At 38.3% G+C, this 66,817-nt stretch overlaps 1 pseudogene; it reads right to left on the bottom strand.

The window, feature by feature from the left end:
- Positions 1 to 50,619: 50,619 nt before the first annotated feature.
- On the bottom strand, positions 50,620 to 66,004 carry LOC122112434 (annotated as a pseudogene).
- Positions 66,005 to 66,817: the final 813 nt, after the last annotated feature.

The raw sequence follows: 66,817 nt of genomic DNA, 5'->3' as shown, positions 1-66,817 counted from the left end.
AGGGCAACTAGGTTGGTTCCATATCTTAGCTATGGTAAATAATGCTGCAATAAACATAATTGTGCTGGTAGCTTTAGTGTGGTCTTGTCTGTGAACATTTGGGTAAATGCCCAAAAGTGGGATTGCTGGGTCATAGGGGAGATCTATGTGGAGTCTTTTTTTTTTTTTATTGTGAAAATACCATACAGAGGGGTTACAATTACATGGGCAAGATAATGAGTACATTTCTTATCAAGCATTGTTGCCTCCTTCTTTTTTTCCCTTTCCTATCCCTTCACATCTCCCCTCCTCCCCTCGGCCAAAGATGTAAAGTTCGTTTTTCGACATAACGACGAGTACATCTCATTGTTGTAATGGGTCCACCTGTATCCCTATTTAAACGATTTGTTTTTTCCCTTCCCCTCCACAAATATATCAACATCAAATACAGTGAAAGCAGGGTTTATACCGTGGGGGAGAGACATACAAAGCAACAAAGAAATTATCTTATAAATATGTTAGAAACAATCACATGAAAGAAAAAAACATTTGAGTACTTATTTTGGGTTCATTTCACCTAACATCAACTTATCTGATCTTTTCTGCTTGTCTCAGACATATACTAGTTATTACAAATAAGGGAAACTATGGGACTTATGTTTCTTTGGCCTGGCTTACTTCACTAAATATAATTTTCCAAGTCTTTCCATTTTCTAACAAATGGGGCAATGTCATTCTTTCTGATGGAGGCATAGAATTGCATTGTGTGTATATACCACATTTTCTTGATCCATTCATCTATTGAGGGGCATCTGGGTTGGTTCCATATCTTAGCTATGGTAAATAATGCTGCAATAAATATAGTTGTGTGGGTAGCTTTAGTATGGTCTTGTTTGTGATCATTTGGATAAATGCCCAACAGTGAGATTGCTGGGTCATAGGGAAGCGCTATGTGGAGTCTTTTGAGGAACTTTTTGCTTTCCAGAGTGGTTGAACAAGTTTACACTCCCACCAAAATTGCAGTAGGGTTCCCTTCTGTCCACATCTCCTCCAGCATCTGTTGTTATTAGAGTTCTTGATTATTGCCATTCTAACTGGGCTGAGGTGGTATTTCAATGTTGTTTTGATTTGCATTACTTTTATGGCTAGAGAGGTTGAGCATTTCTTCACGTGTCTATTGGCCATCCTTATTTCCTCTTCAGAGAAGTTTCTTTTTAAGTCTTTAGCCCACTTAGTAATTGGGCGGTTGTTTCTTTGAGGATTTGTTGTTGGGGGATTTAATTTTTTGAGTTCTAATATATTTTAGATATGAGGCCCTTGTCCATTGTATGGCTAGTGAAGATCTTCTCCCAATCATTGGGCTTTCTATTGATCTTGCTAGCTGTGTCCTTTGCCATGCAGAAGCTCTGCAATTTCAAGTACCATTTGTCTAACTTTTCTTTGATTTGTTGTGTTTCTGGGTCTTTATTAAGAAAATTTGAGTCTGTGCCAAGGAGCCCTAGAGTTTCTCCTATTCCTTCCTGTAATGTTTTCAGGGTGTCTGCTTTGACTTCAAGGTCTTTGATCCATTTGGGATTTTATTCTGCTACAGGGTGATATATAAGGATCTAACTTTAGTTTTCTACAGGTGATTAACTAATTTTGCCAGTACCGTTTACTGAAGAGGCTGTCTTTCTCCCATTCTTTTTTTTTAAGTTTCCTTATCAAAGATTAGATGGCTACAGGTGTGTGGGCTCATTTCTGGGTCTTCAGTTCTATTCCATTGGTCCTCAGGTCTGTTCTTGTGTCAGTACCAAGCTGTTTTGATTACTGTGGCTTTGTGGTAGAGTTTGAAATTTGGTATTGATATTCCTCCAGCACTGTTCTTTCTGTTAAGGATTGTTTTTGCTCTTTGGGATTTTTTATTGGTCCATATGAATTTTTGGGTTGCTTCTTCTATTCCATTGAAGAAGGAAGCTGTAATATTGATAGGTATTGCATTGAATTTGTAGATAGCCTTTGGAAGTATTTCCATTTTCATGATGCTAATCCTCCCAGTCCAGGAGGGAGGTTTTTCAACTTCCTATGTTCTGCTTTAATTTCCTTTTTTAGGTTTTTAAAGTTTCATTGTAGAGGTCATTTACTTCTTTAGTTAACTCCTAGGTATTTTATTTTTTTGTGGGGCTCTTACAAAAGGAGTTGCTTTCCTGATTTCAGCTGCACTCTTCTGGTTATTGGACACAGAAAAGTCACTGATTTTTTTTTTTTTTGATGGTTAATTTTATACCCTGCTACTTTGCCAAAGTTTCTAATCAGCTCAAGTAATTTGGGAGTGGAGTCCATGGGATTCTTTAAATACAAAATCATGTCATTTGCAAATAGGGAGAGTTTTACTCCATCTTCCCGTATTTGGATCCCCTTTATCTTTTCTTATTGCTGTAGCTAGGCATTCTAATACTAAATTGAAGAGAAGTGGAGAGAGTGTACATCCTTGATTGGGAGACATTTTTTCAATGATATAAGACAACCATAGACAAATAGCACATGATTCCACTTAAATGTAGCATCTAAAAACGTTTAATTCATAGACAGTGTATGGTAGTTACCTAGGGGTGGGTGGAGGCGGGGACTGATTATGGAGATGTTGGAGAAAGGTACAAAATTTCAGTTATGCAGGATGAATAAGTTAAACAATCTGTTGTACAAAGATTTCCAATGTATTTTTATTCTGAGTAGATTTGAAGTTTTTTATCACATACAATATATGTATGCAGCAATGTTATATGACATAGTTCAAGTGCCCTCCATAATATTTATATATTTTAAGATGATATGTACATGATAAATGCAGATATTTTGTCAAAATAAATTATTTTAAAGAATAGCACATAAATTGGGGGTGGGTGGGAAGGGATGGGAAGGGGAAACAAAGGAGGAGGCAACAATGATTGATAAGAAATGTACTCATTACCTTGCCCATGTAATTGTAACCCATCTGTAAAGTATTTTTACAATAAAAAAATAATTTAAAAAAAAGAAGCTCAGAGGCAGACCCTGAGTTCAAGTCCCAGCACTGGCAAAAAAAAAAAAAATATATATATATATATCACACAAAACAAAGGACATGGCAAAGGACATAGCTAGCAAGATCAATAGAAAGCCCACAGATTGGGAGAAGATCTTCACTAGCCATACAACGGACAAATCTAAAATATACCTGGAACTCAAAAAATTAAATCCCCCAACAACAAATCTTCAAAGAAACTGTCCAATAAATAAGTGGGCTAAAGATTTAAAGAGAAACATCTCTGAAGAGGAAAGAAGGATGGCCAATAGACACATGAAGAAATCCTCAACCTCTCTAGCCATAAAAGAAATGCAAATCAAAACAACATTGAGATACCACCTCACTCCAGTTAGAATGGCAATAATCAAGAACTCTAATAACAACAGATGCTGGAGGGGATGTGGCCAGAAGGGAACCCTATTACATTGTTGGTGCAAGTGTAAGCTTGTTCAACCACTTTGGAAAGCAGTATGGAGGTTCCTCAAAAGACTCCACATAGAGCTCCCCTATGACCCAGCAACCCCACTTTTGGACATTTATTGGAATGATCACAAGCAAGACCACACTAAAGCTACCAGCACAACTATGTTTATTGTAGCATTATTTACCATAGCTAAGATATGGAACCAACCTAGATGCCCCTCAGTAGATGAATGGATCAAGAAAATGTGGTATATATACACAATGGAATTCTATGCCTCCATCAGAAAGAATGGCATTGCCCCATTTGTTAGGAAATGGAAAGACTTGGAAAACAATTATATTAAGTGAAGCAAGCCAAGCCCCAAAAACAGTCCTATGATTTCCCTTATTTGTAATAACTCGTATATGTCTGAGACAAGCAGAAAAGATCAGATAAGTTGATGTTAGGGAAATGAACCCCAAGATAAGTATTCAATTTTTTTTCTTTCATGCGATTGTTTCTAACATATTTATAAGATAATTTCTTTGTTGCTTTGTGTGTCCCTCCCTCATGGTATAACCCCTGCTTTCACTGTATTTGATGTTGATATAATTTGTGGAGAGAAAGGGAAAAAACAAATCGTTTAAATAGGGATACAAGTGGACCCATTGTAACAATGAGATGTACTCGTCGTTATGTGGAAAAACGAACTTTACAACTTTGGGGGGGGGAGGATCGGTTGGGAGGTGGAGGAGGCATATAGGAAGGGATGGGAAGGGGAAACAAAGGAGGAGGCAACAATGCTTGATAAGAAATGTACTCGTTATCTTGTCCATATAATTGTAACTCCTCTGTACGGTATTTTCACACACACAAAAAAGAATATAACACAAACAATAGAATTTTATTAAGGCCTGTATATTGGATGTTGATATTATACCAAGTTCACTTTACTGAATTTGTTCATTTCTGGGATTCCATAAGAGAATATCCTTATTCATAGAGAGACATCGGGAAAGAGTGGATTCTTCCACCATAATTCAACAATACTAATACTAGAAATAATAAGATATAAGTATAATAACAGATATAAAGAGATGGTGATAAAGCAAATATGGAAGAATGCTAACAGTTAAATAATCTAGAGGAAAGGTAAATGAGTTTATTGTACTAGTCTTGCAAATAGTTCTGTCAGTTTAAATTTTATAATATAAAGATTACTTTTTGGTGGGTTGTAGGGCTTGAACTCTGGGCCTGGGCACTGTCCCTCAGCTCTTCAGCTCAAGGCTAGTGCCATACCACTTGAGCCACAGTACCACTTCCGGTTCTCAAGTGGTTTATTATAGATGAATTTCACAGATTTCCTTCCTTGGGCTGACTTTGAACCGTGATCCAAAGATCTCAGCCTCCTGAGTAACTAGGATTACAAGCATGAGCCACCAGCGCCCGGCTCAAGATAAAAAAATTTTAAACTACAAATGCACTCAAAATACTATGAGAAAAATTAACTTAGAGTTGGCAGTTGCTAGATTTCAACTTTTATAGCAAAGAGTAGAAGTTTCCTGGAATGCAAATTGCTACTTTGCCTCCTAGTATAAACATAATTTCCTTATATGGCTACAGCATGACTCATGGGTAAAATGGAATTAAGGCAATTAAAGAAAGCTGTGATTTTCTTATCAGACAACATATTTCAGAGTGGCATTCATTAGGATGACAGCAGTTCACTGGCCCAGCTGGAGGGATACTATCCAGTTGATAATTCCTAAACTGTCAATTCCCTTGAACTTCTAAAGTAGGTCAATGGAAGAATATGGTCTAGGCAATAGTCAGGTGTTTTGGAGAAAAAATTCCTAATTCCTTTTTCCTTCCCCTCTCTTTAAGTCTGGGGCTGAATACTAGTTTAATTTTCTTTTTTTCTGCTATAGCAGTCCTATAGACTATGTATTTTTCCAACCATTTCTATGTTCCCAACCTCAGGAACTCTAGCATGATTTTAAATGAGTTCAGACTTACACATGCCTTTGGGTCTCATAATAGTAAAGTAGCAAACCATCTATCAGCCCCATCATTTGATTTCTAATATTCTTATGTATTCGATTACTTCACTTAGTCAATAAATACTTAGTGAGCACTAAACTGCCCCCCCCTGCCAGCCTTATCTCAGTAAATGGGCCTGTGATTCACCCTGTGGTCACGGAGGGTCACTTTTCATTCACCTTTCTTCACACTCAACCACATCCACAAATTCTACCACTCCAACTTTAACATTCCTCCTTCGTTCAGCCAGCTACCTTTCACAATCTTCAGAGTTCAGCTTCCTTCACTACCTCTCCTCCCACACTCATCTCTCTCATCACCTCTCACTTGACTACCAAACTGCCTCCTGATTATTTTCTAAACTGCATCTAGAAAGATCTAAAACTAGGAGTCAGAGTGTGGCCATATTTTTCTAAGGCCCCACATTTGTTGGGCTGGAGCTTTCCTGTGTTCCAGCCATCCTTCCCAGCTTCTTCCTCATCTTGCCATTCCTTGTTCTTCCTGCCCGAGGGCCTTTGCAGTTGCCATTCTATTTTTCCTCCATGATTTCTGAAACACTTAAGTGTTGATTTCTTCAGAGATATCTTCTCAATCCAGATAATCTGAAATCACTGCCCCTTCTGCACACACCTATACTATTACTCTGCATTCTTCTACCTTGCTGTGTACCTTTTCCATAAAATTGGTCTTATACCGAAAACACAATGTGTCTGTTTTTCCACCAGAGGATCAGCTTCATGGGTACAGAAAGCTCTTCTCTCTGCCTTTTCAACATCTAAATCAGTGACCCCCAACACAGAAGGAACCTCAATACCACTTATTTGTGAGTTGAATAGGACCTAGCTCTCTAATAATTTTTCATAGAGAAAGTTCCTGTTCTGAAATAACTAAGCTGTTACTTTTCCCTTGTCCTCCTGGAAACTTTTAAAGGCCAGGAATGTGAGAGAAGCAAGGAGAGAGAGAGATTAGCAGTTTGGAGGAGATCCACTTACATTTCAGCTTTGGCATTAGCTTGGTAGCTAAGGTGTCTGAGACAGGGGAGATGGCTGAAAAGACAACTGTCACACAAACTACCTTCTGTCCTGGACTTTCCCTTCACCTGAAATTCTACTCTTAAGGATTAAATTATTAACCCATCTCCATCAATATAGATTCTTCTTCAATTATTCAAATTATTAACAGGCTCTTAGGAAATAGGGTTGGTTGTTCACTACCCCTAGTACCTGGTACCTGCTTTGAACAGAGTATCTAATAAATATTTGCTCACGAAATGAATAGATTCCCCTCCCTAAGTTTACTACTTCCTTTGCATTGCTGTTCATTGAAATTCCTGTTCTGCATGCTTTGCCTTTTGCACTCCTAACTCTGGATAGCTCTTTTCCAACACTAATCATACCTCTGGATTGTTTCCAGAAAGAAATACTCTAGCTACTAGTTAACAGCAAAGACCTTGGCAGCTGAGATGAAGGGCACAGGTGCTTTTCTGAAAACTAATCTCTCCAGCCTAACGTTTAAACTTGCCAAGAAAACTGATTCCAGCCCCTGTGTTCTCAGCCAGAACCATCCATTCCATCGTGGCTGCCCTCACTGCTGTCCTCATGCCATCCTTACCCATATCTTTTTAAGTTGGGTCATGTGTTCCTCATTCTGGAATTTATATTCTTTAGGAGTTGGAGGAAGGAAGAATTCCCCAATAAGTCAACATCTGTCTATGCTCAACTAATCTATTTCTCTTTCTCCTCTGAAAATCTTACACCAATAAGATATTAGTAACATTTGTTCAAATAAATAAATTGTCCTGTGTCCTTGTCTAATTGTTTCTGAATTTAACTTCTTCCCACAAGCAAGGAGTACATTTTATTTTTCTTATCTATTTCTTCTGTACTTCCTACATAGTTGATTGCTTTTACTCTGCGTCAGAGCTCATCTTGTTGAATTAAGTTGAATAATAAATTAATTGCATTTGACTACATGAAAGATGTTATTATTACAAAGTTTTGCTAAAGCCATGGTGAATTCTAGTCCTTGGTATTGACAACAGGATGTTACACTGATTGACATCAAGATTGAAGAGAAGCCAAGTGCTAGTGGCTCATGTCTGTAGTCCTAGCCAGTGGAGTGGCTAAGATAAGAAGATCACAATTTGAGGCCAGTCTGGGCACACATGGGAAGATAGTTTTTGAACCAATAGCTGGCTGTGGTGGTTCACATCATACTGAAGTTCCCAGGCTAGCCTGAGCAAAATCTTATCAAGCTCTATCTCAACTGATAAGCCAGGTATGGTGGTTTCATCTAGCTATACTACAGGTAATAGATAGAAGGATTTCAGTCCAGGCAAGTCCCTGGGGAAAGAAAAATCACTAGACTCTGCCTGAATGTGCCTAGGGTTGTGTCTCAACTGAGCCTGCCTGAGGTTAATCCCTATAATGGATGCCCCTACCCTGATGCAAAAACATATAACTGGGGTGATGTTAAAAAGTGACTCAAGAGCAACTTCATAAGCTTATATTGAAAAAGATGGCTTGGAAAAAATTATATTAAGTGAAGTAAGCCAGGCCCAAAGAAACATAGGTCCCATGGTTTCCCTTATTTGCAATATCTAGTATAGGTATGAGTCAAGCGGAAAAAGTCAGAGAATGTGATGTTAGGAAAACAAACCCTCAAAAATGTATTTTAATGTTTTTGTTTCTTTCATGCATGTGTTTCTAACGCATTTATAAGATTATTTCTTGGTTGCTTTGTATGTCCCTCCCCCACAGTGTAACCCCTGCTTTCACTATATTTGATGTCAGTATAACATGTGGAGGAGATGGGGACAAACAAGTCGTTTAAGGATTCAGGTGGACCTGTTGCAACAATGAGAAGTACAAAATGTCATGTCAAAACCAGCTTTACAATGTCGGAGGGGGGGGAGGGGGGGTATGATTGGGTGGGGGGGGGAGGGGGGAGGCTGGGAAGGGAGGTGAAGGGTAAACAAAGGAGGAGGCTGCAATGCTTGGTAAGAAATGTATGCATTATCCTGCCCATGTAATTGTAACCCCTCTGTACAGTATGTTCTCAAATAAAATAAAATAAAATTTTAAAAAAAGAAAAGAAAAAGGTGGGTTGGGACAGCTTAAGCAACAATCAACATAGAAATTAAAATAGATCCAAATATACTGAATCAATTTCAATTCCACAAATTAGGCTTTTAAAATCCTTTGAAACTCATTTGTCATCTTTCTATGATTGTAAATATCAGCTATTTAGAAAAACTAGTTATTTTCTTTCCATGGAAATAGTCCAGCTAATTAATGAAAGAAGAGGAATAACGGAATCTCTCTTTGGAAGACTGTGGTTTTGACTAACCTTTTTACCCCTTCTGGTATCCACTTCCTTTTCTAAGGCACTTCACTGCTGCATCCTGTCAGAGCCACTAGAAATTAAGAGGGTCAGTTACTACTCAAGCTAAACTGAAAGCATCGATTAAGCCTTATGCATGTACTGGGATGATGTCAAGGAGGAGCAAAAGATAAGGCACCAGCTCCCCATGTTCTAGTTCTACCAAGAAAAATCTCTAGGTGAGAGTCAGATGGAGGCACCTGGTGGGTGGACAAACATCTCACTGCTAGGGATCCTTGAATGAAAGGGCTCTTGCCTTTGTTACAGTCCCAGTTATGGAGGAAGCAAAGAGGGAAAGGCTTAGAATACAAACGTGTTGAACCCAAGTGCAGAAAAATGCCTAGCCTTAGACATAAGAACATGGTGGACTTGTATATTGTGAGTCGTGTAATACGTTTCCCTGCAGAGATTGCATGGTCTGGCAGCCTACCTCCATGAGAACTATCAGGTAAAGCTTTGCCATTGCCCGTGTCAGTTCTTTAAAATCTGAGGATTAGGCCTGAGGCTGACTGCTCATTTCTCATTGGTGTCAGGATTAATTTGTCACTTCTTGGTGTTGGATTTGGCCACTTGACTGTTGTTGGCTAATGAGATTAAGTGAAACTGACAATAAATGAAGTACGTGTTTACTACTGTCTGCTGGCTGAGATTCTTTGATCCTTTCTTCTCCGGCAACAGTTTAACTGATACAATCTTCATTTTGCAATTTTAAATTAATTGTGGGGCCTAGACAATAATTATTAATGGCTGACAAAATTACAGAAGAAGAGACAGCTTGACATGATGTGTCTACTGCTAGAATTATGCAACAGCACCTACAAAAGAGGCTTGCCAAAAGGAAATAAAATCAATTTGACATAGGTCAAGCATCTAGATCTAATTGATAATTTACAATAAACACAGATGATAGAAAAATATATGAAATAATTCTAGACTATAGATGATGGAAAACTCTGAGAGCAAATAATCCAATTTCTTCAATTGTTTGAAAGGTAGATGTGAGAAAAAAGGAACCCAGTAAAAATTACTTACCATGTACTGAGATATCAGAAGAAGATGTTTAGAATAAAACAAGACAGTGAAGATTGTGTGCTACTTGAATATTAGATATTTGATATTTTAGAGAATTATTGCCAACTGTTTTAGGAGTAATAGTAGTTTTGCAGTTGTTCAATGTTTCTATTGCAAAATAGCTGTTTTAAGCTCCTCATAACACAGGATCCATTCAGGTAAATCTCACAATTGAGGCCCAGGATTTGGAGCATAGCTCAGCTGGGAAATTCTTCAATATGCTGCACCAATGGAAGTCACTTAGTGGTATTCACTTGGCAGAGTGTTCCCTTTGAGAGGAAGACTAGAAGGCAGGCTTGATTGAAACTTTGGACCATGGCACTTACATGTGACCTGAATCTACACAGTACCTGTTTAAAGGCATCCAATGCAAACAAGCACTGCTTCATGGCAATGGCTGAAGATCCCACATAGTAGGTGGGGGATTTCAGCCCTGTTTGACAAACTTGAGGAAAAGGCACATGGTTTTGATGTCTCCTCCCCATCCCAGCCCTACCCAGGCCCTGCGTGGAATTTTGTCTTTCATATAGTGCTTCTACCTGGTCTTCAAGTAGGGAAATTAGACAATGGATTGGGACTCACAGTTATGTGACTTTGAAGAAGGTACTTATTTCTGTGTGATACATCCATCCTCAATATAACAAAGTTTATTTAACCCGCCTATTACACAGGATCTCTATAACCACTACCTTATATAATGTCCTCAGAAATAACTTTAAATACCTTGCAGCCCTCTATAAGGGTATGTTATTAGAAATATTATTATAAATATATATATTAAAAAAGTATAGGGCCAAGGGTGTACCTCAGTGGTAGAGGAGATATATCTAGTATGCTTGAAGCCCTAGGTTCCATCCCTAGCACCAAAACAAAAAAATCTTCTCAATTTCTAGTATTTTCCACCATTTTTCTTTAGATGAACAGATGCTCTCATTTTCTAAAGTAAGATTTTTTTTTTCCAATACCAGGATTGGACTCAGGGCCTTTTGCTCTTGCTCGTGGCTAGCACTCAACTTCTTGAGTCCCACTTGGCCATGCTTCCAACCATCTATTTATTTGTTTATTTGCTCATCTAATTTATTTTGCTAACTAATTGGAGATGGAGTCTTGTGGACTTTTTTGTTTTAGACTGACATCTAAACATGACCCTTTGGATCTCAGCCTCCTGAGAAGCTAAGATTACAGGCTTGAGCCACTCTTGCCCAGCTGAAAGTAGGAAAATCATATTTTGAATGATAAGGACATAGAGGTCAACCTCTCATTATGATGCATTTTCTCCTTGCAGTTCAAGCAACCAAAATTTTGTTCATGATGACAATGTTCTCATATTAAAACTATATTTCTTTTCCCCATTATTATTACAAGTATGGTCTTGTTTCTAAGTCTAAGATTATAACATATTATTCAGAGATTTTGAGCAAACACCAAAATAATAAATAAGAGTAGAAAAAGAAATCAACACAATTTCTCCTCACTCTTATACCAGGAGCTGTGTGTTTCTATGCTAGGTTGCATATGCTGATGCAGAACTTTTACCAAAGTGCTCATAACTGTTTGTCAAATGTGGAGAAACTGGGAGGGTTTATTCACATTAAAATATAAATGGCTACTAGTTTTTTAATGTTCAAAACTATTTAGAAGCCAGGAGCAAGTGGCTCATGCTTGCATTCCTATCCACTCTGGAGGCTGAGCTCTGAGGATCATAGTTTGCAGCCAGCCCAGGCAGGAAATTCCATGAAGCTTTTATCTCCAGTAAACTACCAAAAAAAAGCCAGCTCAAGTGCTAGAGAACTAGTCTTGAAGAAAAGAAGCTCAAGATTATTGCCAGCAACTCAAGCCCCAGGTCCAGCCCCCCCCACACACACACACACAAAAATCCAAAACCAAAAATATCTAACTAAAAGATCACCATGGTAAAAACATATGGGTGACAGCAAGAAGGAAAAACAATGCACCTGGCAAAAGTGACATTTTGGGTTGGCTTTAGGGCTGATTTGCTTGCAGACATCATGTTTCTGTTCTTACCCTCCACTTCAGTCTAAACTGGCCATAGTAGGGGGTACAAAAGAAATGAGTGAGTAAAGTTATTCAAAGGTTCACAAGTAACCAGTATAACCTAATATGAAGGTTAGAAAAAGGGAAAATTATCAAATATTCATATTACTGCATGCTTAATTTAAGGTGGCACGTGGAAATAGTTAAATAGGATGGTATCTTTGAATCTTGGAGTGATAGCCTATTTTAATTGGTGGTCTCTACTGTGAGTAGAGTGTCTTTTCTATCAAAGCAGTTTGCTTCTTTCCATTAATCTTGAGAGAATTTTGTTAAGGGTTCCTGCTTTGGCCATGCAGCTTGGCCCTTTTAAATTACATTTTAATAATTTTTTTTCCTGTAGCACTGTTAGAAGTTCCTTGGCTTTAAATCACATCCTGTTAATTAAGCCACATACTTTTGCAGATTGTGAACCTGAGCTCAGCCAATCTGAGCACAGGGGAAAGCCCTGCTGGGTTAGAGATAAAAAGGGAGCAGTCAGACAGCTCTTTGTGCTTGCTTGCCAGGTTTTTGTCCAATAGAGAACCATTCTATAGAAGTCAACTTTGCCTTGCTGAGCTAAAAAAAAAAACCAAACCAAACAACAATGACCAAAACCAACCTCACTACAAGCCAGCTACTCAGAAATCTTAGATTTGAGAATGGTGGTTCAAAGTCAGTCTGGGTATAAAGTCTGTGTGACTCTTATCTCCAATTAGCCACCAGAAAACCAGAAATGAAGCTGTGCCTCAGAGTGGTAGAATACTAGCTTTGAGCAAAAAGGAGCTCAGGGACAGTGCCTAGGCCTGAGTTCAAGCTCCAGAGCCAAACAAAACAAACCTGTCTGAATTTAATAGTTAAATATAATTTCCCACTCAAAACAAGGAAGAGATTAAAAGAATTTGGTCTTCATATCCCAGAATAGAAATTTGATAGTTTCTGAAAGTGATAAATGACTGAACAGCAATATAAACTAACAAATGAAAACAATATGTACAAGGACTCCATTGACCACTTGAGACCCTTCCAGCTGTCCTCAGTTGAAAGGGTAATGAGCTTTCGTTTCTGCATTCTCTCACCTCCCATATCCAGAAGAGGGCTGACTACGGGGCAGGAACCTTGAGGAAGGCAGCTCTCTAGCAATTTAGCTGGGAGATATCAACCTTTAATACTGATCTGTCCAAATCCTGACAGAACAGGGTCTATTATCTACAAAGAGGTATATAATGCTGTGAGCTCTGTGGAAATTTAACTGGAACTCAGAAAATCACATTTCTGGGATTATTTTGTGTCTTTTTTGGCAGGCTATTTAAACAACATGAGAGGAGAAAAAAATACCTCTAAAGTTGCCTTTAATTGTATGTTTTTCAAGCAAACGGTTATCTTTTAGAAGAGGATAAAAGTAATAACAGCTATAATATCTTAACCACAGCCTCCATGGTTGTTCAATGAACTGGAAGACTTATGTGTCTTATAGTATTCAAATATGACAAAGACAAATGTACACAGTACTGTCAAACAAAGTCAAGCTCTGCTACATTCAACTACCCATAAGCTGTATCCTTTCATGTTAAACACTGTAAAAATGACAGTGTCATCTGTCAATTAAAAAAATTATAACAATGCTGGGCACTGATAACTTACACTTGTAATCCTACTTATTCAGAAGACTGAGATCTGAGGATCATTGTTAAAAACTAATCTGGGCAGGAAAGTCCTTGAGACTCTTATTGTAATTAACTACCAAAAAGCCAAAAGTGGACCTGTGGCTCAAGTAGTAGACCGCTAGCCTTCAGCAAGGACAGTGCCCAGGCTCTGGCCTCAAGCCCCAGAACTGGCACAAAAAGAAGAAGAAATATTGAAACAGGCCCCCCTCTATTAAAAAACCCTAAAGTCAAGCTCTGTACATGATTCATTATTTTGCCTAGACATTTAATACAAATGTATTCTTTTAAATAATTCACAGTATAGTCTTGTAAAGTTTTCTTTGTCTAGAAGTTATAATAAAAATTTGTATGTGTAAATAGATAGGTGCTTTTTTTTATAAAGATGCATAGATGTATATGTGCATATATAATATAGATATAAAGCCCCCTGAAAAGGCTGAAAGTAAAAATGCCAAAATATTACTAGTACTTCTATCTATGTGATGTGACTAAAAGTGATCTTAAAATTATTCTATTATATAAATTTTCTTCAATGAGTATATATATTTTGTTATATTCATCTTTTGATATGTGAGTATATACATAATTGAGAAGGAAAACCTATTACTGAAGGGTAGACTTTCTCCCAGGGTACAAAGTGAAGATAGTAGTTTTTCTGGAGAAATAGAAACAAGGGAAGGCTCCCCAAGCAAAATCCTATTCTACATTAAGTTAATTCTGAAGAGACCTGCAGGGGGCACTAGCAGAATACTGTTATTTTGAATTGTAATACATTTTTTTTTAAGTTCCGGGAGGTCTGCAGTGGTGACTCTGGTCTGATACCCATACAAGTTTTTCCCCATCCCATACACTGTTCACACAATTGCAAAACTTATGCTTGTGTCCAAAACACCAAGGTTATCAGGGCAAATGTATGCTTTGTGTTTTGAATGTTCCTCTAATTCCTGCTTCTCTGTTATTCCATTCCCTATTTTTTTTCTTGTGTTTTACAGGCACATTTTGAAAATGACTGCCTAAGTGAAATTTGCTAATTCTGGATTCTTTCAAATTGGACGTGTGATCTTAAGAGAGTCACTATGCACCCTGGGACTTGGTCTGTTTACCTTACTCAGTGAAGGAACTGGAACAGGTTCCTTCTCAAGCCAAAGTTGGGAGATTCTGCAGTAATGAACCAACACAGGAAACTGAAGATTCACTCAAGATCTTTCCTCCTGGACCCATTTCCTGACCTAGAAAACACTTAGTGCTAGTTAAGGACACCAAGAAACTATGATCCTAGGACCCTTTCTCTTTTCTTGCCTGAAACACTGAAAGCTTTGTATTTTTGAGATGTCTGCTTAGATATTTTGTCCACTTTTAAACTCTTTATTAATGAGGAGTTATAAAAGTTATTGGTATATTCTAAATACATATTTTATGCATATCTTTCATTTGATACAGGTTATCGATTTACTAAGTTGTGTGTGTGTGTGTGTGTGTGTGTGTGTGTGTGTGTGTGTGTGTATCTATGTCTGTGTGTGTCTATGTCTGTGTAGGTGTGAGTGTGTGCTAGTCCTGGAACTTGAACTCAGGGCCTAGGCACTGTCCCTTAGCATTTTTACTAAAGACTAGTGCTCTACCACTTGATCCACAGCATCATTTTCAGCTTTAAAAAAAGTATTGTAAAGGTGATGTACTGAAGGGTTAAGTTACATAAGTCTGGTAATGAGTGTATTTCTTTTTGATCGGTGTCACCCTCTCCCTCATTCTCTCCCAGTTTTTCCCCTCCCAACCTGCTTCCCCCCAAGTTGTATAGCTCATTTTCAACATAGTGTCTAGTGAGTATCACTGCTGAATTGGTTCACCTTTTGTCCCACAGTTTCTGTGGTTCTCCTTGCCCCATCTCCCCACCCAAATCCGATAAACTTATATACAAGATGTAAGGGCACCGAAATAAAAAAATAGTGACAGAAGGGAATAAACAAAAAAAGAAAAGAAAAGAACTGTAAACGATAAAACCCTCTCGTTTTTATTTCTTAGAGTTCATTTTGATAAGCATCACTTTGTATGATCATATGCACGTAGCTATTGAACCCAAGTGATCCTCTCCTAAGAATATCCATTCACTGTGTGAATGTTGAGAGTACTGTTTAATCATGTCCAAGTGTTAATTACTCTCTTTTTACTACCCATTGGGTTAACTTCAGCTTTTTAAAAGATTTTTATTTTATTGTTATGATGTGATATGAAGGGGTTACAGTTACATGAATAAGGCGGTGAGTACATTACTTGAAGATCATTGTTACCCCTTCCTTTTCTTGTTGTTGTCCCAGTATCCCTTCCCTCCCCCTAGCTCCCACACTCCTACTCCCCCTCACCCCGTAGCTGCCCAAAGTCATAAAGTTAGTTTCCAATATACTATCTTGTGGGTATCTTTGTTGCAATGGGTCATCCTGTGTCCTTGTTTCAGCGTTTTGTTATTCCCCTTCCCCTCCCCAGATTAGACATATGTATATACAAGATGCAAGGTATCAAAATCGAGTGACAACTGGGGATATGCCATAGGGGAAAGAACATACAAAGGAAAAAAACAACAAAAAATTATAAAATCACATGGTACATTTAAAACAGTAACAATAAAGACAGACTTCTTATGTCCTTATCTTGGGGTTCATTTCGCTTAGCATCATCTTCTATGGTCATTTGTACATAGTTTTTGAGCTTTTCAGCTCAAAAATGGGAAGACTTGGAAAAAATCATATTAAGTGAAGTTACCCAGTCCCAAAGAAATTTAGGTCCTATGTTTTCCTTTATTTGCAATAATTAGTATACATATAGGATAATCCTACTTCAGCTTTTGGACAGTTAATTGGATATAAGAGTCTCATGGATTTTCCTGAACTGGCTTTGAGCCACAATTCTCAGATTTCAGCCTCTTCATTAGCTGGTATTACAGCATGAGCGACCAGTGCTTGGCCAATGTTTTGAAACTTGAAAATGTTTCATTTTAATAAGCTCAATTAATGTATTTTTTCTATTGTTGTTTGTGGCTTCAGATTTTTTATCTAAGAAACCACTGTGTAATCATAGGTCAGAAGATGTATGTCTATGGGCTGGGAAGTTGGCTCAGTGGTAGAGCGCTTGCCTTGCATGCCTGAAGCCCTGGGTTCGATTCCTCAGCACCACATAAGCAAAAAGAAAAAAGCCGGAAGTGGCGCTGTGGCTCAAGTGGTAGAGCGCTAGCCTTGAGCTGAAGAGCTGAGGGACAGCGCCCAGGCCCAGAGTTCAGGCCCAAAAAAAAAAAAAAAAAAAAGAAGATGTATGTCTATGTTTTCTCTTGAGGGTTTAATAGTGTTTTACAACATCTTTAACTATCGAGTTAATTTTTGTATATAGTGTAAACAGGGGTACAATTTTTTCTGTTGTATTTGGATACTTAGTTTCCCCCAGCACTGTTTATTGAAAGGCACAGCATTATTTACCTTTGGATTTCTGCTGATAGGTTGGTGACCTAGAGGTTATCTCAGTTGGCCAAATGCTATCTTTTCTCTTTGAATGCTCTAAAATCATCTATAGAACTGGTTGTTTTTTTTTTTTTTCAAACTCTACAGTCATGTTACTGAATGACTTATAAACATTTTTTTTACAAAATTACCTAGAATACAGATACATCAGATGATCAACTGTAGTTAGAATAGACATTATGTTAAAAAAAACAATTTCAGTTTCGTGTGTGCATGTATGCATGCACATGAACTCATGAATGAATATGTATGTTGTGGAATTAGTTGAGATAGAAAATGTATTTATTATGTTTTACAGTTGTAAACTTACAAATAGATTTGGGGAAAAAATGATCATGAATACAGTGTGACCATCAAAATCATTGCTAAAATGACCTAGCAGAGGCTGCCTTTTCTTGCCTCTAAGTGTTTTAACTCTCCCCAGAAATGTACTTGTTGAGTAAACATGAAACTAGAGTTCCACATACCAATCCCAGGAAACTCACCTTCCCTGTTTAGACAGCGCAAACACTGCAATCTCTCTTACAGCAGGATTCAACTTGTCCTTCATCTTTATACTTTCTGGTGATAATGAAGATAACGAAATACTGACTCCCAGTGGAGACATAGTCTCTCCTCTGGCTTCTAGACAGTGTAATTCATATTCTAGAAATGCAGACATCTGGCTTCTTTGATTTGTAGGGTGAATTTTGTCAATGCTCTCCTCTGGGCATACCCTTCCAAAAATAATAACACTCCTCTAAGAGAAACAGCCCTTTAATTGGTAAGTGAACAATGTGAAATTGCTTAAAGTAGACACAGATACAAGTATAACAATAGAAAGGCCTGAGGGAAAATAACTCAAACAAAAAGTACTGTCATTTTATTTAACAAGTGGCATTTGGTAGAACATAAACCAAAGCTGGAATAGTTACTAAGTTGGCAGTATACATCACAAGCCTGAATATTTGGTTTAAGAAATGTGGTCATATATAATGCCTTTAATGAGTTCTTGGACCAGAATTCATTAAAAATGAGGATAAAGCTTAAGTCATAAAGTCCTTAGGTAGGACTTTATTTAGAACACAGAATCCAGAGAAGGAAAGACATTTAGGGACTTACCTAAAGTTATACATTTCACCAATGAGTGCAAAGCCAAAAGCAGAGCCCAGCTCTTCACACTACCCATTATTACTTTCCCTTAAATTCATCTAGAACCTACTTTGCTGAAGCCTCACTTCTTAACTCATAATCCATTCATTGAAGATGGATTCAATGCTCACTATATATCCAGCAGTATTCTATGCAAACACTCTGCCTTCAGAAGCTCACTTTTAGCTCACTTTTTTAGTGACTCCATAGTGAAATCCGTAGTGAAAAGTAGTAACAAAGATCTATAAAGATTGTCAGTGATGGGGCAGGGCTTCAGGATTTTGTTGAATAAAAATTCATGAACCTGGTTACACCTTTATAAATAGAAAATACAATGGGAGTATGAAAGTCCTAATTCCAGATGGATTCATCTACCTCTATTCTAAGTGTGTAACTCCAGAGATTGAAGACACTAAAATGATTTAGAATACTTTTTTGTCTGAACTGAAGGCTGTAAAGGGGAAAACTATATCATAGGCAGTAGAATACCTCAGTTAAGCTAGAACCAGATTGCCTCTGTGCTTAGATTTACTGTGTTTTAAAACTCAGCATTGGAAAAAGGTTTGCAAAACAGGAAAACAAATAAATACACAACACTCCCCCATACTATCTAGTTTTATTTCATAGTCAAAGTATCAGTTGCCCTTAAAATGAGGTCAATGCTCTTTGGAGTCACTGTTATTTAAAGAAGTTGCACCTAGCATTCTTAACAAATGAGAAAAAAGACATTAAGTTATTTCAACTGATATGGTCTAAGAACGAACATCAAAAGAATCGGGGAAAAGTAAAGAAGAAAAGTTAAAGAGCTGGTTTCATCTTGAGCAAGTGCAGAGGTAGAGAAGTTTGCTGTATCCATCCCTTAACTAGCTCTGTGGACTGGGCCAACTTGCCTAAAGATCAGTTGAGCAACCTAGGGACCAAACTCATTGGAAGATCAGGATCACAGAAGCAGATACTTAACCTGCCTCCCTGCAGGGCTGAAATTGTCCAGGCTACTGTGCGTGGCAAATACTTAATACAGAACTGCTAAGCCACAATCTTGAAATTTACAGAAAAACAAGTCTGAATTCTAGCTCTAAATCCAAAGATAATCCTTTGGATGAATATGTTTAAATTTACTAGCATAAGCTTTTTTTATTTATAGGATGGAAATAAAATGAATAATAAATGCCTCTGAGGTGTTATTCACAGTCATTGAATATACAGGTTCTTAATGTCATCCCTGCCAGAGAAATCAGTAACTTTTACCACTGGTGATCACACCAGGAAAATAAAACAGATTCACACATTATTTTAGCAAAAATAAAATACATTCTGGTGGGAAGGGGCAATTGGATCATTCAAATGACTTGACAATGACTTTAGGACAGGCTTCTGAAAACCTCACAAAATTCCAAACATGCAATCACTGCAGAAAAGCTTTTCTCTTGAGAAAAATTGCAAGGTAAAAAATAACAGTTTCACGTCACATAAACCTAAGCTATTATGCATTTCTGACATCAAAGCTTTTAATGCAAAACAAATTTTGCTGTGGAGAATTTGCATTTCAACTTGTGGGCAGAAAGGGAGACTTTAATAATGCTTTTCATTAGGGTTTTAAATTTGCTAATTCAAATTAGTATGAAATATAACTGCATTGTTTATCCAAAAGCCACTTAATAGCAGAGACAGGCTATTATAAGAAATGAGCCACAAGGGAATATGTCACTAAATCTCCAGATATATACTCAGAGAAAACCAGTAGAAATTATAAAACCTACAATACTCTGAATATAAATTATTGGAATTTCTTTTATAGCTGAAAACCCATAACAAAAGATAAATTGTATCTGTAAGAAAATCTACAAAGGAATACAAAATTAGCCTCCTCCTTAAAGCCATGAATGCCATTGGCTATGCTGGGAAAGAATATTGCAGAAGTATGCCAGGAACTCCCAGCAATTGACTAGCCAAATCCAAATTTCTAATAGAGATTTACAGGTGCCTTCACACACTTATGTTTATGCCTACCTAAAGACCATGAGTAAAGGTTCAACACTTAAAGCTGGATTCATAGACCCAAACATGTCCCAAGATCACAATGAGGCAACTAAGTTTTATTGCTGATATTCACTATCCAGAACTGGAAGGGAGAGAGTTTGGGTTTTCTTCTGGCTTTTTATTGAGAAGAGGGATTTCTATGAGTTTGATATAGAATTATATCTTTAGTTATTACCATTTCAGTTTTCAAAATGGGACATATATCCATAATTCATATGGCACTGAATTATACTCATGGATAAGTTCCTACAAGCCTCAAACAACTTGCCGTATTCCATATAGTGTATTCCTCCAGAGGAATACATATCATGAAAGGAACAGCATTCTCAGAACCCATACAACTATAATAATTACTGCATTTCCTGGAGCAAATATTTAAATATGTTTTTTAAAAGATAAAGAAAAAAGTTTCTATGATTTGAATAGAGTTGTGATACCATATTTCTTCTACTGCACAGTAGGCAGAGCCCACATAACTCTTCTGACTTCGTAGCCAGCTAAGGTTTGCAGCTCTGTAGTAAGCAACACCTGCTTAGTGTTGCAGCTAGGGGCAGACAACACCTGCCAGCCTTGTGGCTCAGTGAAAAACAATGCCTGCCAGTGTTGCATCAGTGTTAGACAGTACCTTCCAGTGTGGTGGCTCAAGGGCTGACAGTGCCTGCCAATGTTGTGGCTCCACTGCCCGTGTTGCCGCTGAACCTTCTGGAGAGATTGTGTCAGGAATTCAGCAAATGTAGTCCATGATCAAGGGAGAGTTTGGAAAATTTTGTTTAGAAGGCCACTACTGGTCTGTATGTTCTTGTATGTTCTTGTAGCTGAGTCTAATCAAAAGCTATGCTCTGATTGGTTGCTTCTATTATCATTAGGTGTTTTGGAATGTGACCTTTTATTTGTTGCATCCAACAACATTCTAATTGGTGGTTGTTCATTTGGAATCTGTTCTCTTCTGTAAATGCTCTCCCCAGGGTTGTGGGAGGAACATTGAAACTAGCAAGGAACAGGGAGGGACAGATGTTTTAAAACAATGTCTCTTTTGCATCCGTTTTCCACTTGCTAGGTCAAGAGGCTATTTTAGAGCCCCTAGATCATAGCTAATCTGCCCTTTCTGTTCGATTACCAAGATGCACACTGAGCACCTTGGTTCCCAAGGTGGTGCTGCTAGGCAGCCATGCCTTTAAGTGGTGTTAGGCCTCTGAGAGAAATTAAAGCTTTGATGGAACTGGGCTGGTCAACACCACAGTAGGTTTTTAGAAAGTGAGTCCACCATACCAACCTTCTTTGTGTCTACTTGAAGTCCCTTCAGCTTTGTTGCCATGTTGCCATACAGCCAGGTAGGCTTGGTCAGATGCCAGAGACATGCTGTTTGAAATTCCTAAAATCATGAGCCAAATAAACCTTTTAAAAAATACATTCGCCAGAATGGCATCAGATACCTTTTGACAGCAACACAAAACAGACGAAGACACAATTTTTCCTGTGGGAAAAAGTTTATATTTGCATTGTAGTTGCAAATGTAGTAGTTTCCCATTTCCCTTTCTATTGAATCTTGTGGGTAGCCCTGTATACCTGACAAAAACAACCAATATTGACACTATTAACGAACTCAAAATTATTATAGGGATGACACTAACTTTTCCATTATTGAGCTTTTTTAATTGCTTTCCTCAGATTCCAACCCAATTTTCAGAACTTCTTAATTTGGAGAGGATTCATGGTATTTGAAGATTGTATAAAGGAATGACAATACTTATGCCATTTCAAATTTTAAAAACAGAAATTGGTATAAAATGTAAGTATACTTTGTATCCAAAGATTTTCCAAAGATTTTAACCAAGAAAAACTAAAAAATGTATCAGCCTATGGTATTATCCTATGCCAGTGGTATTTAAAGTGGAGTAGTGAGGAAATGAGGATAGATGTACTTTGTATTGGATTCCAGCAAAAGCTTTTATTTAAGAAAATTACTAGACAAAATTCAAGAAGAATAATCAGAATAATTTAAACAAAAGCAAAAACAAATAAGCCAGCCCAAAGGGGGATACTACTAAGATAAATACACACACACACACACACACACACATTTAAAAGTAACACTTGAAAAAATTATCTGAACAATACTATTTTCTTAATAAATGTTTAAATTTTTACTGCAAAGAACATGTAAGCAAACTATGCAATGGTATTGATTTTGTAACATTTTTGATTTGCTGTTATTATTAAAAGGGCCCTTATAAGTCAAGGGAAAAGTGAACTGAGAGTCTAGTGCATTAATGGATAACAGGCATTTGAAAATTTTTCAATTTCATTTTTCAAAGGGATTCAAAACAAATTGCCTCATAATTTTGGTTTTGAAACTTCACTGATAATGTGCCATGAAGACTAATGTTCAAAAACAGACATCCTTGAACAGTGCCATCAAAGTAAGACATTTGATACAGCTTGAAAAAGTAATGGCATGACAACATCTGTGTTTCAGACAACTATTACTAATTAATACATTACTTTGAGGTGTAGTGTATTCTACCCACAGACCAATATTATTCCTCACATTCCTGTTAATTGGCAAGACATTCTTCTGTCATTGTCCTGTTGGCTGTGGTCACTTACACAGCTGTTCCTAACTGGGAGCCATTCCGGGGCTGAAGCACTGAATGTTTTTTTTTTGTCTTCTCCTAGTAGACTTCCTTTCTACTTAGTCTCTCATTACTCACAGATCCTCCCTGTTAGATGGAGCTGAAAGCTGATGCCGTTCTCAAGGACAAGGTCTGGAAACACAGGATTACAGAGCCCAATTGTACAGATTCACACCAGTCAGATGTGTCTGTCTCTTCCCAAATCCATGATGTGTGAGTATATCAGTAGTTTGAAATTAGCCAGGGTAGGAGGATTTATACCATTGATATTGGCAAATGCTATAAGTCAGGGCTTTTAAAAATGATTTCATAGAGATGGTCATCCAGAACTACTGCTTGCAAGTTGCACAGCATCACTCTTGCTTAGTCAATAAACAGCAGAGTCAGTGTGAAGTACAACCATATTCTGTCTCTCCTTCAGAAGAATGGCAAAGGATTTTTTGGTCACTTTTTTTAAAATTAAAGGTTATGATAATGCTTTTTAATATGCTTTTTATTGTGAAAATGCTGTACAGAGGGATTACAGTTACATGAGCAAGGTAATGAGTACATTTCCTATCAAGCATTGTTACCTCCTCCTTTGTTTTTCCCCTACCATCCCTTCCCTCCCACCTCCACAACTACACTCCCCACCTGCCTAAATTGTAAAGTTTGTTTTTCAACATAGCGTCTTGTGCATCTCATTGTTACAATGGGTCAACTTGTATCCCTATTTAAGCTTTTTTTATGTAAATGTTAAGTGAAGAAAATCAAAGTTTTGATTTGGAGGCATCGGGTCACAGTACTAGTGATTGAATTCAGAGCTTTTGGCCATCTTTATAGCTGAGTACAGTCTTCCCTGGAGCCACAAATGGTTTACCTCTTTCCACATGCACAATATCTCATCTCCTCTTAAGAAACTTTCAGTCTCACACCATTAAAGCACCAAGACTAGCATGGTGCTCGTGGCTCATGCCTATAATCTTAGTTACTTAGGACACTGCGAATATAAACTTGTAACTATAAAGTTATTCACAATTTATTACAAAGGAAAATTTGAAAGCTACAAGTAAAGAATGAAGTAGACAAGTTTAACAGTATAGGGGTGAATTACAGAATTTTCTCATCTTCTCTGGGATTATCACCATCCCAGCACTTCCAGGTGTTCATTGACAGGAAGCTCTCCAAACTCTACTTTAGGGTTTTTATGAAAGTTCTATTATGCAGTCAGCTCCTGACCAAGTCACTAAGTATTGATAGTTCATTGTCTAGCCTCTCTCCCTTCAGAGGCCTGCGGTGGGGCTAAAGGTTCCAGCCATCTAATCACATGGTTAGTTCCCCATGACAACCAGCCCCATCCTTCGGAGCTCTACAAAAGCCTTATCACTCAAGTAAATGCAGGTGTGGGTGAAAGGGGATTGTTGTGACATAGAGGTTCCTTTCTTCTCTACAGCTCAGGGATGTCCAAGGGATTTGGGGAACTCTGTGCAAAGTTCAAATGCATATTTCTTTTTATATGACCACATCACAACTGGGCAAACTGTATTTTATCTCGTCATCTTACTTCTGCTATATTCCAAAGGTGAAAGTCAACTATTGAAAGATAAGGAAATAATAAACCATTTAGTGGAATGAGTGGATTGCTTTTACAGGAAGGAAAAGAATTCATGGTGGCTATCTTTGAGACTACCACTCTAAAGCAAAAGCCTTATATTATGGTTCAGAGCTGAAATATCCCCCAAAGGCCATGTATTAAAGGTTTGCTTGCCAGATGAAGGGCTTTGGGGGAGTAACTGGACATGAGAGCTCTGACCTCATCAAAGAATGTATATATTGATGAGTTCATAGCTTGATGGGTCATTGGGAGGTTATGAAAACTGGTAGTAGGACCTGGCTAAAAGGAGTTCATCCTTAGGAGTATGATATTAGGAGATCTATCATATTCTCAGCCTCTACCCCCTTTCCCCACCATCTGCTTCTTGGCTGCCATGAGGTGAACAGACTCTTCCATCACATTCTCTTAGTAACAGAATGTTCTGTTTCACCTAAGACTCAAAGAAATAGAGTCAGCCACTCCTGGACTGAAACCTTTGAAACCATGAGCCAAAATAAATCATTTTTCCTTTTTTTTTTTCCTGTTATGGATCTTGAACTCAGGTCCTGGACTCTGTCCTCAGCTCTTGAGCTCAAGGCTAGCATTCTATCACTTGAGCCACAGCACCACTTCTGATTTTTAGGTGGTTAATTGGAGATAAGAGTTTCATAAGACTTTCCTACCTGGGCTGGCTTTCAACCGTGATCCTCAGATCTCAGCCTCCTGCGTAGCTAGGATTACAGGTGTGAGCCACCAGCACCTGGCTCATTCTTCCTTTTAAGATGTTTATTTCAGGTATTTTGTTATCTTAATTGCAAGCTAACTAACTTACTGTGCTAATGTCACTATAAAACCAGTAATTCTTTTTCTAGGTATACGAACAGTTACAAGTATGACCATTATATGCTTGTAATAGTTAAAAATGGAATATCCTATGTACATCGAAAAAGGATAAATTAATTGAATTATGGTACATCTATGTGACAATAGTATATAACTTAAATGCTATGCAGCATCCCTTTTTTTCTTCTAAAATTGCTTGTCAAAATGATATAGGACATTTCAGAAGCTAGTAGCTCTTGCCTGTGATCCTAGCTACTCAGAGGCTAAGAACTGAGGATCACAATTTGAAGCTAACCTGAGCAGGAAATTCCTTGAAATCCTAATCTCCAATTAACCATCAAAAAGCTGGAAGTAGAGGTATGGCTCAAGTGGTAGAAAATCAGCCTTGGACAGAAAAAGCTAAGAGGCATGCCTTGAGTTCAAGCCTCAGTATTGCTACACAAAAAAGATACAGAATATATATTCCTTTATTTACATTTTTATTAGTTGTACAAGAAGATTTCATGTTGATATTGCCATCCATCCATTCATACAATGTACTCTGGCCTCAAGGACCTTAGAGAGCAAAATCACCAGAGTGGCTAATCACATGTCTGACTAATGGGTGCTAAGTATGGTAATTACTATGAAGGAAACTTGTTGGGTGTTATTAAAGAATCAAAGGACTTAATCTACTGGAATCTGGTTTAGGAGAAAGGCAGAAAATAAAGGGAACATGTTGGTGGAGAGAATGTCACATACCCTGGATTATAGAAGGATCGTAAATGTAACACTCAAAGATGGTCACACTACACAGAGAGGTCTCAGATTCTAATTAGATATTCAAGAAGGTAAATGCCAGAACTGTTCACATTCAACTTACTTGCCTGTAGTCAAGGAAAGGATCAGTGATTTCAGAAAAGCAGGAGAGTGGTGCATAGAGGGAGTTAAGCAAAGAGTTTCAAGTGGTAGAGAGTGGTCTCCTAGGATAAAATCTGCTGATTGAGTGAATGCAGAGAAGTGTCCATTGCACTGATGACATGGAGCTCACTGAGGAATCTCCTAGAAGGTTCAGATGTCATGCGAGTGACAAAGGCCTTTGTGAAATGGATGAAGGAAAGAAAATGGGTGAAGAAATTTTAAAGTTTTGCTGTGAAGGGACAGGAGGACTGGACAGCAGCTAAACAGGAATGGGGGGGGTGGTCAGGAACAGGTCAGTTTTCTGATAGAAACCATCCCTGAGAGGAGGGAAAATCGAGGACACAGAAGAGAAGGATATCTCTGTTGTAGTAACGTCTTTGAGAAGTGAACTGAGTGCAAATGAGGGACTGTCCTTAGCTTAAGCAGAGACTCTTTCTCCTACATACCAGAACACAATAGATCCTGATTCAGACTGCTGGAGAGATCAGACAGTACCTGTTGTCTTCTGTTCCTCATGTAGCATTAGTCAAGGTGCTCAGTAAGAAGATGAGGGGTTCAAAACATGCCAGAATAATCCAAGTATTCTTTATACCTCAGGTTGATTGGACTAATTAGAAGTAAATACAAATATAGCATTCTCACTTACTCAATAAACTCTATAGTTCTCAAAAAGAGGAATGGGTAGCCATTGTAAATACTATGAACAACAGTGCACAAATCAGGATGAATACATGGAAGAATTTCATTTATAATCCTTGGGAGGATTTAATAATCACTTTTGCTACTATAACACAATATCTGAGGCTGAGTATCTTGTGAAGAAAAAAGGTTTTTTGGCTCAAAGTTTTGTTGGCTGTTCATTTGCTCAGCCTCTGATGAGGTTCTTTCTTAGCACAACATGGTAGAAAAGCAGAATGAGAGTTGACTATATGCAACAGGTGTCAGCATGTGAGGTAACAACACACTGTTAAGAATTAACTGCAAGTTCTACATCAACTGTTTTTCCTGAGGGCAATGACAGAAATACTCTATTACTGATTGCCCCCAACTAGGCCTCCTCTCTCAAAGGTTCCACTGTATCACATCTCACATCACCAGGGTCAGAAGCAGACTTCCAACCCATAGCATCATGGGTGATTTATTGTGAACAGAAAGGTAGAGCTCAAAAAAATAGAATGGAAGAAAGACAGCCTCTTCAGTAAATGGTGCTGGCAAAATTGGTTAACTACTTGTAGAAAACTAAAGCTAGATCCTTATATATCACCCTGCACCAGAATCAACTCCAAATGGATCAAAGACCTCGGAGTCCAGACACTCTGAAAACATTACAGGATGGAATAGGAGAAACCCTAGGTCTCCTGGGCACAGGCCGAAATTTTCTTAATAGAGACCCAGAAACACCACAAATCAAAGAAAGGTTGGACAAATGGGATTGGATGAAACTGCAGAGCTTCTGCATGGCAAAGGACATAGCTAGCAAGATCAATAGAAAGCCCACTGATTGGGAGAAGATCTTCACTAGCCATACAACAAACAAGGGTCTCATATCTAAAATATACATGGAACTCAAAAAATTAAATTCCCCAACAACAAATCCTCAAAGAAACAACTGCCCAATAAATAAATGGACTAAAGACTTACAGAGAAACTTCTCTAAAGAGGAAAGAAGGATGGCTAATAGACACATGAAGAAATGCGCAACATCCCTAGCCATAAAAGAAATGCAAATCAAAACAACATTGAGATACCACCTCACCCCAGTTAGAATGGCTATAATCAAGAACTCTAACAACAACAGATGCTGGCGGGGATGTGGACAGAAGGGAACCTTACTGCATTGTTGGTGGGAGTGTAAATTTGTCCAACCACTTTGGAAAGTAGTATGGAGGTTCCTCAAAAGACTTCACATAGAGCTCCCCTATGACCCAGCAATCCCACTTTTGGGCATTTACCCGAATGATCACAAACAAGACCATATTAAAGCTACCAGCACGACTATGTTTATTGCAGCATTATTTACCATAGCTAAGATATGGAACCAACCCAGATGCCCCTCAGTAGATGAATGGATCAAGAAAATGTGGTATATTTACACAGTGGAATTCTATGCCTCCATCAGAAAGAATGGCATTGCCCCATTTGTTAAGAAATGGAAAGACTTGGAAAAAATTATATTAAGTGAAGTAAGCCAGGCCCAAAGAAGCATAGGTCCCATGGTTTCCCTTATTTGCAGTAACCAGTATATGTCTGAGACAAGCAGAAAAGGTCAATAAGTTGATGTTAAGGAAATGAACCCCAAGACAAGTATTCAAATGTTTTTTCTTTCATGTGATTGTTTCTAACATATTTATAAGATGATTTCTTTGTTGCTTTGTATGTCCCTCCCCCCACGGTATAACCTTTGCTTTCATTGTATTTGATGTTGGTAGAATTTGTGGAGGAGAAGGGAAAAAAACAAATCCAAATCGTTTAAATAGGGATACAAGTGGACCCATTGTAACAATGAGATGTACAAGTCGTTATGTCGAAAAACAAACTTTACAATTTTGGCCGGGGGGGGGGGGGGGGGGGGGGGGAGGGGGGGGGCGAGGCAGGGAGGGGGGGTTAGGAGATGGGAAGGGATGGAAAGGAAAAACAAAGAAGGAGGCAACAATGCTTGATAAGAAATGTACTCATTACGTTGTCCATGTAATTGTAACCCCTCTATATGGTATTTCACAATAAAAAAAAAAAAGAAAGGTAGTAGCTCACAGCTGAGAGTTCCATGAGGAATGTTCTGGCACTTGGTGAGAACATTCTGGTTCCAGTATCATATGGTAGGAAACAAGAGGAAAGAAGACAAGAGGGTGGAGGGGGGGAGAGGGAGGAGATAGATGGAGACAGAGGAGGGAGGATCCCACCCAGGAGAGAGTATTACTTGTGGCTTAATCATCTCCTAAAGGGTCCATCCTTTAAAATTGACACAACACAGGGTGATTAAATTTCAATATATACTTTGACAAGACAATCAAACCATACTGACATCTCAAAGTCAATGTAGCAAAAAAAATTCCCAAGTCATACATAAAGATACTTTCAAAATTTCATACAAAGTCATACATCAGAGAAATAACAGAGACACAAAGGTGTCTTAGTGACTTAGCTAACATATTAAATGGCTTAACTCAAGATGAGAAGACAAAATAAAACCTAAGTATTAGAACAATGCATTTATCATGGTCAAAGCTGAGTAGACAAGAAGAGACCCCTATGGGATAAGATCAGTTTGATGAAATTCGATACACTACTGTAAACTGCAAACATTACCTGAAGTGACACAAGAGATAATACTCCCAGGAGCATGCTTTTAAAAGCTATTAGAAAAGATGAAATTTGAGAAGAGTTTTTGGGTCATCAGTGCTCTATATTTAGAATCTTCAAATAATCACAGATCTCAGGACTTCGCCACCAAGAGAAAAATGAAATGGGGTTACCGTCTCTTTTCACTACTTTTTTTTTAATTGAACACACTAAAACGTTTTGTGATAGGACAGATCCCATTCTAAGGCATAAAAATAGATGCCACCATTTCCAGATGGGATTAAAATACATTCTGATTAATGAAAATGTAACTGTAGTACTATTTACATTGTTATATATTTTAAAAACCAAATACCTATTTGGGACTCACGTCAAGCATTCTTGGCTTGGACACTGTTTTAAATAATTTCAAAATCCAAAATACTTTTGTGAGATTGCTGCTGCTATTATCTACATATTGTAGGAGAAGGAATTATAGTTCATAAAATCTAATTTAGCCAAAACCGATTCTTACAAATATTGCATAATTACCTGTGCCAAGTATATTACTATGTTCATCATATACAAAAAATATGAATGGGGTTCTGAGCTCACAGCTCTCTAGAGAAGACAGGTAGGTAAACAGATACATTTTCCTCCATGTTTTGTAAGAAGCTAAACAATGGTGTATGCTTGGAAGATCAAGAAGTTTCCCCTAAGCCATGCCAACTGAACCAGCTCTCGAAGAACCAGCAGCTGTTGGGGAAAGGGCAACAGAAACAGTTGGAAAGGTGTGTAGCTGGAACTTGACCTTTGACCTACTGGAAACTGAGGCTTCTGTGCAGCCTATATATAGTATAAAAGGAAAACAAAGCTGGAGACATAACAGGTAGGAATGGACATGAGGGTTCGATATGAAGGTATCTGATTTGGAATGATTTCTATAGCAACTATATAGCATCACAGAGACTTACATACACTGCAGGGGAAATCAACTTTGCTTTTGGAAAGGTTACCATGATTCCAGTCTTCAGTGCTTGTTGGAGGCCTGAGATAGGAAGAAAGAGATCAGACACAGGTAGAGAACAATGACTTTCCAAGTGCACAGGTGAGACATTGTTAATTGAAGTAAGCAAAGAACATGATGTGCTTCTGAGCAAAGATGTTCAACTTTCAAATTCAGTTACATAAAATCTGAATTTGCTATATTTTTACCTATAGATTGGTGCTGTAAGTTATCAGATGATATCACAGGAGGGTTAGTAACTAACTAACCAGTTAACAGATTTTGCTCCATTTCTGAGAGATTGGTTTCAAGTCACTCCACCCACATCTAAATCTACAGATGCTCAAATCCCTAATATGAAAAGTGTAGTGTTTGTATATAATTTATATACCCCATCTCTCTATTTTAAATCATCTAGATTACCCAGAATTCCCACTGCTATGTATTTAGTTGCTATATTTGATTGTTTACGGAATAATGCTAAAAATATGGTTGCATGTGTTCAATGGATTCAATTATTTTCAAATATGTTCTACTTGTTGGTTGAAGCAGAGGATGCAGAATGTATGGATATGGAGGGATGACAGGACAAGCTAAAGGAAGTAGTCAGAAAAGCCACATTTATTGATATAATATTCCAATTTGTCACAGTAAATGTATGTATACAGATTGAGACAAGCAATTACCTGGTGGTATCACAGGAAGGTTTTCTTTCTCCTCTACTGTTCTCCCCTGCCTTCCCATCCCCCTCTTCTCCTCTCTTCTTTTCTTTATTTTGAGATTGGTTTTCACTAGGTTGTTCCGGCTGGTCTCAAACTCTTAGTTTACACAATAATCCTTCAGCCTCCTGAGTAGCTGAAATTACATACATGCATCACTGCATCACTGCATAGTTTTAGTGTGTGTGTGTGTGTGTGTGTGTGTGTGTGTGTGTGTGTGTGCGTGTATGCTATCAATACTGGGACATGAATGCAGGATCTCAAGTTTGCTAGGTACAACTCCAGTCTGGCTTTCTGATGATTTTAGAGATGGAGTTTATCAGACTGTTTTTACCCAGGATGACCTTGAACTTAGAGACTTTCCTGAATAGCTAGGATTACAGTTGTGAGCCACCAGTATCTGACTTGAAAGTTTTTAATTAAATGAACCACCAGCTGGGTGACAACAATCACACCATGTCAGCTCAGTATAACATGCATTCAGATTTCAGCCAGGTCTCAGGATGGGAGAAAATATAAAAACATGCTATGACAAATCCAGGTTTTATAGAATGGAGTTTCAAAGTTAAAACAACAAACAAACAAACAAAAATGCCTTTGCTCTACTTTCAATCTTTCCATCTGGGTCCAGTCTAACCATCTCCTTGTGTGGGATTATTGCCATGGGCTCCTAAGGGTTCTGTCTCTCTCTCTCTCTCACTTAACACAACCTCATCTTCTGCCTTAAATCTTTTCTGAGGAAGGGAACCAGCAACAGAGCATGCCACTCATGTCTTCAGAATCCCCTGTGGCCTCTTGCCTCATACAGCAGTAAAGTCTGGTAAGGACCAGTGCCATATAGTCTGTTTCTCCATGACCTCCCCCTCCGCTCACTCAATTCTACACTAACAGGCTTCCTCCCACTTATCACGAAGTCCTCCATGTTAGAGCTGTGAGACAGCTCTCCTCTAGGTACGCAGAGTGCCAGATTCCCAACGTGACTGTCTCAGGCCCTCCTTTCCAGGAGGGCTGCCTTCATCTTTTCCTGGATCACATGTCACATCCCCTGACCCCTTCACCTCTATTTCCTCTCTGCCTCCCTTTCTGGTTTTATTTTCTGTTTGTTTTGTTTGTTGATTTTCTTGCTTGCGTAATTGTTAGAACTTACCACCCCACTGAGACTGGCTTTGACTTCCATATTTATTGTCCAGATGCTAATGAGGAGTCTACTTCTTGATTAACCACCTATATATACAATCTTTCAAGCCTGACCTTAGGCAATGGTTAAGGGTTTATTAGGCAAGCCTGAACTTGCAAGGCAATCTTCCCAGAGACAGCTGCCCTCCTAACACTAGATCTGTCCTAGCCCCAGGGCCCTCATTCCTAGGTGGCCCTGCTGGGTCCATGTCCTCTCTATGGTAGGGGTGGGGGGTAAGGACGAACCTTGCAGACATTTCCCCACTGTGACTCACGACCCAGCATTTTCAACAAATAATCCTTTCCCCTAGCTCTTCTCATCTCAGGGCCCACAACTGCCACAACCTTTTGCCTAAGATCTACACATCTGTCTGATACATCTGGCTCTTAGGAAACAAAGTGGAGGAAGGGGCAATTTCTCCAGATTTAAACTCTTGACTATAGCACCTGCATTAAAGAATTAAAGGCTTATTTTTCAGTTTTGGACTTGGATTTTATTGGCTGTTCTCTGACAGTGCTGGCTCTCCCAGAGTTGAATTCCTAGAATTTTCCTTACTCTCTCAGCTGAGTTCGTAGAACTTAATTCAGGAGGACATACTTGTCACTGCTATTCCTGGGAGACATACTGAGTAAAACATCTTGCACATATTAGGTGTACATTACATTTTTCTAAAGGAAATTTATATATGTATCTGTTAAATTTGAATTAGTAAAGTTGACAGATTCATGGAACAAATATCTTCACTTAAAACTTCCATTATAAATCTTTAAAAGAAAGTATTATGAACAGTTAAGGATTATTTCATAAGAGATTTTTATGTTTTAGGTTTTTGTTTGTTTGTTTGTTTACTTGTTTTTGCTGGTCCTGGGGCTTGAACTAGGTCTGTGTGTTGTCCCTGACTCTCTTTGTGCTCAAGGCTAGCACTCTATCAATTGAGCCACATCACCACTTCTGTTTTTTTCTGAGTTTATTGGATATAAGACTCTCAGAGACTTTCCTCCCTGGATTGGCTTTGAACTGTGATCCTCAGATCTCAGTCTCTTGAGTACCTAGGATTACAGGAGTGAGCCTCTGGCACCCGGCTTCATTTTGTGGCTTTTGCTGACTATAGCAACAAGCTACCATAGACTAGTTCACCTGTAAACAACAAAAACGTATTCAAGAGGATGGAAGCCTTAGACCAAGATGCCAGCATAGCTAGGTTCTGATGAAGGTCTTCCTCTGGATGACAGACTACAGACTGCTCATATTTTATATTCCCATAGTGGAAAATATCATGAGCTAGCTCTGTAGGGTGACTTGTATAAGGTGCTAATCCTATGCCTGAGGACTCTATCCTTAGGAATTACCTTCTAAACTTCACCTCTTCATACACTGAGGGTTAGGATTTAAATAAATGAATGGAGGTATGTCGTAAACTTTCAGTCTACTTCAGCCTTCAACTTTGTTTCTTCTTCAAACCATATGATACAGATCTACATTTTTTTTTTTTTGCCAGATGTGGTGCCTGAACTCTGGACCTGGGCACTGTCCCTCAGCTCTTTAGCTCAAGGCTAGCGCTCTACCATGTGAGCCACAGCACCACTTCCGGCTTTTTCTGCTTATGGGTTGCTGAGGAATCAACTCAGGGCCTCATGCATGCAAGGCCAGCACTCTACCACTGAGCCACCTTCCCAGCCCACAGATCTACATTTTCTAACTGGGAAAAATACACAGAAAAGGTACACTTTTGAGGGTTAGCCAGCATATAGAAACACTGAATTAATGTTCAAAAACAGAGAAGTGAGATCCTGGATCTTAGATTCTAATGTCTATGTGCCACCTGTATGTCTTCTGAAGGACCTATATTGATAGAAACAGAATTTTGCTATCTACTGCACAGGTGACTTTTCTCTAATGGTTTCAATAGAGAAAGAAAGGGAATGTAAAGTAAACTGAAGAAAAGTTCTTATGGAAACTAGGGACATTTGGAATATGGTAAATTTTCTACATATTGTTACCATCGTTACAGTTCAATAGTCTTAGGTATTTGGTTGGCATGCTCCTCTACAATCTATAAGAACAAGGATACAATGTTGACAAACCTAAAAGCCAGTTATCTTTGCTGGGAAGTTATTGGGCAACCCAAATCTCCGGTTGTTTTCATCCAGGGGAATTTACCTCCACGGAAGTTCCTTAAGGATGCTTATTAGCTCGCTTCCAAGTTGCTTCAATCTGAACAACTCCCAGATGAATGTTGTCAGTGAAGACTTGGCCTATCATTGGTTCATTAGCCCCACAAAGGCCTTCCCTCTAAAGGTTGCCTCTTCCTAGCCTACTTTTTCCTAAGCTGGAGCAGTATAGTAAGGGATCATCTGACAGGGCCTGTGTAACTGCAGCCAGGGCAAGCACACCCATCTCAATTCCAAGATTTCTTTTTCAACAGAATAAAGAAAATAAAGTATTTGTAACAATACGGAGAAACTGAAAGCCATATATACTACTACTGGTAGGAATGAAAAATGGTTTCCACTTTAGAAAACTCTGGGAAAATACCTCAAAAGGAGAATTGAAACATGAAATTAGCCACCATTTGACCCAGCAATTCCACTCACAAATACACAAACATGATAATGTTTGTAACATGAAAACATGTAACAAAGAAACACCTTATGCATGAATGCTCATAGCACCATTATTCAAGAAGTTAAAAACAAAATGTCCATCAGTAGATCAGTGAATAAACAAAGTGTGCTCTCAACTATAATGGAATGTCATTCAAGGATAAGAAGATGAAGGTAAGGGATCATCTGATAAGACTTGAGTAAGTCTGCAATTAGAAGGCTATAATCCGGAGGATCATAGTTTGAAGTCAGTTTGGCAAAAAATTTAAGAGAACTCATCTCTAATAAATCAGCAAAAAGCTGTTTCAAAGGCTGAAAAAAAGGTAATATGAAAACTTTTTCTTCAAGATTTATGCAAAGAAAATAATTATGATTGAAAATGTAATGCCAGACTCTTTCTCTTCCCATAGTGAGCTTGTGGTTTTGCTGTTACACATAAAAAAGGCATTTGACTAAAAGTGACTCAGATTGTTATACAGTTTATATATCTGTTAAAAAGAAGAGAGATTCCTCTCCTTTCCTCTCCCTTTCTTTCTATCTGTCTATCCATCTTGGTTTTCTGTAAGAGTGTGGTGTGTGTGTATGTGTGTGTGTGTGTGTGTGTGTGTGTGTGTGTGTGAACATGCAGAGGCCTAAGGCATTTTATCACTTTGGAAGTCAAACACATGCCTGTTTACTTAACTGATAAATCCCACATGACAGTCATATGATCAATTGGTTGTTTTTTCCAAGCTGTCAGGGTACTGTGCTCTTTCTTCTTCCTTCAAACTGCTCAGCTTCAGTGCAATTCATTTCTGCAGCAATTCACTTCTTTGGCAGGAACTCAAAGCCAAATTACACACTCCTGATGTATTGAAACCTACTGCATTAGGCCAGGTTTCAAGGACTAGTGTTGTATATCCTTCATTTGGTAAATGAGGAATGTGTGGAGGAAAGAGGCTACCAGTGAGGACGGTTTTCATCATTTATTACTTCAGCCAGAGGCTGAAATCAGGCCCAGAGGGCTCTGTAGCATTAAACCAAGATAATGGAACTCCCTCTTCCTTTTTTACACCCTTTTATCCAGGTTCTCCTTTAGGGATGTTTTCTCCCAGAGATTTGTTCTTAAGACTCAGGGGAGCCTATTATCCCCTAAGTATAGTTCTATTTGACCCAGACTCCTATGATTCCATAGAGTATAGGATCTTTAAGCAAAGATCCTTGAAGATCGAGAGCTCTGAACTTAACATCTCCCAGGACAGGTATTATACTGGATAAATTGAACATCTACAATGTTTGTCATTTAGAAAACCTAAATTGAAATGATAGAAGGCCTTGTAAACCCCCTAACTTTTTTCCTGCGCTTACTTCAATCCACAGCACATTGTTTCAACTGTTTTCCACCAAGAAGTTCCACCTACCAGAAAAGGAAAGTATGGAGCTACTTCCTGAGAGGTGCGCATGTCTTAGCGGGTGAGTGGGGGGGGAGAGACTGCACTCATGCTCAGCTTGACTCCTAGCTTTATGGTTCTGCTTTTCTGTTTCTCTCCAGAGGAGGTCCATCTGGCTAAAATATACTGCATGCTTGAAACATAGTGGTGAAACCCCTTTGAGCAATTAACATACACTGAAAAATAGATTTAAAAAGGAGTGATGGGAAAGTAAAACAGGCTCTGTTGGAAGGCAGGCATCAGTGGACGGATGGAAGGCCAATACACAAGGTGAATACTCTCTAATTAGTTTATACACATATATGAACTAGAAAAGTAAAACATCTTGAAATTTATTTAAGGAAGGGGAAGGGGAATGAGAAACAATAATACAATGGGTGAGTTGATTAAGGAGCATTGCTTGAAAATATGAAAATATCACAGTAAAATCCTCTTGGACAACTAAGAGCTGCTAGTAAAAAAACATTTTTTTAGGTTTTATATGTTACTGATAATGGTCTTATTTTGGTCACATAATAAAAACATAAAAAAAGCCAACCTCACATTCTGTGTGTCCATGAAGGCTTGCAAGGTCATGATCTGGTTTTGATGTAAGGAATTCTGTAAGTTGGAATGGGTAAGGTCAGTCAAAAAGGGCGTTATTAGACACACTGACTTGGTCTAGTTATATTTTACTCTCCAAACTGGCCCATTCAGTGACAGAACTGGATACTTGGTTCTCCAAATTGTCAGATTCCTTGTTCTAAAAAATTTATTTTGAGACAAGACAGCGTCTTGAGATATATCCCACACTGGATTTTAACTCATTATGTAGCCCAGGCTGGCCTTGAACTCGTGATTGTCCTGCCTGAGTCTCCCAAAAGCTTAGGGTTACCAGCATGTGCCACCATGCTAGGCTTCCAACTGCCTTATTGTTGTGCCTCCATCCAAAGTGGTTTTGAATATAGAAGGTTTGGATGTAGTTTTCCCCCAAAGTTTCACATATTAGGAGTTTGGTCCCCAGTGTGGTAGTGAGAGATAGTGGGCATTTAAATAGGTGTGGTCTATGGAGAAGTCCTTAGTTCACTGGAAAGAATTAAGCCATCAGAAGAGACTAAGGTACCTTGCAGTAGACCTGAGCTACATTGAAAATGAGCTGTCCTGAGAGCAAGCTTGATTTCTAAACCTCTTTCTGGCTTTCTGTTTTGCAGTGTGCTATGGCTCGTGTATATGCTTCTACTATGATGCTACTTGACTCTCACCAGAGGCCAAACTGCTGAGGCTACCTAATTTTGGATTTAAAGCCTCTAAAACTGTGAACTAAGTGGACCTATTTTCTTCTTACCTCACCTGCCTTGAGGATTTTGTTATAGCAATAAAAAATGGACTAGCATATACCCAAATCCCAATGATTGAAACAGCAAATATTTATTTCTTACATACATTATGTATTCACTGGGGATCTGGTCATCTGTTTCGGCTGTGCATTGCTACATAGTACAAGTTTACAATTTAAAAGAGATCAATTCAAACCAGACACAGATGACTCATACCTATAAGCTCTTAACTACTCAAGGAGGCTGATATCTGAAGATTGCTGTTTGAAACTGGCCCATGCAAGAAAGTCCATGAGTCTCTCGTCTCTAATAAGAAAAGTCAGGAATGGAGCTGTGGCTCAAATGGTAGCAATCCATCCTTGAGCAGAGGGATACAGCCCAGACACTGAGTTCAAGCCCCAAAACTAACAGACACACAAAAAATGGTGAGAGAGATAACTAAAATTTTCATATTTCCAAGTAGAAATTTTCCAGAAAATAGAACTAGAAATAATTTTTAGATTAAGACTTTGACTGTAATAGTTATGTTTGCAAATTTTAGGCTTTCCATAAGAAGGACATATTTATAATAAACAACAAAGAGAAATACCCTCTATAACTGAATAGGCCCTTTTATAACCCCCACCCCAGATAGGCTGAGAACTATTTGGGGGAATGCTTAATTCAGAACTTTTCTTTCAGGGTGTTGGCACTTTCCTTTTTGGGATATGAGTTATACTAGACTGACCTCTATTATTTCTGGATTATATGTCAGCAATGGAAAATGGACTGAGTGCTTTGAGGAAGAAAAAAAATCATTACCAGAAAGATGAATAGACTGATTGTGCTGGGTTGCTAAAAGTAAGGGCTCTGGAAAGATCATCGGTTTGATTTTCTGGGAATCATAACTTCTTGGCTTTACCTCAGAGCTGAGATAAATTCTTCCACAGCAGGTGGGAAGTAGGTATATTGATACCACACTTTCTCCTGGCCATGGGCTTTTTGGACTGACAAGACTCACGCTGACTTCAAAGAAAAGCCTTTCTTTGCTTTGTGATATTCAAATATAAAAACTGCTTTGAAGTCTCAGATTTCAGGCATTTGAGAAAAAGTCAACAACCAGGCTAATTTACATATTTATTGCTTTTGCCACTGGATGGAGTTAATCCTTTAGCCCTAACTCAATCAGTGATGGAATTTATCCATTCAATAGATATAGGTTATTTCTAATATGTGCCAGTTAGCTCAGTGTGGCTATGATAGCACAATGATTAAAACTATATGACCTCTTACCTAATAAAACTCTCAACTTGGAAGGAGAACAGTGAATCTAATGAGTGAATGACCTATTAGTCAATATGAAAAATACCATGTTAAGGTGTTATGGGATTTTTATAGCATTAGAGATCAGGGAAGACTTCTGGAAAGTGGCTTTTAATTGTGATCTGAGGATAATAACTCTTAATCAGAGGAAGAGAGAATGAGCAAAGTTTTAACGGTTGGAGAAAGTAACTGAGCATAATGGAGGGAGAGATATGTTTCGATGTAATAGGTAAATAGGAAAGGGGTAAGACATGAGGTTAAAGGTGTATGCAAAAGCTAGAGCATGGGATGTCTAGGAAAGTGTATTAGGATGTTGTGGCTTCTACCTCCATAAAATGTTCATATTTATGAAAACCTATGATTGATCATATGGGTTGAGAGTACTAGTAACTAATTCATGCCTCTTTGACTATATAGAAGTTCCCTGCAGGCAGATTATTCAAGAAGTCCACTTCCATAATTCTCTGAGGTCATTCTTCGGCCTCCAGAATGAGCCAGACCCAAAATTTAGGAATTAAGGCCCCAGGAGTGATCAACAGTGAGTGACAGGAAGTGTCAGGAAGTGCACTCTGTTTTTCATCTACATCACTTGAGAAGCATTCTCTATCCAGTGTAGCAGAGGGACCCCAGTGAGGCTGAACCCCACTAGTCTACAGCAATAGCCTGCTTATTAATTCAATCTCTCTGGTCTTGCCTTCTTTCTCTGTCTCACTTTTCTTCCTTTAGCATGCTTCCTGATGTACATTTTGTGCATCCAAATTACAATATTGAAATCTAAAACTAAGGTGTTTGTGAAACAACTAAATGAAGTTTTAAATGAATATAAAGGTCTATGGTTTAGAAGCAGAAAGATTTCAGCTAAAGGCAAAATTGGGAGTCATCAAGATAGCTTTCATATTGAGATTGTGGCTTAGATGATATTTCAAAAGGGTGTGTAAAGCATGAAGGCCTGCCATAATAAACTTTCTCACCTAGAGGACAGGCAAAGAAAGCATTAGCTTAAATCAAACTGAAAAGGAAGAGTCAGAAAGGTAGAGGACAGGTAGAAGAGTGTAGAACCTAAACGTCAAAGGAAAGCGTGAATGTCCCAGGACACTGAGGCAAATACTCTCAAAGCCACATTCTCAGAGGTCTATGAGCGGAAAAAGTGAAAGGCAGTCTCTGGACTTGGAGTCAAGGAACCCATCAGCACCCTTAGGGAGCGCAATTGCAGTAAAATACAGACAGTTACACTATGAATGAGATAGGAGAAAGTCTAGACAAACACAAACAATTCTCCCAAAAAGTTAAGCTATGGGGGGGGGTGGAGAGAGGGAGAGAGAATATAAACAATAGAGCAGAGAAGTATTTGGAGATAGGTATGCAGAAGAAGAGGGTTATTTGTGGTTTCTTTTCCTTAAAAAGATGGGTGTTATGTTTTGAATCTGAAATGTCTCCTGTAGGCTTATGTGTTGAGTGCTCGGTCTCCAACTAATGGTGCTGCTTGGGGAGGTGCTATGAACTAGGCTATGAGGCCTAGTTGGAGTAAGTAGAGGCCATACCTTGCTGTGGTTTCTTCCTGTATTCATTTTATTCCGCTTGCTATCTACTGTGAGGGCAGGGAAGGAGTTCCTCTTGCACATGCTCCTGGCACTGTGATATTCTGCCTGGGTGCATGGGGGTAAAGCAACCATGGACTGAAACCTCTGAAATCATGAACTAAAATAAATCTTTCCTCCTTTAAGTTGTTCATGTCAGAAATCTGGTCACATCAATGCAAAAGTAACGAACCTAGAAAACTATCTTACAGCTCTGGCCTCCAGGATCCTCCAGAGTCACTAAGCTATCATCAAGAGCTAGAAGAATTGTGATTTTTTTTTTCTGGAGGTTTTAAGTTATACTTCAAACAGACGAAAGGAGAACTGGGAACTAAAGAGGATTTGAATATGTTTCCTGAGTCCTCCCTCTTCTTTCCATTTAGATATATAATTGTGACATTGAAGACTTGTCCTACAAAAGCTGCCACTTGTTGGATACATCCTAGGCATCAGATCTGGTACTAAGCACATTATATACACTATCAGATCTAATCTTCTCACCACTGTCAAAGAGGAAACTAGGGTCATAGATGTTTATATAGTTTCGCTAGGTCATGTAGCAGATGTATTTTACAACTAGAATTCAAATTAAACACTTCTGATGCTGTAGCCCAACCTCTTATATAGCCTTTTCTGCAGGATAATTCTACATAGCTCCTCAGAGGAAAGATGGTTCACACTATCCACCCACCTTTCCTATGACAATGGGTTTTCCTAGGCTTCTTTAGAATAAGTCTTAGACAAAGTCATTAAATAAGCAGTTGAAAAAAAATCATATTAAGTGAAATAAGCCAGACCCAAAGAAATATAGGTCCCATGTTTTCCTTTATTTGCAATAATTAGTTTATGTTTAGGATAATCTTATCAGATGAACAGAAAAGCTCAAAAGCTATGTACATGTGATCATATAAGATGATGTTAAATGAAATGAAACCCAAGATATGGGTTTTTCTTTGTCATTGTTGCTTTAATGTACTGTGATTTTTTCTCTTTTCTTCTTGCCATTTGGGGGTTTGAACTCTGGGCTTGGGTGCTGTCCCTCAGCTCTTCAGCTCAAGGTAAGCACTCTAACACTTGAGCCACAGCACCACTTACAGTTTTCTGGTGGTTAATTGGAGGTAAGTCTCAACGGACTTTCCTGTCTGGGCTGGCTTTGAACCACAGTCCATAGATCTCAGCCTTAGCTAGGATTACAGGCATGAGCCACTGGTGCCCAGATTTTTGTTTCTTTTGTATGTTCTTCCCCCTATAGTATATTTCCTGTTGTCATTGTATTTGATGTTGGTACCCTCCATCTTGTATATACATTTATCTAATTTGGAGAGGGGAAGGGGAATAACAAAATGCTGAAACAAGGACACAGGATGACCCATTGCAACAATGATACTCACAAGAGATACTCACAAGAGGGCTGGGAAGGTGGCTCAGTGGTAGAGCGCTTGCCTTGCATGCATGAGGCCCTGGGTTCGATTCCTCAGCACCATATAAGCAGGAAAAAAAGCTGGAAGTGGCGCTGTGGCTCAAGTGGTAGAGCACAAGCCTTGAGCTGAATTGCTGAGGGACAGCGCCAAGGCCCAGAGTTCAGGCCCCACAAATGGCAAGAAAAAAAAAAGAAAAAAAAATCACAGTACATTAAAGCAACAATGACAAAGAAAAACCCATATCTTGGGACCCCCCCAAAAAAAAGAAAAAGAAAGAAAAGAAAAGAAGAGATACTCACAAAAGACTATGTTGAAAACAAACTTTACAACTTGAGGGGGGAGGTGAGTGGGGGAAGTGAGGAAGGGAAGGGATAGTAGGAGAAAAACAAAGAAGAAGGTAATAATATTAGACAAGAAATGTACTCATTACCTTACTCATGTAACTGTAATCCCTCTGTACAGCATCTTTATAACTTAAAAACAAGCTGGGCAAAGTGGCAGCCAGCTACATGGGAAGCATAAATAGTAAACCCAGCTGGCCTAGATGCGCTCTCTCTCTCTCTCTCTCTCTCTCTCTCTCTCTCTCCTCCTTTCTCACTCCCTCTGTATATGTGTGTATGTGTTTGTGTGTGTGTGTGTGTGTGTGTGTGTGTGTGTATTCAAAATATAGTAAAAGCAAAGCACTGAGAATGTGGCTCAGGTGGTAGATTGACTACCCTGAGACTGTAAGGTCCTAAGTTCAAATTCCAGTACCTCCCTTCTTGCCTATCTGCCACCCAAAATAAGCTAGATGTTCATGAAAAAAATACATCAAAACTAATCTGAGATGACAGTTAAACTTTCTTCATAGATGAGAAGCAGGGACAATGAGTAATATGTCAAGATACTTAAGATCATCAACTGGAACACCTGGTATTTCATGCTGTGTCTTCAGGAGAGCCTGTAGGACTTGATGTTTCCTCTCTGTCTTGAGGAGACATGATTGAAGTTGTTAAGTCACCATAGGGAAGAAATTTGTGTTGAAATTGCTTTCCCAATTCAATGCTACCCCTGAATCCCTGGGCATTTACTTCTGTTGGATAGTCCTTGTCACAGTGAACTGTGCAATGTGTCACCTGGTGTGTCATGACCATATAACAGCTTCTAGTTGGAATGGCTTTCCCATGAAAGGATGATTAGTATGTGTAGACATCACATTTCTAAGAGGACAATGCCCCAACAACTTCCTCATTCTTTCTGAATAAGAGTGCAGAGTGTGACGGTGGTCACATTGAAAACATTCAAGATAATTATAACCCAAACATTCCATCATCAGAAAAACATTATTGATTCTTGGTATAGAAGCAATGCTTCTATGTGTCAAAATGGACTTTGGCATAATTTGTTTAGTTTTTTAAGATTCTGTTTTAAAATTTACTGTATAGTAGATTCAGGCATTTTGATGAACAGTTTTATGAATTTTTAACTATCATTATAACAAAGGTACAGGACAATTCCACCACCTGTCACCAATTTCTTATAATTATCCTTTATAATCACCCACTTGGAAAACCATTCTTGTGCACTGTAGTTCTGTCTATGATTATCAAATGAATGAAGTATTACAACATGTAATCTTGAGAAACTAGTTTCTTCCAATTATCATACACCTTTGTGATTCATTCATGTTTTTATATGTACCAGTCCTTTCTTACTCTTGCTTATTTATTTTTTACTGATTGAGATGAACTCTCTGTTTCTCTCTCTGTCTCTGTCTGTCTCTGTCTGTCTGTCTGTCTCTGTCTGTCTCTCTCTCTCTCTCTCTCTCTCTTGCTTTCTCTCTCTCTCACACACACACACAGACATTAACACTAACATTTTATTAACACTTTGTTTTTCTTTCTGAGCAGTATTCTATGTTGTGGATATATTATTTCTCTTTTGGAAAATTAATTTATTTTTAAAGTTGAGGTATTGTTCATATATGTCATAAGTAGAATATGTTTTTCCCCCTGAAACTCATGTCGAAATTTATTTTCCATTCTGAGATATTAACAAGTAAGTGAGCCTGGAGGAGATTTCTAAGAGGAGATGAAGGCTCTGCCCCCATAAATAGACTAATCTATTCTTGAAATTAATGGCAACCCAAATGGGTTCATTGATCACCTTGAGAGTTGGTCTCATGTTCAAGTCAGTTTTGCCAGGTTTGTTGTATGCTCCTGGCTCTGGTTATATGATCTCTTGAATTTCCTGGTACTCTGTTTCCCAAAGGGCTGTCACCAAATGCAGGCTCCCACCTTGAACCAGAACTGTAAGCCCTACTTCTACCTCCAAAATCCATTTTCATTGTAATTTAGCCTTTCGTATTGGGTTATTAATGACAGAAAGGAGACCAAACAATATACCATAACATTAATCACTTCATCTGAGCTCTGAAAAAAAAGAAGAAATAGATATTTGAATATGCTCTGTTTGTCTAATGTTCTTCAGCTTCATGTCCCCTATTCTTTTGCTTTGGGAGGAAAAATAAACATATTGATTCTATATTTGGAAAATTGTTCAGTACAAGTTCCTTATCCACCTGCTTGCACACATGGTATTAACAAATGTTCACTTATTTCTATTGATTTTGGATTGCCTGTCTCTTCAATATGCTATCCTGTCTTTATTATTCTGTTTTGAAGATAGATAATGCCTGCATTTTGCACAAAACACACAGAATAGCATACCAAGGTGAGTATATCAAAGGATCCCCAGCCTCCTAGCGATTCAGTCCCTTCATAGAAGCCAACAATCTTCTAACATATTTAGGCATCCACACAGAGCTATCCTATAATATTGTATGCATATACATACATATTATATGCATATGTATACTTTACCAGTATATATTTTGTATATACTAGATAGATAGATAGATAGATAGATAGATAGATAGATAGATAGATAGATAGATAGATAGATACAGAGTTTAGAGTCAGGAGACCACTACCCAGTACCTATATAGTACTCACTACCCAGTACCTACATGATGTCTTTGTAAGGTTATACTTGAGTTAGTTCATGGCATCTAAAGTCAAGGACAACAAGGGCTCAATTGTAATGGTACTGGGACATGAGGATTCATTTTCTCAGGCCATAGAAACATTCCATGAAAACAACTGTCTTTTCATTCAGGAGGTTGCTCATTGTTCCTACGTTGCAACATTGGACAGTGAGGAAGACCAGTGATTCACTAAATTACACCTCTCTTTTGCCTTCTTTCCACTTTTATGTGGCAAATAGACTTCACTAAGACTAGAAAAATCTGGGCTGTTTGCTAATATTTTATTCAGAATGTTCTTGTCATTTATTCCATTTTATTATTTTCTCTTTGTTCCTTTTGGATGTGTAGGGAGTTGAACTTTTCATGAATGAACTGCATGGCTATAGTCTTTTTCTTCTTTCTCTTTTATTTTTAAATCTCTGAAAACCTGGGATTGCCACCATACAATTGTCTACACCTTCTATGTTTTTAAGTGGAGAAGAGAAGGAGTTGGGAGATTCCAGACTTCTTTACTTTTCTATTGTTTTCTTGGTTTTTTATTTCTTGGCAAATTTTGATCATTTATTTTCTGAAAAGATAATAAGAATTTAAGTCTTCAAATGTATAGGCAGATGTTTTTTATACTATTAATTTACAGTTCTTTTTTTGGGGGGTGGGGAGGGGTCCGGTCATGGGGCCTGAACTCTGGGCCTGGGCGCTGTCCCTCAGCTCTTCAGCTCAAGGCTAGCGCTCTACCACTTGAGCCACAGCGTCACTTCCTGCTTTTCTTTTTGCTTATGTGGTGCGGAGGAATCAAACCCAGGGCCTCGTGCATGCAAGGCAAGCGCTCTACCACTGAGCCACCTTCCCAGCCCATTAATTTACAATTCTTAAAATCTCTTCTATATTTGTAGTAATGCATAACTCATTGTACATCTTTATGTCTTTCTCAAATTTTAATTCTCTGTTGATTTCTCTTTCCGTTGGCTCTTCTGGCTTTTGTCTTGGTGGGGTGTAGAGCTCAGGAATATGGTCTGCCATAAGCATATGGTCTGCCACTAAGCCAGACTTGCCCTTCTCACCTGATATTTTAAGGTGTTTATCTACTAAGTTTCTCAAAGAACTTGCTTTTAGTGTTGAGTTTTAGGCATTTTCCGTTACATCTATTTTATACTTACACTTCTTTTCAACTGTTTGGATTTTTTTCTTTTTGAACTTCTTTAATTGAATACTGAAGATCAAATTGGTTTACCTTGAATATATCTTTTTAATCTAAATACATTCTAAAGCTCTGTCTTTCTAGAGGAGGCTAACGATGGAATCAGGTTTTTTATTTTCAGCTCTGCCATTGACTGAGTATCTATGGGCTAAGTTGCCTCACTGCTCCAAGCCTCAGATCCCCTTCTTGTTCAAGTAATTTGTTCTTTGTTCTTCATTCTTTTGACTGTGTTTTAACTGTGTGATCCATCATTGTCTGATGTGTTCATTTTCCCAGTTGGTGGATTAGCATATTTTAGATTTATATTTGGTTGTGCACAAGTACATGATGAGCCTATCCTCCTGCTAGACTATTCCTTATCAGAGTATATATAGTCTTCTAATCAATCTCTGTCTGTCTCTGTCTCTGTCTCTTCTCTCTGCCTCCTTAAGAGATGAGATCTCACTGTATTTCCAAATATATTTCCTCAAACTCAGGCCCTGAGCTCATTCTCAAGCTCCTACCTTCGAAGTGGTTGAACTACAGCTATATGCCATTCCACCCAGACTTCTTTATAATCAACAAAGCCTTTTGCATTACATTATATTTTTTGTAATTATTAATACCCTCAGATTTATTTTGCTTAGAATAGAATATGATAGGCTTATGTATTTTTCAGCCTTTCATTTTCAAAGATAGCCAGTTAGTGAATTGCAAAGCCAGTTTTATTTCTAAGTCTCCTGAACCCCAGTCTGTTATTTTTTCCTATTATGAAACAGACAGAGTCCACTTTGTTTCATGATTCAACTCATGATGTCTCTCCCAAAAACTCAGCCTGTAATGATTGTTCCACCTTCTGAATGAATGTTCAATGTCCTAAGTACTCATTCAGTCCTAAAGTATGCTTTCCTGGTTCAGGAATTATAGACATCCTAAAAGCTTCTGGAGATTACAATATGGCTATCTTTTCTGCTGGCCATTCCACAGTCACCATATTAAAGATCTTTCAGGGCACAATCTGGTTTTCTAGGGGACTTGTCTTGAGGTTGAATTGTATAGTAGACACCCAATGCTATTAGCAGTGACCTGGGGTTTTGGAAAAGGTTAAGTTAGAGCCCCCTAAGCAAGGTGAACTTATTCTCTAAACTCATGAATGATGCATAAGATTAAAGATATCTTTTAGGGGTTCATGAGAATATTTTAATTTCCTTTAGAATCTGAAAAAAAGAAAAATGTTTTCCCTGAATTATCCTCATCTTATGCTACCACAAACACAACACATAATTTCTAATATTTTCTTTTTGTATAGGAATAGGGTTTATGAAAAATACCCTGATCCTCCCAAAGCCATGATGAGGTTTTCACTATCATCATCCTATTTTGTGTATGAAGGAACTGAGCCTCAACAAAGTTAAAAATTAAATTTCCCAAAAGGTCCAACACCTAGATAAGGCAGTCATGAACTTTGATCATAGGGCTTTAGAACTCCACTGTAACTATTTTAATTACTACACTATAGAGCCTTATAATGCAGGAGCCCAAACTAAATCAAGACAAGTCTGTAATATATTAACCAGTTTAAAAATATTTTACAGGGCTGGGAAGGTGGCTCAGTGGTAGAGCGCTTGCCTTGCATGCATAAGGTCCTGGGTTCGATTCCCCAACACCACATAAGAAAAAAGAAAAAAAAGCCAGAAGTGGCATTGTGGCTCAAGTGGTAGAGCACTAGCCTTGAGCTGAAGAGCTGAGGGACAGCGCCCAGGCCCAGAGTTCAGGCCCCACAACTGGACCCTAAAAAAATATACTTTACAAAAACAATATAAATATTTGCATTCAAGGGAAAAATCCTGCTTAAGAGGAGTTTGAAACATTCAATATTGAGAACTTTTTTAAGAAAAAAATCAAAATAATAAATATATTAGGATCACAGTTTTGGAGGGGATTGACTAAATCATCAAGTGTATTAAATTTCATGGTGAGTTTATATTCCCTCCAGGTCCTGGAGCCTTAAAGAAAAGAATCAGTAGATACCAAGAATCAGTGCATGCCAGGCATATCAGCAGAGGATTTCAGGAAGGAATGGAACTCTGTAGAATGGCTGTGATTTGTGTTCCTGACTACAAAACCTGTTAGAGGAATGCCAAGTATGATCATCATCTTCTCAGAGGAAAGCAGAGTTCTCCTCCTAACTGAGCCCCATGGTCAAGTTCATCAGAATCTTGGGTAAGGACCCAGGGAAATCAGGAAGTGGAACCAGTTTTAAATACCAGGATGGAAAGCCAGGGGCATTTTTATATACTATTAGGTCTTATGTTATTACCTAAAAGGCAGCACCAGAATGAGAAGCCTAGGGATAGTGGGCAGGACTCTTGGGAGGGCCAGAAGAAGCAAGGAGCTATCATTAAAGGACTGACTTGGGTGTGTTATTAATGAACTCCTGATCTATTATGGTTGGTTAGAACTTAAAGGGGCAGTGGAGATGAGGACAAAGGAAAAGAGTACGTATCCAAAAGGGTTCATCAGGTAGAAGTGAAGAATTGTGGTAAGCTAAAATAAAAAAAAATTACATTTCAAGCTTGGAAAATTGACAGATCAGTTATGAGATTGCTAGAAAGTGAGAGGATGGTTATGTCTGATGTAAAACAGTCAATCTCACAGGAAGGCATTGGAACCAGCATGACTGCTGGCAATAACTTAGTGTTTTCTGCATACCAACGCCCCATCTGATCATCACATTTTCCCCCCTCAGTTATGTTAACAGCATTAAGAACATTGCAGTCAGGTCTCTCTGTTCTTAGTGACTAGGAAACATTGTGGCTTTAACTCAAGTTTCATTGGATTAATTATACTTTAACTCAGAGGTTCAGCCCTGTGTTGTCTTTCCAGTGGAATGGCCAAGATGACTATGCAGGCATATCAGAACTAGAAGGAAAAGAATGGACTTGAGTAGGCTTGCAGAATGAAAAAAAATAGAACGGATATGTCATTAGAAAAAATAAAAAGCCTTTCAATCATTCAAAAGTATTCATGGCAGAGCTATTTGGCTTGGAACAAAACCCACACAAGGGAAGAGATGCAGCCATCATCCTGAGGGAGGTTGAATTTTCAAACAAGTATGTTTGAGGAACTGATTACAGCATGAGGAAATAGACTTTAGATATTGGGGAGAGGGATGATGGATTTCTGTTAGCCACAGTAAATCCAGCATTCCAAAAATGAAAAGTGGAGCTGTCTAGTATTCAATTGTCAACTTTGGAATAGCAGTCAGAGTATATCTCGCAGATAAGGAATCATTTTTCAGAGTAACTGGGTAGTTCAAGTAGAGACTCCTAAAAAAGCTACAAATGCTTCAAAACTCAAGGAACAATACAGGATTGGTGGAAAAAGAGGGTAGTTAGACTGATAAATATAAGTGAGTTGGTTAAACTAGGAAGAGGTTCTAAGTCAGATCTTTAGGAATTACAAATTTCTTTGTAAAGAATACCTCATCTGCATTATCAAATACTGACATGTCATTTGTGTTCTGGCTTATTTTTGAATATTGACCCTTATAATTTTATTTTTTTAAAACCAAACATCCTTTATTTAAATGTAGTATCATTAATCATCAAAATAATCTGTAAGAGTTAACTCTGCCTTAAATATTATGACATCTTTTACTTTTACTTTATTTTTACTTTTACTTTACTTTTAAAGTTAAAAGTAATGTTAAAGTTGGGTTCCTGTGGCTCACATCTATAATCCTAGTTACTCAGGAGGCTGAGATCTGAGGATGGAGGTTCAAACCCAGCCTTAGCAAGAAAGTCCCTGAGACTCTTATCTCTAATAAACTACTCGGAAAAAGTCAGAAGGGGTGCTGTGGCTCAAGTGATAGAGTGCCAGGGACAGTGCTCCAGGACTGGCAAAAAAAAAAAAAAAAAAAAGGAATGTTCAGGGTTTTTTTCCCCCCAAGTCCTCTATTTAGAACATATTCAACACATATTAATTACCTTATCCTATGCAATATTCTAAAACCACAAAAAAAAAAATCATGACCAGTTTCTGATCAGATAAAATCCATGCTATCATCAAGGGGGAAATAAAGAAGCATAAATAAATTTGAATGTTCTGAAGACACCTGGCTCTTTAGTATTACAATTATTTTCTAGTTGCCATCTCTAAGCAAGAAAAGTCTAGCAGTAGCTCAGAAATGGCTGTAATGTCCTGTGAAACCCCTTCTTCCCTCCTTGGCTTTTTTGGGCCTCAGCTCCAAGGCGTCCATTCCGATTCCTGCACCAGTGATGTTCCTTCCCCCAGTTCCACAGTGGCCTCAAAGCCTGGTGAGTCGCCGCTCCAGCTGGTTTGCCTTAACCTTCCGGGTGCCACCGCTGGGAGGAGCAGCCTTCGCAGGTGTCCATGGCAATGGAGCCCTTCTGACCCACAGGCTCATCCACCCTCCATCACTGGCCCGCAGACACCTGGGAACAATCGACTCTTTTCCCCGCAGCATCTCCACTGCTGGGAGCGTCCCGCCCCGTGGCACTTCAAGAATCGTGGAGGGTCCCCTGAGCGCATTTTGGATATGTCCAGGCAGAGGATATTATTTAAAAACAATTCAGATCTGAGCCAGGTTCGCGCAGGACCTTCAGCAATCACAGAACTTCACTACCACTAGGCTTCCCTTCCGGCTGGGCCACCAAGCGTTTGTCTGTCTGGAAATGATACCATCTTCCATGCCAAAGGCCTCTGTTGATGAACATAGGTTGCTGGGGTTTGGTGTTGGGTTCAGGTATCAGCATCTCTGGGTAAATATTATCCAAATACCACTTGAATGACTGACACCCCAATTACTTCCTAAGTTCAAACAAACACTGGCACCCTGAAGCTCAGATGGGTAAGATTTCTCATACTCTGCAGTCCTGGTGTCTGACGCATGTCTACGGTAGTCCAAGTGGTTACTAATTAGCGTATTAAAGTCATCTTTCTGATAGCCCAAGTCTCTCGACTCCTGATCGGGTTGATTTAAAAATCATTCCCAATTCAGAAGAGAACTTTAGATGGTCTTTTCTCCGAATCTTCAATATTATTATCGTTCACATGATCCCTTTTACTTGCTTGGAATTGTGATTCTAATACTCGAGGTGGACCTTGATATTAAGTAAAGCGGGGATAGAATTTATTGGGAAATGGTCCATGGGGCCTAGGCCCATTGAGGGGTACATTCTTACAGGGCCACATCACTTCGCTGACATTGAAATAAATAAAAAGCAAAAGTGTCCAGGCTGCAGATGCAACAAGGCACCCATAACAGAAATATCGAACTGTGATACTTCCCGTTACAGACCTAGCAGAGTTCAAGGGACATTTGCAATTTCCTGTAGTTCTTTTCTAATAGAGTCCAAATCATTGTTTTCCCTTTCTTCATGATACTCGCGCCACCCACAGGCTGTGGCCTTCACAGATGCGGCCAGTGCTATCCTCCTTGGCACCAAGAACCGTGAGGGTGAACAGGATGCTGGCACCACCACCCAGGCAGCGGCCAGCCCTTATAATTTAATATTATAATTTCTAAATATATGAGGTTATATCAGCCACGGTGTACACTTTTGTGGGTACAATTGGAGGCAAATTTATCTATTTATTGATGTTATCTTTAAATTTTTGTATTGTAATGATAAAGGTGATGTGCAGAGGGGTTCCAGTTACATGTCAGGTAAAGAGTACAGTACTTGATGGGAAATATTATGCTTTCCCTCACACTTTCACAGGTTTTCCCCTCCCATATTTGTGTTAGCTTTAAGTAACTGTACAAAGGAATTTCAATTCAACATGTTGATTTATGAGTACAATGCATCATGATCAATATCACTCTTATACATATACATATACTCTTATACAATCCCATCTACCCAATCCTACCCATCCTGTCCAGTTACCCAGTTCCATTCTCACTATGTATTCTGAATATTATGACTGTACTTGCCCATCATTCTGGATACAATTTTATATAGAAAACTCATTCCATGGACAATGGAGAAGCTGAGAAGTCTACAAGGGGTACTAAGGCAAGCAAGAGAAAACAACACAAATAGCAGGGAACCTCTGCCACTCTTGGATCACTATTTTTGGGACAGTGGAAGAAAGTCTCACCCTGGGTGGTAGATGGAGCAAACTGGAATGAGTAAGAGCCAGTGTGGGAACTGCCCAGCAGCATCAGGAAGCTCAGTGAGGCATCCACAGGAGAAGAGAATATCCTGCTTTCTCCCTTTTTTCCTTTGCGGTGTTTCCCATTGCCAGAGTCCACCAAGATGCCACAGTCCAAGGGAACCTGGGAATTGTAGGAGGTTTTGTTTGACCTAGTGTTGTGGATCAAACCCAGGGCTGCTAGACAAGTGCTCTATCTCTGAGCTATATCTCCAGATGTAGTTTGTGGTATAGGAAATGATCAGTTTTTGTAATTGTTCCAAGTAGATTTGCCTTGTTAATTGTGTTACCCACACAATAGAGATAAATCTTCTTTACCTCTACTACTATTTTGTTGGTATGAAATCGATTTCTGAAAGAGGTTTGTCAAAACAATGTGTCCTTCTGGCTGGGTATTGGTTGCTCATTCTTATAATCCTAACTACTCAGGAGGCTGAGATCTGAGGACTGCAGTTCAAAGCCAACCAGGAAGGAAATTCTGTAAGACTCATGTCTCTAATTAATCACCCCAAATCTAGAAGTGTAACTGTGGGTCAAGTGACAGAATGCTAGCCTTGAGTACAACCTGGGACAGAAGCCAGGTCCAGACTCTAAGCCTCAGTACTGGCACACCTCTCCCACCCATGGTCAAAGTACTTTATACACATATGCAGAAACAGAACAATAAAATCTGTTGAAATTGTTTTAAGGAGGGACTGGAGCAAGGGAGAGAGATGGTGAGGATGAGTTATTATGAATGCATAGAATTGTCACAATAGGTCTCCTTTGTACAACTATTATCTGCTAATAACATTTTTGATTTTTTTTCTCATTCTGATTGTGGATTTAGCAAATTCATATGTTGGCTACTAGAGAATAGTCTCTAAGGGGACAATAAAAAAAAACAGTAGCTGGAATAGTTTCCACACAGAAATGGCCTAAGATGGTGAAGATGCTTGTAGTAATTAAAGATTCCTAGGTTTCTGGTTTGGGAAGTTGGATGAATGATGAAACCAATTATGTGCATGAGATACTCCTAACCAGTACTCATCCCTGAACAAATTACATAAGCCCTTTAGACACATTTTCTGCATTTATAAATATAGATTTAAGAATAGATAACATTTTATAGATGATAATAATGAAAAGAGCTAATATATGTAAAGAGCTAATATACTTAGCAGGATATCTGAATACTATAAATTGTTCAAATATGCTGTTATTACTGCTAATTAGGATATAATTAAAGAAGGGAAGGTTTGAGTTAGAGGTAAGAAACAGGTGTTTCTATAAAGAACCATTATATGTGAATTGTTTTGAAAATTGTCTTTCAGTAAAGAGGCTCTGACTCACCTTAACAAATGTTGCCAAGGAGAGAATTGAGAAAAGACCACTGGGAGGTCATTGGCAACTTCCAAGAAGGGGCAATGAAACACTTCCTCTTTTTCACTTCTTTTCTTTCCTCCCTTCCTCTTTCCTTCCTGTTCCTTCTATATCTAGTACAATTTTATTACCCATGGTTCTCTTGTTGTATATTAGATCTCTAGACTCATTCTTCCTGCGTGCCTTCCATTTTGTATCTCTGACTTAAGTCTGCCCTTTTATTAGGAAGGGAGAATAGCTTAGGTATCTGTGTAGGCAACATTTCAGAGGAAGATAGAATATTATGTGTACTTCCCTGTTTGTTTTTACTTTGAAGAATTATAGTGTGTTGTTGCTGTTGTCTGAGCTGGTTGTGGGCTTGGAAGCTAGCCACTCCCAAAAGCTACTGGAAAGCCTGACTCTGGAGAGCATGAGCCCAATTATACTAACAGAACACCAGTAACTTACCTGGGATGTGATTTAGCATAGGATTCATAGATAGATTTGTTTCAAAGCCTGTATTAAATTTTCACTGCAAGAGGGGAAAGTGAATGACTAGACAAAGATTGATGATCATGTGCGTCTCTAGCTTTGAGCTACTGTGAAGAGTAAACACAACATAGTGAATACCATAGTGTTCGTTTTATTGCCTTGGCAGGCTTCAATGTGAGATTATGCATGACTACAAGCCTCCCACAAGTTTGCACAAGCTTAGGAATTTTCTTATTAAGGCTGTTAAGCAATCTGCATTTTAGCAATGGTATACAAGTGCTTGGAAAGAATCTTCTCAAGCATATTAATCTTGACTTGTAATTACGTATTCCTCTTCACTAGATTAGCACTGAGTTATATTTTCTTTTCTTCTTTGTGTTGTTAAGAAGAAAGACATTAAAAAAAAAAAAAAGAAGAAAGACATTATTTTAAGCCCATTGTAATTAGAGCTATTTGTCACTGGCTAGTTTTTACAAATAAGTTTGATTCAATTATGAATCTATTAACACATTTCCCATAACCTCAAAGGAGATTTAAAATGTATTTCTATCTTTTGCCTTCTGGAAACCCCACCAAAACAACCAGCAAAGGGATAGTTTAAGATGCAAGCCCAATAAATAGAGCTATTTGAAGAGAAGAGACAATTTTGGAAACTCAAAAAATAAATGATTACTTAGTAAGAAATGAATAGATCTGAGTCTATCTGAGATAATGAGTCTAATCAAGCAGTAAAGAAAACAGAATTAATATGATTTACAGAATATCCAGAGACTTAGAAACCCATAGTAGCAAGTCCCTGTGTAAGTGAAGATAAAAGGAGAAATAGCTTGTTGGAAGGATTATTAGGAAGCCTGTTTTGGAGAGAACTATATCCTTAGCCTCCTTCTCATGGTCCTGTAGCATCCCAAGACTGCAACCTCCCTAACTGGCAAGAGTGACTATTTATTTTTAGAAAGGACTGAACTAGATGACTCAGTATTAGAAGACACTAGTGCAGTTGAGGGTAAGGGAACTATGAATTTATACATGTGAGTGCCTGAGATACCCCATACCATATCCATCTTTCCCTAAAATAGGCCCAGGACATTACATGCTAAACCTTCACCCTCTAGGTAGGACACTGGCAGCATCTTCTCTGAGAAACATGGTTCACCCATGAAGATATTGAAAGATGCTAACACTGGAAGACAACCCTCTCCACCCCACACACAAACACTGAAGGACTCAGGATACATGCTGACTTACCTCCTCAGAGTCCCAGCCTATGTCTTAAGAGATCATTCCTAAATATGATCAGGTATGAAAATTCAAGGTATCTTTGAAAGCCTTTACCTGAAGGATAGAAAATAAAATCATTTTTACCATAGCTAAGATATGGAACCAACCCAGATGCCCCTCAGTAGATGAATGGATCAAGAAAATGTGGTATATATACACAATGGAATTCTATGCCTCCATCAGAAAGAATGACATTGCCCCATTTGTTAGGAAATGGAAAGACTTGGAAAAAATTATATTAAGTGAAGTAATCTAGGTCCAAAGAAACATAGGTCCCATGGTTTCCCTTATTTGCAATAACTAGTATATGTCTGAGTCAAGCAGAAAAGGTCAGATTAGGTGATGTTAGGGAAATGAACCCTAAGATATGTATTCAAATGTTTTTTTTCTTTCATGCGATTGTTTCTAACACATTTATAAGATGATTTCTTTGTTGCTTTGTATGTCCCTCCCCCGTGGTATAACCTCTGCTTTCACTGTATTTGATGTTGGTATAATTTGTGGAGGGGAAGGGAAAAAACAAATCGTTTAACTAGGGATACAGATGGACCCATTGCAACAATGAGATGTACAAGTCATTATGTTGAAAACAAACTTTACAACTTTGGTGGGGGGGTTGGAGGAGGATTGGGTAGGGGGGTGAGGGGAGGATGGGAAGAGATGGGAAGGGGAAACAAAGGAGGAGGCTACAATGCTTGATAAGAAATGTACTCATTATCTTGCCCATGTAATTGTAATCCCTCTGTACAGTATTTTCACAATAAAAAAAGAAAATCATAAGAAAAAGATAATGTTAAAGAAATAAAGATGAAACAAATTTGAAAAAATCTCCCAAAGAAAGATTACTATAACCATGAAAAAAGAACAGTATTTGATCCCAAAATAAACAAACAAAATACATAAATGGAACATTCCAAGAACATCAGAATTTTTAAAAAATTAAATACACATCAGAAATGAAAAGAAAAACTTCCAATAGAAAGGCTGAGATATAAATTAGAAGTTTCCCAATCAAAAGAAAAGAGGATTGGAATTTTTTCTCTCTGTCTCTCTCTCTGTCTCTCTGTCTCTCTCTGTCTCTCTCTTGCACACACACACACATACACATACAAAGACACTTGAGAAATAACTGTTTGTATATTAAATAAGAGAAAACAGTCATAAAGCATAGAGAAAAGGGAATAAATGATCTGAATTTCCAAACTAAATAATTTCCCAAATGAAACAGTGTCAGGCTATTGGACAACATTATGAAATTTCAAACACTGAAGACTAAGAGAAGATTCTGAAAGACTGTAAGGAGGAAAAAATAATATCCAGATTATATACGCAAGATAAGCAATAAGTGATAGTAAAAAATATTCCACTGGAGGCTGGACCAGCAGAATGCCTGCCTAATATGCAAGCATGAAGCCCTGAGTTCAAACTCAGTACCATAAAAAATGAGTTCCAAAAACTTAGTAAAGATTATTAATCTATAGTCATGATAACAGGAATTCATCAAAGCCGGTTTGAATGGCAAGTGACTACAACTTTACCTATTATCCTAGCTACTCAGGAAACTCAGATGTAGTGGATTTCGATTACAATCCAGACCAGACAGACAAATCTGACTCTATCGCTAATTAACCAGCATACTGTCAGACTGGAGGCATGACTCAAATGGCAGTGTCAGCTGTGAACAAAAAAATCTGAGTAAGAGTGAGAGGCTCTTAATTCAAGTTACTCTTTCTTCTCTCTCTTGCTCTCTCATTGACTTTTAGAAAGTTCATTATTATTTCTATTGTATAAATTTACAGAATACATTGTGATCATTTGATACATGATAACTGTCCTGATCATTTCAGGGCAGTAATATTTCCATGCATCTGTGGTCAGTTGTCAGCTAATCTGGAGCTAACTGGCTCTAGTTGGCTTCATTTACATGCCTGTTGTATGTGTCAGCTTGGGGATGGGGTGACTGAACTATGCTTTTCTTCCCCTCAAGAAGATGATCCAGTTTCATTGCATGACAGTCGGAATTTAAAAGCCCAAAACACAAGGACTCTTCAAGCCTCTATTTCATCATATTGGTAAACTTGCCATTGACCAGAGCAAGATAGATGATCAAAGTCATAGCCAAAGTGCAAGGGTCACTTAAAATTAACAGGAAAGAAAACCATTGTTGGCCATTGTGTTATCAATCAACTACAGAGCTTGTCAGAACATTCCAGGAGAAATTTCTGTAGAAAAATTGAAAATAGTGAAATATATTTGATGTCTCAGAACATGTTGAGAGAAAATCAAATTTACTACATGGAAATTATGATAAGTGGAAAGATAACTAGACAGAAAGGCAATTATTACTCTGAATATAACAGAACATCATTCAACAAGTAAGAATAAACATAATTTGAAACAGATTTAGCAGTAAAAATCATTTACTTCTGTATAAATAACTCAGTGAATACCATTGACTAGTGATGATATACTTTGAATGTTTATATCTTCCCCAAATTCTTACATTAAAACCTAACCCCCATGGTGATGGCATTAAGAGGTGAGCCGTTTGGACACAGGTCTTGCCCTGATCAGTGATTCCCTTGTAAAAAGATACATGGGATTGCCAATTTGTCCCTTCTACTAAGTGAGGACACACATAGGGTACCATCTATGAGAAATTGCCCTCACCAGATACCAATGCTACTACACTCCAAAACTTCAGAGCTGTAACAGTAAATTTGTCTTGCTTAATAAATTACTCAGTAAATTGTTATCATATACTAAATGGATAAAGATAATAGTATAACCAAAATTATAGTGTGACAACATTTGAGGAAAGTTGGAGAGCTGGGTATCAATGGCTCACATCTGTAATCCTAGCTGCTTGCAAGGCAGTTCCAGGCAGGAAGAAAAAACGTTCTCAAAACCCCTTCTCAACTGAGAGCTGGGCCTGGTGGTGTGCTGGTTATCTTAGCTAGACAGGAAGCCAGCCTAGGAAGACAGGTCATTCCTAGGCCTATATCCAGGCAAACCTTATCTCAAAAATAGCTATCACATAAAAGGGCTAGAGAGGTGACTTGGTATAGGAGCACTTGCCTGGCAAGCACAGGGTTCTGAGCCCAAAAACCTCAGCACCACCAAAAAGAGAAAAAGAAGAAAAATGAGATGGAAAAAGTGGTTACAGATGAGGAGGCAGAAAAGATTTTTTTTAAGTTGAGTCCTACTTCTCCATTTCTCTTCCAGAGCAGAAAGTCAAAGATCATATCTAAAACTAGAAAATCAAGAAGCAAGAATGCAAGAATATTACCTAGGAAAATGGAGACAATCCCCAAAGCTTTCAGATAAAAGAAATGAAACTGAAGTCTTTTCAAAGGATCACATAGTAAATGGGGGAGGGACAGGGAGGGATAAGAGACTACTGCATTCACAGTAAGTCACAGAGAATGATTCTACGTAGATAAAAAAAAATAAAGCCAAAAGAAAAAAGAATGAAAGAAGAAGAACAAAAAGAAGGTGATCAGTGTCATTGATCCAGACTGATATGCAATGATCTCTGTGTAATACTAAGTGAAAAAAAGCAAGATGCAAAAAATGAATGTTGCACAATAAGCCCTTGTTTGTAAAAATGGAGGGAGGAGTAACTTATAAATACATGCTTATATGGGTGCAGACTGATTCATCAACAAACTCTTCTGAGTCTACCTCCAAAATAAACTCTGACCAGAGCTTGCCAATTCCATTCTTAGTTGTCAGGAAATGGTCACCCCTTGTACACACTGAAGTAGTATTCTCTCCACGGCCTCCCTGCCCTCCCTGCTCTTCCAGTCTAGATTCCACACAGGGCCAAGTCACATCAAAAATCCTTGAGCTTTAAGACATCCAATGAAACCAGACGCTTCATCTAGTTCATGTGATCTAATGCTGACTTGTTCTTCATCTTCTAGTGCATTTGCACCTGGGAGCTTAGCCATCTTAGCCGGCCTGCCTGCTGGCCTGCCTGCTGGCTTCTCTCTCAGGTGTTTGCTTCAGTGTCATCTCAGAGAGGACTCTTGGTGGCTTCTTCTGTGTCTTCCTCCTCTCATCCTATTTACTTGTCATTGCCACTTCATCCTGATTTATTTTCTTCACAGAATAGATCACCATTTGAATTTTAAATATAGCTAATAGTCAAGTATTGGCTCTTTTAAAAGAATGCAAAGTCTCAAAAAGTGCAGCTGTATTAGTTTGTTTTGTTGGTTGCAATGATCTCCAAGTCCCTAAAATGAGGCCTGACTCAGAGTGGCTATTATTTAATAAAATTGTTCTGAGCCCTGCACGATCGTGCATATCTGTAATGCCAGCACCAGGAAGGTTAAAGCAGGTAAATCATATTTAGCCAATATGAGCTACATAGCAAGACTCTGTCTCCAAACAATTTTTTAATAAATTAATTTTAAAAATCCACATTATGTTGAAATAGATGCCTCTTTAAAGGAGAAATGAAGACTTTCTGCTTTTCACAGCAAAGAAAAACCTATTTATAGCACCTGCTTTGGGGACAGGAATTGGGAGCATGGGTCAGTGAGCAGAAGATCCTGAGTGACTCTCACTTCTCTATATCCTTTGCCCTCAACTCCCACAGCACGCAAGGCCAAGATGTGGTCTCCACACTGTCAAGCATCTGTGACAATCTGCTGCTGTGACTCAGATCCACCACCATGTCTCAAGGACATGTGAGGATATCTCATGTATTTATTTGTACTTTCTTCATGAAATAAAAGAGGCATAATATGAATCACAGGTTTTGAAGCAATTTATACAATTTATACAATTTATAAATTATATTCTGGATTTCATGTTCAAAGTAGTTTGGCTGACAAGCTCATGCAATCAAAGAAACTACTCTAATTGTTTGGTCACAGGCTGAAGTTGTGGCTCAGCAATAGAATGCTTGCTGAACAGGTGAAAGGCCCTGAGTTCAAATCCCACTACCATAAAAGAATCACTTATTACTACTCAGGAGACTGAGATCCACAGACTGAAATTCAAAGCCAGCTTAGGCAGAGAGATCTATAAGATTCCTTTTTTTTACATTTGCAGAATATTTTTAAGTAAGTTTTTTATTGTAAAAATACTGTACAGAGGGGTTATAGTTACATGAGCAAGGTAATGAGTACATTTCTTATCAAGCATTGTTGCCTCCTCCTTTGTTTTTCCCCTACCATCCCTTCCTTCCCACCTCCACAACTACACTCCCTATGCCCCCCCTAAATTGTAATGAGATGTACAAGACACTGTTAAACATCGAACTGTAAGATTCTTATCTCCAGTTAACAAGCAAACAGCTGAAAGTACAGATGTGGTTTAAGTGGTAGAGCACTAGAGTAGCATCCCTGAAGGAAAAAGCCAAGTGAGAACATAAGGCCTCATGTTCAAGCCCCAGTAGTACTCTCTCTCTCTCTCTCTCTCTCTCTCTCTCTCTCTCTCTCTCTCTCTCTCTCTCTCTCTCTCTCTCCACAAACATGTATACACAATCTGAATTTTTTAAGTTTGATCACAAACTGAAAGTACTACATTGGTCTTAGAAATAGTGAACATACTTGATTTGTCTCATAATGTGTTACAGTTGTTTGAATAAACATAAAAATCCAGAGATTTCTTATAATACTCCAGATTTCTGGCTTTTTTTAGAAAACTCGAGGCTCTAATAGTGCTGGTTCTGTGATTTGCTGGAGCCAGTGGGCTTATAAGCACACATTTGTGGGCTTATACACCAAGGGCTTCCCAATACAATGTGGGTTTTCACATTCAGCTTGCCACCCTCACTTAACAGCTTAGCCCTGTAGACATTTTAGTTTATACTATTTAGTTTAAGGCTCTGTTCTGACCCTGTTTCTCAACCACAAATAATTGTTCCTGATGGCAGTGAAAGGAATGAAGGAACATTTTCAGATTGTCTACTTTCATCTACTTTATAAAACAGATTTAATACAGAGCTATTCCCATTCTAACATTATACTTACTCCTGTCCAGTATTTTTGAGTGACAGTGCTAAAGGACAGAGTATTTGTTGACACACCAAAACCAACCTTAACCTGGAGCACCTCCCTGGGAGTCAACATCCTTGGGTGTGTCCTGTCTAACAACCACCAATTTGTAGCCCCTGCTGGTTTTGAATCTCAATCCTCAGATAGCAGCCTCCTGAGTAAATAGGACTACAGGTGTGAGTCACAGAGCCTGGCAAGATACACTTCTATGGATGTTTTTGGTATAGTATTTCTGAGTTTCTCAAAGTATCCAGCTCTGAGAATGCATAACAGATTTGCTGAATAGGTGGTTAACATAAAATAAAAAACATAGACATTGACAATAACTAACAATGCACACATAGTGCATGTCCATCCACACACAGATAAGTTCACATACAGGAACAGCAGGAGGAATGTCTCAGCACTTTTGTTTTTTAGGCTATTCATAACATCATTATCTCAGTCAGGTGGTCAGGCTTTCTAGATGAGAAAATGAGGCTTAAAAAAGTCCCTCTGATCCCATTTTTAAAGGGAAAGTCAAAGATTCAAACCTAAGTCTAATTCCAATGCAATGGTTTTACAAAACAAATATCCCTACCAAATAAATAAAAAGTCAGACAAAACCCTTGATAAGAAGATAATGGAGCCAGGTATGGTGATTCATATTATATCCTCAGCTATTTGAGAAGCAAGGATCAGAAAGATAGCAGTCAGGGACTACTTTGGACTATAGTCCTATCTACATCGGCATAGGTAGGAGGATCTGGATACAAAAACAACCCAGGAGCCCTGGGTGAAGAAATAACTAAAAGCAAAAAGGATTGAGGACATGGCTCGATTCAGAAAGCAATTGCCAAACAAGTGCAAATCCTTGAGTTCAAAACCTAGTACTGCAAAAAAATATAATGTCGTAGCAGTCTCTTCAATAAGATACTCTTATCTAGTGATTTAACTTTGTTATTGAAAATAAATTAAGGAATTAGTGTATGTTCTGTGACTATGTCTGAATGGACAGTCAAAGTTTCTTTAGTCAAAATAATAGAGGGAAAACAATGGAAGTTTCTTGGAGTAGAATTCAGTTCAAGTTTAAGAACTTAAGCCCAAAGAAGTAAAACTTTAACGTCTTTAGACCTTGACCAGAGGTCAAAATTGAAAAGTCACAGTCAAAATTGGAAATTGTTACAAATATGGGAAGTTGCTTCTTAGCCACAACTTCTATTTATTATAGGCAAAAGTGGAGGCTGCATTAATTTCTTTTAACATAGGACTAAAATGCCAATTTTGTTTCTCCAACAGAAGCAGTTTCAGTATGAGCAAGGGATGTTGGTGAGAGAAAGCAACAGTGGGAAGACTTAGACTCCACTCTCAAAGAGTTTATCTTATGTTAGAGATGTTGAGAAAACTGCATCTGGCCCAAAGAGAGTTATTAGGTCAAGTGAGCTCTGTGCCCACAGGGCAGTCAGCTAAGCAGGGAATTTTTATTTTTTTTATTTTCTGACAGTACCAGGATGTGAAATTAGAACCTCACACTTACTCAGCTTGCTTTCTGGGCTGAGCTCTACTACTGGAGCCAAGACTAGAGTTCTGATTTTTGCTGCTTTTATTACAAATGAGGTCTAGTGGACTTTTCTGCCCTAGCTAATCTTGAACTACCATCCTTTAGAGCTCAGCATCCTGAGTAGCTAGAATTATAGTATGAGCCATCACACAGGCAAAACAGAGGACTTTTAAAAATAAGTTTTGTATTGTAAAAATACTGTACAGAGGAGTTACAGTTACATGAGCAAGGTCATGAATATATTTCCTATCAAGCATTGTTGCCTCCTCCTTTGTTTTTTCCCTACCATCCCTTCCCTCCCACCTCCACAACTACACTTCCCCACCCCACCCCCACCCCCTAACCCGCCTAAATTGTAAAGTTTGTTTTTCAACGTAGTGTCTTGTACATCTCATTGTTACAATGGGTCAACCTTTATCCTTATTTAAGCATTTTGTTTTTTCCCTTCCCTTCCCCAAATTAGAGAAGTATATATACAAGATGCAGGGCATCAACATCAAATACAGTGAAAACAGGTGTTATACAGTGCGGGAGGAACATATAAAGCAACAAAAAAAATCACATGGTACATTATAAATATGTTAGAAATAATAGCAAGAAAAAAATCACTTGTGTCCCTATCTTGGGGTTCATTTCACTTAACATCATCTTATATGGTCATATGTACATAGCTTTTGATCTTTTCTGCTTATCCCAGACATACACTAGTTATCACAAGTAAAGGAAACCATGGGACCTATGTTTCTTTGGGCCTGGCTTACTTCACTTAATATAATTTTTTCCAAGTCTTTCCATTTCCTAACAAATGGGGCAATGTCATTCTTTCTGATGGAGGCATAGAATTCATATATATATATATATATATATATATATATATATATCACATTTTCTTGATCCATTCATCTACTGAGGGGCATCTAGGTTTGTTCCATATCTTAGCTACGGTAAATAATGCTGCAATAAACATAGTTGTGCTGGTAGCTTTAGTATGGTCTTGTTTGTGATCATTTGGGTAAATGCCCATTGCTGGGTCATAGGGGAGCTCTATGTCTTTTGAGGAACCTCCATACTGCTTTCCAAAGTGGTTGAACAAGTTTACACTCCCACCAACAATGTAGTAGGGTTCCCTTCTGGCCACATCCCCTCCAGCATCTAAAATAGAGGACTTTTGATAGATAATTATGAACAGGGAAGCTTTGAAGCAGGAAGAATTAAAAAGTTACTCTACACCCAGGCTGTACACACAGCACACTTCTGTGTGTGCACCACTTAGGAAAAGAGATGTGGTAACCAGATTCTTGCACAGTGAGATAAGATAAAAAGGCTTCAATAAATTAATCAGAATCATTGTGAACATGATAAGATAAGGGTTTCAGATGACAGAGGGTAAGGCAGCTGGTGAATAAGAGATACACATAATTCTTTAACAAAAATGGGTTATGCAATCCAGGACCACTCATGTCATTAAAAGAAAAACATATTAAATAGGTGGAAAATTGGTGGTTGTTATAGATACATACAAGCTGGTGGAGAACACAATTATAAAATCAAAGACAAATCCATAATCTGGCAAATGAGTGCTCATAGGGTAATGGAAGAGAAGATTTTAGCTTACCATTTACTTCTTTTGTAGCTTTTCTCATTGAACAATTAATACCTAAATAATTCTTCCTCGCAAAAACTATAAAATGTGCAGTCAAAATCCTTAATGGCCAACTCATAACTGCTCCCTTTCCAAGTCTTAACACCATATCTAGTGTATGTTCCTCTGACATTTAAAGTACATGTGCATATAGTATTTGAGCATGGATCAAAGGGAAAATAAAGTTTACAGGAACTAATTCCCTTAATGAAGTCCATGCTGTACTTGACAGTTCCATATAAGGTAGTCACTTGTTTAGAAAACATCTCATGGTTGATTACCTGTGCCCAGGGACAGAGAATACAACAATGGCCTCAAGTTCATCACCCTGGATACTGGCATGGGTTTCTACCATATACAGATAAGGAAAATGAGACTCATAGAAAAATTATGCAACTCACCCAACAATACTTTGAGTTAAATAGTGGTGTTGGGTATCAAATCTTGGCTTGTTTATCACAGTAGTCTGACCCTCCTTTTCTACCTATTGGTTTTTCAACCATTTATTTATTTATTTATTTATTTGCTGGTACTGGGGATTGGACCCAGGATGTTGCCCTCGCTAGGCAAGAGCTTTGCCACTGAGCTATATCCCAGCACCCAAACTATTTTTTTTTGAAACCAGAAGTCTTGTTTTATAATGAAAATAAAAATAAATGGTCACATTGTAGCACAGTGTTCAGAAAGATAAAAGTAGAGATGGTTTATTCAGTAGCTCTCTGAAAAGATGAAATTGTTTTCAAGAGGACTAGATGGAATTATTAACATGCAATATCTCAACAACCCAAGCCTCCTATGGTTGAACAGCTTTAGGGACTCAAACTAGAGATCAGCAGAGCATTCATGTTGGCATTCTATGCCAGCTTTGCTACTTGCAAGTTGTAGGCTATGCTTCAGTTTCTCATATCTATAAGATGAGGGTAATAGTGACACCTCTGTATGATAGGAAGAATTCTAAGAGGGCTTCAGGATTTCTGCCCTCTGGTGTACCTGCTCATTAAATTATCATTAAATTATTATACCTCCTAAAACCAAATGTTGGATGGCTCCAGTAACTGTGAAGCAGTATCACACTTGAGTTAGAGTTATTAAAAGAGATCATTCTGGATGTTCACAGAGACTCACCTCCCAATGTAAGAGAAATCAAACAGCCCTCGAGGAGCTACTTGGCGAGAAGATAGCATCACTTCCCAGAGCTCTGGTAGTCCCTGACTGAGAATGAGCAAGAAAGCAGGGTTCCTGGCCATTGTTCTAGACAGATTGGACTACTCTAACAAAATACTTCAGGCTAGATCATTTATAAAGAACAAAAATTTCCCACTTTTCTGGAGGCTAGGCAGCTCAACATTAGAAAGTCAACAGATTTGGTGACTGATAAATTCCTGTTGCTCAAAAGGTAACTTTGCACACTATGACACCAACCATGAACTCTCAAGAAGAAGCAGTCAGTGAGAAAATCTCTTTGCACAACAAAGAATTGAGGCCAAGTTTTAGCTTCCTCAAATTACCCTTGGTTCCCTTCAGCAATGCTTTCTCACAGCTCCACCAACAAAAGCCTAACTTGCAACATATGAGTGGGCTATGTCCATATGACCTTGCCGGTCATATTGACACCCCAGTGCTCACTGACATTTTCTTATTGAAGATCTCCTCCTGAATTTATTAGTCATCCTGGCCACCTGAGCTAACCCATACGATCAATCTTACACATAGCTTCCTGCCACTGCTCTGGCATTTCCTGACTGGGATCTTTTTAACTTCACCAATCAGAGCCTTTTCCTCAAATGCCTAGAATTGACTGAAATAATTAATTGATGGCAAGTTCTCCATTGGCCGAATATAAGAGAATATTAACAGGAAGATTATCAACTGAACTGTCAACCCTACATTCTGCATGTAAAGTGCTACTCTAGGTATTATGGGGATTCAAAGAGGAAGTTGTGGTTCATCTTCACCTCACCTTTGCTAGGAGATAAAACAGAATATAAGAACTTAATAGCATACACTGTAATGGTACATACATCTGAGCATGTACTTGATTATCAGTAAGTGGAAAACAC

Source organism: Dipodomys spectabilis, unplaced genomic scaffold (assembly GCF_019054845.1).
Source record: "Dipodomys spectabilis isolate Male_0828 unplaced genomic scaffold, ASM1905484v1 ptg000094l, whole genome shotgun sequence".
In the NCBI taxonomy this organism is placed as follows: domain Eukaryota; kingdom Metazoa; phylum Chordata; class Mammalia; order Rodentia; family Heteromyidae; genus Dipodomys; species Dipodomys spectabilis.
Note: the sequence above shows the minus strand (reverse complement) of the source record. Positions and strands in the feature narration are given on the sequence as shown.